At 39.4% G+C, this 60277-nt stretch overlaps 1 protein-coding gene across 2 annotated transcripts; it reads left to right on the top strand.

Moving 5' to 3' along the window:
* The first annotated feature begins 2131 nt into the window (after positions 1-2131).
* On the top strand, positions 2132-59785 carry FBXL2 (F-box and leucine rich repeat protein 2). Of its 2 annotated transcripts, XM_064444025.1 has the most exons (15): positions 2132-2252; positions 16731-16792; positions 35380-35434; positions 36939-37013; positions 40465-40559; positions 43713-43781; positions 43869-43964; positions 44267-44393; positions 44587-44661; positions 47919-48049; positions 52702-52762; positions 54282-54326; positions 54626-54682; positions 58434-58646; positions 59585-59785. In XM_064444025.1, exons 1-15 carry the CDS (start codon positions 2250-2252, stop codon positions 59690-59692), a joined length of 1272 nt encoding a protein of 423 aa, XP_064300095.1. In that variant the 5' UTR covers positions 2132-2249; the 3' UTR covers positions 59693-59785. The 2 variants fall into 2 exon arrangements, with proteins under 2 accessions (XP_064300095.1, XP_064300096.1); XM_064444026.1 differs by lacking the exons at positions 2132-2252; positions 16731-16792; positions 35380-35434; positions 36939-37013 and having other exon boundaries at positions 40470-40559; positions 43850-43964.
* Positions 59786-60277: the final 492 nt, after the last annotated feature.

The following is a 60277-nucleotide window of genomic DNA, read 5'->3' as shown; positions in this document are numbered from 1 at the left end:
CATATCAACTTACTTAATTGGTCATTCTAAAATGATAAGTGCAACGGCATTACCTAAAAATTTAGAACAATGCTAAAATTAAAGCTAGCTGGAAAATTTTTGATGAAACATTTTTCATCAGACAATACTGCTGCAGATGGATGCAAACATGACACTAAACATGGATATATTCTCTTCCGTACACACATTTCTGAATCTTATTTTCACAACTAATTGTTCATTTAACAAAACTCCAGCCAATCTAGAGAGTTTTTTTGAGGAAGCTTTTCTTGAATTTTCAAGTGATACCACAACATAGACAAAAAGGTGTCCAGAAAGTCAGTAGCACAGTGGTGTAACACCATCAACTGGTCCAGATCCAAAGATGTGGACTTCAGTCTCTCACATCCTAAACAGACACGCAGGTGGCAAATATATGGCTGTCGTCTCTTCCTTGGAGGATGAAACAAGGAGTTTTCTTTCCTACAGTCTTTTTATACATAAAATATTGATTCAAATCTACTCTGTAATGTTCTATTCCTTCCAACAGTTTTCATTCAAATGAGAGCTGATGTTAGGCCACAGAGAGTCTACTTGCACATTTGTCTCCTGCTTTGCCTCCCTTGCACAAACAGATCCCAATTGGGTTAATTATCCTGAACTCCTCTTCATCAAACACATTTATTATTTTGCAATGTCCCTTCTTTTTGAAAAATCAGGGTTTTTTTTTCTTTTTCTTCAGATTGCTGCAACTCAAACTGATTCTAGCTCCCTAAATTTCTTTCTTGTTACTGTAGTCATATATATCACTATCTTTATAATAGAGCCCGGAAATTTGCATTGAACTAAAAAAAAAAAATGTGTGACAATGATGGAGTTTTTTAATGTGAACCAATAGAATTTAGAAACTGCTAATCTGGGCCTTCTGAAGTTCAGATGAACATGTCTAAATTGTGTATACATATTTCACATTTCTGAGGCTTTATTCCCTACTATACAAACCAGATCAACTGTATGAACTGTGTCATTCTCCAAAATCTAGAGAGTATAAGACAGTAGATTCAGTTATGTGCCAGCAAATGGTATGCGCATGTACCAACTATTTCCATGCAGGTTCTAAGAAAGAACACTTTCCTAAGAAACTATTTTTTACTGTTAATCAAACCAGAATGTTTCATTCCTCAAAGGAATGAACACAGCCCGTTCCAAATAGCAAACTCCCATTATTCTGCAATGGCCACTTATGTTTCTTAGAAGTCTGAAGGACTGAATCAACAGAAAGCAATACCTGCTGGGATAGATTTTTCTCCTCAGTTTTTCCCATCTCCTTGGTTTTGCATGCAGCACTGTGACTGCTGAACAGATGTAACCTGTAAGCATGCTATTAACAGTATTGTATTTGGCTTTGAGAGTGGTTTTACACAGAAAGTGTTTGCAGGAGCAAGCTGTGCTCTTACCGATGGCACGCGCCGCTTTAAAGCACTTGGCTCTCTGACAGACGAGCTTTTGCGAATCTTCTTGTAGTAATGTTATCATCCTCAGTTATCTACACTCGTGGTTGCAATACGAGGGGACTCAGGTGCAATATGAGGCTGCTCAGGTGGCAACCCTTCCAGTTTACATGGCAACACCTCGGACTGAACGTGTCACCAGCGGTCAATTCACCTAACGCTCCGGGCTGCAAGCCGGGGGAGCAGGAGGCAGCTACACCTGCGCTAGAACACCCAGCGGACCTTTAGGAGGACAGATAGCTGGGAGCAGCGCAGCCTGGCAGCTGCACCGGCCCTCCCTCGCCTCCGAGCGCACAGGCCACCCTAGACCCCAAGGGCCGAGTGGTGACGGCTGACGGTCCCTTCTCGTCGGGAGGAAAGGCGGCTGCGTGAGAGCAGCGGGAGGGGTCGGGCCGGGCCGGGCCAGGCCGGCAGCCCTCCCTCACCGAACTGGCAGGCCCAGGAGCCGCCAGGAGCACGGCCGGGCCGTCCCCCCTTTCCGCGGCTCGCAGCGCCTGGGGATCAGCACACAGTCCAGTCCCGTCCCCCCGCGCCCCCGACCGCCATGTTCCCCCTCCCCGCCTCACGGCGCTACCTGGGGCCGCCAGCCCGGGGGCCCCCACCGCGCAGGGGCGGTGCCGGTCACGTGGGCCGGCGGCAGCCCCGCCCCGCCCCAGCTCTGGCAGCAGCGGCGGCGGCGGCGGCGCGCGCGCAGGCGTTGCACCTGGCGCCTCCTCGTCGGCTGGACGGCCGGCCTCGCCTCGCCGCGGCGCCTCTGCCATGGTGAGCCTGCGGCGCAGCACGGCGCGGCGCGGCGCGGCGCGGCGCGGTGTGGCACGGCACGGCCCCCCGCCGCCCTGCGTTACGGGGCTGGCCCAGCCGCTCGGGGCCCAAGGCGGGGAGCGGCGTCGAGGCGGGGTGGGCAGGTGGTGGGGCGGGGCGGGGCGGGGCGGTGCCGCGGCGCGGTGGGGAGCGGGCGCTGGCCGGGTCAGGCCGGCGCGGAGCGGCCGAGGGGCCGAGCGGGCCCCCTCACCCTGAGGGGAGGGCGGTGGCCGGGGCAGGCGTAGCGTCTGCGCTTGGCGGGCGGCGTGTGGCCGTGCGGGTGCGGTGCTGGGCGTGTGGCCCTGCGGGGAGCGGGGCGGGCGTCTGCGGGGGGCTGTGGCAGGAGAGGGAGAGTCTGTCTGTCTGTCCAGAGCCGGTGGGGCCGCGTTGTCCCTCGCTATGGCACGGGCGAGGAGGCGATGTGCCTGCGTGTCCGTGGGTGAGGCGTGGCAGGTGCGTGTCTGTGGGTGAGGCGTGGCAGGTGCGTGTCCGTGGGTGAGGCGTGGCAGGTGCGTGTCTGTGGGTGAGGCGTGGCAGGTGCGTGTCTGTGGGTGAGGCGTGGCAGGTGCGTGTCCGTGGGTGAGGCGTGGCAGGTGCGTGTCCGTGGGTGAGGCGTGGCAGGTGCGTGTCTGTGGGTGAGGCGTGACGGGTGTCTCGCCTCCCTGAGTAACGCCAGAGCAGCCGTAGTTGCAGTAAAGCAACCTGTACGTAGGGTAGGTCAGGTGTGGCAAGAGTGTGTTGTCCCCCGTGTGTACCAGAGGAGCAATGTGTGTATGTGGGTGCGTAAAGCAGCTGGGGAGTGATAGAGGTGTGTTGTCCCCCTGTGTAAAGTAGGGATGAAGCTAACGTGTGTGTCAGTGCACAGAGTGGATGTGGGGTGTTACAGTGTGGGGAGTTGTGCTATATGCTTATGCATGTATAATAAGCTAGGGTGTGGCCTGGGATGTGTGTAGCGGAGGTATGGTGGGACATGAGGTTTATATTACACTTCTGTGTCTATACATGTGTGTATGTGCTATGATTTGGGCTTCAGATATGTGTATATTTGTGTTGTAGCAGAGATGTGACATTATGTGCAGGGATGTGCTATGGCATTGTATATATGTACTTGCATCTGTGTACTACTGTCTGGTACCAGCTTGTCTCTGTGTGTGTGTATATAGTCAACACTGGATGTGGCATAATACGTGTCGTGTATGCTATGGGTGTGGCAAGGATTAGCTGTACTTTTATATGCATGTAGCAGATCCAGGGTATGTGCAGTTGCTTATATGTGTGAGTATGCATAGCTGTGATGGTTTATCTGTGTGCATAGATGCATTTATAAATATAATTTGTGGTACATCTGTGGTGGGCATGGGGTTTGTTGCATCTGTATGTAGGTAGAGGTGGTGTGTCATGGAGCATATGTGTGTGGAGGGTGCAGCAAAGGAGGAAGAGTCGTTGAGATTTGCTCTGGGGAGAGTATGTGGGGATGTGATACAGTACGTGTATGCAGTGAGTGGCAGGGGAGAGGTGTATCATTATGTTTGTGAAATGAAGGTGATAAGGCGTGTAAGGGGGAGTAAGTAGGGACAGGCATGGCATGTTTGGAAAGGATATTGGTATGATCCCTATTTTCAATTACAACTTAAGTGTCTGATGCCTTATTGCTTTGCAGTGATAGTTTTATACAGGAGAAGGTACAACTGCTAGCCTTTCTCACAGAGAAATGCACAGTGTTTTAAGGCAGAAAATCACTTTATGTTTGTGTAATGATAGTAGGCTTCCTGTAGCAAGTTCTGGGGAGAGAGAGGGAGCGCTCAGCCTTACAAAGGGAAAGAGCATATCCCTGTGGTGTTGTAACTTTGCTTTCTCTTCTTCTTTTGTGTGAAGGCTCGTCGTTTGTGCTCATTCTCTTTCTTCTCCTGTGCTTTGCCCTTCTGTTCCTTCCTGATTCTAGCCTGTATGTTTTGAACCTAAGCAAAACAACCTTGAAAACTAAAATGTGAAGTAGAATAAAAATAGGGATAGACTGTGTGGGATTGCAGTACTTGTCTATGTAAAATCATGTTGGATTTGGTTTGCAAAGGTTTTAGGATGTATCTCTTGCTACAAGGAGGAGTAAACATGAGTGATTGAGGCTGTGGATGGTGTAGTATTGGTGAAGTAATTATGATGCGACTTAATGACACATCCCGCTTCACATTAGTATTCCTTCACACGTCTTACTGTATCTTCTCTGGTATATAGTGTCTTAGAAGTCAGTTGAATCAGGTAAATCTATCTCATGTTCTAATCTTAGGAAAAATTACAGACTGAAAAACAAAGAACAAAATATTTTACAAACTGTTTCACAATATAAGACAATATTTTCCATTTACCAAACTCCAGGTACGGAGTTCTCCTTCATGGTCCATTTTGACATTCCTGATTAGATACCTGTAGCAGTCTAAACTCAGTAGCTGTAGAATCTGCAAAGAAGCACTGAGTTGTTGCTGTAACTGCACAGGTAAAAATCTCAGACGTTATACTGGATAAGCTTTACTGCTGTGCTGATTCTTATATTCGCCAGCTCCTTAGTTGCACTTGACAGCTGATAAGAAAAGAATGAAGTAGCAGCATTTTAAAAATTATTTTAATATTTTTTAGATATTTTATTCAATGAATACTTTAACCCTGTAACAAAGAGCAATTAAAGTATGTCTTGTTTAGGTTGTTCTTTCCCTCTTAATTCTTCATAGCTGCATAGTTTAAAATTTAGGAAAGGTGAGGAAGGAAGGAATTTTGACCAATTAACACCAGACCTTTTAGTATATGGAATATCAGTGTTTCTACAAACCAGAAGGACTGTTAGCTTTTTGCTTTCTTATTTTGACAACAGACTGGAAATTGGAAATTTTACTCATCTTGATTAAAATTAAGGCTAGCAGATGTGGAAAGTTTAAAAAAAGTCAGATTTTCACTGAAGCATGGCAACTATTTTTAGGTTAGTGTAGAAAAGTAGTACTAATCTTGGCACTGTGACAATATCAATCTGAATGCCAGCAGAAGGCTACACATTAACAGTACTTCAGCTGTTTTGTCAATTAGAAATCAGAATAACTGCACTGATTTAATGTAAATTAATAATTAATAATAATTATACATATAAATTGTTACCAACTTGTGTAATAGTTCTGGTAGTGTTTCTACTGAATCATAAATACACGTAAACGGGATAAGTAGGACAAAACCAGATGAAATTGTGAAACCAAAGAGTTCTCCCTCACAGTTCAGACAGTAGCCCGGAGCTAGTTTAGACAATAGCCACACCATTCACTTGCATTCTTTCTAATAACCTTTTTAGGAAAGTGATCCGTATACTCCATACATTTCTTCATTTCTTTTCTCTTGATGTTTTAGCACAGTGCAAAAACTGTTACAATTTCTGGTCATACTTGAGCGGTGCATTTTGGGTGACTGGATTTGAATGTGATAGGGTTGGAGTCCAGCTGTCTGTCTGAGCTTTTACAAAACAGCTTTCCCACTTGAGCTTTTAACACAGGGTGGGATATTCTAATTGTTTGTAAAGCTTCTGAGAAGGAAGATTGTAAACCGAATAACTTCTAAATGGTGAAAATCAGACTTACATTCTTTAAAATGCAGGAACTCTTTATCCATTGTTACAATAGAAAAGGCATTAAAAGAGTGTAATGATGGACTTAAAATTCACAGCGTACTGGTATCTCCTCTGTCAATTCCGCGTTTATTTTTCAGGATCAAGAAATTACTTGTATGTCTGTCAAAGTTTAAAGTAGTTGTTCTTGAGATTGAAGAGGTTTTTTTTTTTTACTAGTAGTTTGTGAATATCAAACTTTTCTCTCAGACTCATTTTTCAAAAAAAATGTACTGTGCTATGAATGTCTGAAAATCTGTGTATATAGTGTGAATCTACAAGATGGCGTAAAACTAAATGGATTATTTTTGTGATGAGATGAATTTTAATTTGAGTACAGTCCCTGTGAATGATGTTGCGGTGGAAACTGCCTTCTATTTCAGTATGTGTGTGTAGAGTCTCAAAGTTACTTGAATGGTCGAAGTGAAGTATCTTTCTCAGGTGTTTTGAACTTAGGCTTTTGCAAATTGGATTTGTGCCTGATGCCTAAGGAGGGATTTTTTGTTTACCTGCTCAGGAAAAAGAAAGCACAGAATCGGTAAGATGCATAAATTTTGCTGACTCCAATGACCTCCTTCCTATCCTCCCCGCTCCTTCCCCCACCCCTCCAAAAAACACCCCAAGCAAAACTACAGTATGAATTTAAGCATTTAAATGGACTAAAACAATTTCTGTTGGGTACAGAGAGGTAATGGAAATGTAACAATAGTCTTGTTGTTTAAAATACAAGGGCACTTCAGCTGATAACAATCAACTACAGCCTGTCTCTTGAGTGATTCCCTCTGGGTTGTTATCTTTGCCTTGGAGGAACCACTGCACTCATGCTAGAGGAGGACTGGAACTGGAAATGTGCCCTTTTCTGGGCTTGTGCATTTATGACTACTTAGAACCACAAGCTGCTGCTGTGCAGCCCACGACAAAGTACTTAAAATTTGGTATCAAGCTGCTACCCTTAAAATGTTGGCCATTCTTAATGGTATACTCTCTCTTCCTATCCCAGTGTTTTCCTGCGTTCTCCTTCAGGCAGAAGGAAATAGTAAACTATGTTTTCATTGGATTTGATTGCTGTTCAACTGGTTAACCAGTATGTTCTGTAAATTTGAATCTATAAGGAGACAAGACATCATCAAATCTGCATAAATGTGAAACTCTACCAGTATATCAAGTTTGTCTGTCTTCAGAGGTTGAAACTGAGGTCAGAGCTTTGCAGAGGAAAGGGGTTTCCATATCATGATTTGATGTTGTGTAGTAGTTATCTGAATATTAAGGGGCAAAATATCTGAGTGTGCTTGTAGTTCTGAAATGGTCTATAATCTACTTCTTAGGCAAAAGTATCACAGTTATTTCTACAGAATTTCAAGAACCATAAATTTTGGCAAATACTAGCAATTGAGTGCCTAGTTTCTCCTCTAAATCTCAACCTCTTACCTTTCTTGGAACAGTTTGAAAAAGGTGTTTTGAAAATACTTCTATGATGCTATTTCCTTTGAAGTCAGTTATAATTGCTGCTTGTAATCATGAAGAGGTATCTAATTTTGTCTCTTATAACTGAAAGCTTTTATTAATTATGTACTACATATATGGTGTGTGCAGCCGCAACACAGATTTTGTCATCTTTTTTCTTATTCATACTCTAGGGAGATTGCCTTGCAGAGAAGGTTTCCTCATCGTAATAAAGATTTCACGCTCTCGGTACTAGGAAAAATGTCAGTTCTGACATAGTGTTTATGATGCAGATCAAGCACTCCTTTGAAACGGCCTTATATGTTAAGTTATAGAGTAATTCTATAATATAGAGTAATTTCTGTAATGAACTATACCTTTTAAGTGTCAAATATATTTTTGAAGAGCAGTTATGTTGGGGGGCAATATTAGCACTCAAAATCTTTGGTTCACAGGTGCTTAGAAGAAGGGATTCTGTTTCAACTATGCAGTGAGGACTTAAGCTGTAATTTCATTTCCAGTTTGAGCCAAGTACAGTAAGGAAAATAATTGCCTTTCTGGATGTGGGATTGCGTGGCTGGAGGGAGGATGGTGTCAGTCTAAACTAGAATGGTACAAACTCCTGGGGAAATGGATCTGCAGAAGAATCTCCATGTGCACCCTCTGGGAGGATTTCAGGTCTCCATTGTTATGCCATCAGTGTGTTAGCTTGTATGGAGTATTGGAGACTGGGAATAAAACTTGGCTGTATGTATGGGAGTAAAAACAACTATATGAAGAAGTGATGATTCAGAGGAGGAGTTTTGAAGGGTGTACTCCTAAGGGCTCTGAATCTGTGATGTGGATTAAATTTGTATGGCTGAGACTAAATGGCTACCCTTTACCAAATATTGCTGCATTAAAACAAATGGACACCAACTTTTCTCTTGGCCTGATTTTTCAGCAATGTATCGTGCTCTGAATGTCTGAGAATGTGTATTATACAGCATGATTCTAGAAGACTGCATGAAACAAAATTGATTCTTTTTGTGATGAAACAAATTGTAATTTGAGCACACAGTCCTTGTGAATGTTGTGATGGAAGCTGCCTTACAATCTGTTCCAGTATTTCTGCTTAGTCTTGAAGTTACTTGAGTGGTCAAAGGAAAGTACCTTTCTCAGGTGTTTTGAACTTAGGCTTCTGCAAATTGCATTTGACTCTCTGCTTGGTGCTTAAGGAGGGGTTTGTCGTTTACCTGCTCAAGAAAAAGAAAGCACAGAACTTGTACGATGCATAATATACCCTTGTGACCAGCTAAGGTCAACAGTTGCTTCATCCATTTCATTTTAATCTTCTGCCACAGGTCTGTTGATCTTCAAGCCTGTAAAGTAGATGATATGGATTTCCCTATGTTCCACTTTAAAGTGATTTGTAGATTTGACTGTTATTGAATACTTTATTTTATTTTTTAGGAATAGTGCCTAAATGCTTCATCATGTACTGCTTTTATTTGTAAGTGCATAATCTTAAAAGAGGAACAATGGATAAGTATCTGGAGAAGGAAATATTCAGTCATTATTTTTTTTAAAAGAAAACAAACTGAAGAAAAGATTTACCAACCCATATATGTCTAACAGATGATGAGGATAAAAATTCATCCAACATGTTTTTTCAGCTGTCTCTTTATGCATGTTTACAGAATAGACAGGGATACAATTAACAGCTTTTTCATTTTTTTCCTTGAAACAGTAGTTGCTGGATTTATTTTAATTATGGTTTTATTTTTTATTTTCCTGAGCTGAACCAGTCTCTAGTCATGAACAATTAGGTAAGGGGTAGCTTATTTTCCAATGTGGTGCAGGTTTGTTTTGCCATCTATTATAGCGGTTAGGACAAGATGCTTTAAAAGACTTTAAAAGTGTCAACTAGGTAGATCATAACCTGAACGTAGGGTTAGTCTTCCATGTAGCTCCTAGCTCAGAGTAACATGGGGGAAGCAGAAATTGCAAACCTTTTTTGCAAATAGTGTAATGCCTGTTTCTTTCGGTTAGGTATTGGATTGAACCTAATGTTTTCTGTCATGCGGGCTACCAACATCGGTTACATGAGAGTATTGATAAAAGGCTATCTTTCAGCTCAATTTTAGGCCTGCAAGTAATCAGGTCAATCACTAATTCTGCAAACCACTGGATTTAGACTTCATAATTTTTAACAAGCTAAAGTAGGAACTATCACACCCAAGTCAGTCTGAGATATTGACGTGTACAGAAAACATGCAGCTTTGAGTTTGTTCTGTGCCTCTTTAGTTTGTGTCAGAATTTACAATGAATTAAATGTTTAAATAAATCTGTGTCACAGCACCTTAAATAACAGTGCGGGTAGGACAGCAGTATGTGAAAGTGTGCTTAATATCTGGGGCTAGTTCAGAGGATTGCTGTCTCTTTGGTGACTTTGTAGGAGGCGAGGTTGTCTTGCATTAAAGGATGGTCAGCTCAGCTAACAGGTCGCGCTGACCTGTTAGGCCTTAATACCTTGGCTGCTTGCAGTACTTAAGCCTTACTCTTGAAAAGGGTTGATTGGTGATTTTCAAATATGTTGTTGGCAGTAGGTGACTACCTGAAAAACACATATGGAAGGGTGACGTGAGCTGTTTGGGTCAACTGAGAATGAGCGGGTGCACTTGAGCAGGCAAAGCAACCTCCAAGCACCTCCTGCTCCATGCAGTTGAGTTGGAATGGCCAAAGGCCTCGAGATAGAGTTGTACAGCTACAGACATCAGGTCTGAAGTTCACAAATGACCTTGATCTGTCACCCAGTGAGAACAGGGCCTTGCAGAGCCAGACCGATGCCCTCCAGTAAAATGTGAATGATGTGGTCTGAATACCAGTGCTGGCAGAACAAGAATGATGGCTCTTCTGGAAGAAAACCAAGCAGCAAAGTGGGCAGTGTAGCCAGCTGCTTCTGCTTGGCAGCTTTTATTATATTGGACAGCACTTACTCTGGGGAAACTTTAAAAGCCATATGGCCCATATAGGCAGCCCTAGGTCAGTAGAAGGCATTACAGAAAGACAGAGAGATGTTCCAGGTAGGTTTGATCTTGCTCTCTGAAGGTGAGGCTTAACTGTTTAAGACAACTAACACAGTAAGAACAAAAGGCTTTCATACGAGGTGTTGGTTTTGATCAGTCAGTTTGACACACTGCTGGATGAGAAAAGATCCTGAGGAAAGACCAGTGCAAAAGGTCCAGTGGGTGTTCGGCAGCAAGGAGGAAGCTGCAGTCTTACCGATGGCAATGCCCTGGGCTCTGGTAGAGGGTGTCCAAGGGAAAAAAGGGGTTAGCGACCACAACAGACCAGGACAGCTGGAATTTTAAAGCGCACAAAGTCAAAGGCTGAGATGGAGCATGGTGAGCAGCTGGAGCATAGGAGTGAGAGCCTGGAGGGCGGGTGGTGTCTGTGTGTTGAAATAAAAGACTTTGCCAGTCTGTCTCTGCTCTAGATGAGTTTGGTTTGAGATTTGGAACCTCACCTTTCAAGGTTCACTTTTCTGTATAGTCAATAAAATGATGATGCACCAAGCTTTACCATGGGTTCTAATTTAACACCGGCCCTGTGCCATAAGCTGTTGTGTCTTCAACATCACTTGTTTCAGTCCTGTTGGCAATGCATATCCATTTGCCTAACACTTCTTTTGTTGCCTAGATACGGTTACATTTTGCTACTTGCGTGGTGTTAAATGATTCTGCCTGTCTAACGCATTAATTGTACATTTCTGGAGGGAAGCGCCAGCTAGCAGCAATTCTCTGACCATTAGAGAGCACTCTATAGTGTAACGTGAGATAATGCAAAATATATAGTAAAGGAAGATTCCCCCCCCCCCCCCCCTTTCTTCTTCCTCCTCCATTTTTCTGCTGTATTTAAGTACAGAGATTTTTAGGGTGCCATTCATTACTTCCCCATAGCAGTTCAGGAGCATCCTGAGCAAAGCTGGTCTGTTGGCTTTCCTCCTGCTGTAGTAAGAGGCAGTTTCAGTAGCTTGGTGAAGGGGAAATTGCACAGTCAACAATTAGGCGTCTCCACTGAGGAGGAGAGATGTGCAGCAAGCTGGTGGGTTTTGTGTTTGTTAACAGAAAACTGCACATCAGGGAGCTGAATAAAACTTCAATTTTATTTTTTCAGGAATTTTCTTTAAAACATTTTGTTCTTAAGATGTCTATTACTGCAAAAAATAATACTAAATAAATATTGTTCTTGCTAGTGAAAACCTGGAAGACTTGATGCTTTTTACATATGGCAGTATTTACAATTTAACTAGGATGTTTGCTCTGATAACTGTAGAAGAATTCAATCCGTACATTTCCCTTCTAAGGTACTGTCTCCTTTGGTGGCAATGACCCAATGTTGGGTTTTATTCCTGTCTTGATAAAGAATTCAGCCATGTTTTCTGTATATATCTGTCTTCTCTTTTTGCTGACGTCTTTGGGGTCTCTCAGACTTCATCTTCCCTCTTCCCTAAATCTACCTTGACCCATAATTACTCACTTTAGCACACTACTAAGCAAGGCTATTTTTGAGCATCTGTTTTTTAACTTCTTTTGATTTGAAAAGTTGACAGGTTGAAAGCCCTTAATCTATGCTGATTTCAGTGGAAGTTAGATACATAAATATCTCTGTGGAACTGAGCCATGATGGCTATGCTGCTAACAAAACTGTTTCATGTGTAAAGAAAATAGACCTCTTCAACAGAGGACTGAATGACAACTGAAATGGCATCATTAAAAAAAGTAAGGACTATCAACAAAACTAGTAGTGTAATCTTATTTTGTTCTTGAAATAGTAGTCGAAGGGAATTTCTAAATATTTTAAATAGGCTTGATAAAGCGGGATGAATATTCCTTTGTTTCTTTGTAGAGAAAAATGAACTTTCTTGAGCATATTACAGTTCTTTGCCAGACCGGGTATAAAGCCACAAATGTGCAACTCCATCAGAAAAGATTTCTTCAACTCAGTAATTCTGCTGAAAACAGGAGAGCTTTATTACTGGCTGTTAGACCAGAAGAGAGTAATATGTGGTGCTTTTAACAGTGGCAAGCTGACTGCAGTGTACCGAGAAGTTATATTCTAGGACTAGTGGCAATTAGTATGTTTAATAATATGGAAGGGGAGGCAAAACAGGGAGTTTATTCTTTCTGGATTTAACAGATTTGCACAATGGATAATTACACAAAGATTTAAAAAGGTATAGTTGCTGAAGAAATTTAGTGTAAGCAGGTACTGGGTAATTTTTTTATGGAAATGTTCCCTTTTTAGCTCATTATAACCAGTCTTTCAAAAGTTACCTCCAAGAGAAGTCAGTTAAGGAAAGTAAGAAATGGCTCAAGATTCAAGTGATAAGCAATTACAGTTTTCTCTCGTGGGTTTTGTTTTGTTTGCTCTTGCAATTCCTTTAAGAATGTAGAGATTTTCTGTATCTCTTCTTATGTTTACAGGAAATTCAGAGGTGGTTTTAGAGTAACATTTATTACATATCTTCAGTCTCACCTATCCTTTTTCCTTGTGCACAGATTTGGTCTGTTGTATTTTGGGATTTTATGTAGTTAAAATGAGACTTTTCTAGAGTTTGAGATGGCCTGTCATTAACACAGTCAAACTTGCTACCAAATGCAAAAGCAAAGAAAGAAGAAATATTCTTTCTTCATGCACGGCATTCTTAAATATTATTTTGTATTATTGTATACAGGTGTTTTGAGAGCATGTTATTGTCAGCACTATCTGTAACTGAAGAAAAAAATCATATTTGATGAGGTTATTAGAAAAATTTTTACAGCGATTGAACACTTCCTCGACTGATTGGTTTTGGTGTGGTGGTTTTTTTTAATAAATCGAAAAGAAAACTAGAGGTTATGTGACAGTCAAGTAAAAAATAAAAAGAATTGCATTGTGTACTTCAGAGAGGTAATACATAAATGTACTCAGGGTATTTATTTAATTGATGGAAGTTTTAGATTATCAGGAAATAGTCAAAGAATAAATATCGTGTTTGCACCTTCTGCCTTTTCTCTCTACTTGCACGCATCCACAATCATGTTACAAATCTTCATCTAGAAGATGACTACCTCGGTTATCCTGTGCCTGTTCTTCATTTGGGGGAAAATTAGTCTTGAAGAACCTTTAAAGAAGTCCCTCTTCTTCCGAGATGCAAATGCAATATGACTCTAGAGGGTAATATACTTTTTTCAGAGTAAAAGAGTACTTTAAAGAGATGCTTTCATTTTTCAAAATGTTCTTACTCCTTAAGAGTAACACTTTATGATATAACTATAGCTAATGCATACAAAAACACATAAAACTTACTGTTTGAGGGAAAACAGCTTCAGATCTGTTTGTGGCCTCATCTGACTTGTGTAGCAGGCGTGGTACCTTGGTGTCTGGGCAAGTCACATACTTCTCATATTAAGTAGTAAAACCTGCTTTTTTTTTTTTTCTTTCCAGTTTTAACTGGGATTCCTAAATGCAACCATATTGGTCATATCTGCTGTCATGTGTTCAAAATAGTTTGTCCATCCAACTTTAACTTAAAATCTAAAGATACCTCACATAAATCTATAGAGACTACTAGCCTTTTTCTCATAAGACTTGCCAGTTTGATTGTAGGTTTAGATTTTCAGCTTGGCCCCAGTAGAAAAATATTTACTCTTCCCAAAAATCTGTGCTATGATTTGTAGTGATTTGGCTTTTTAATGCAGGAGTTGATGAGTAGTTGGAAGTACTCAAGCCTTGAGCACGCATTGTAGCTGTTTCTATCAAATAGTAACTTGCTTATACCTTACTAACGTAAATGCTGTGTCGCCTTCACACACTGAGCATATGTCCATGTTACTGTAGATCTGGGGATCTACGGCGAAATGAAAAAATGAATAACAGCAGCTTTTCTTCTGGCAAAGTGATGGCGCACATATAAACTAGTAGCAGTCTGCAAAGTAGCTTTATTTAAAAATATGTACTTATGCATATAAGCAGGAAGTATATACTAGATGATGCATATTTTGAGGAATTATCTGCAACCATAGAATAATTAAGTTAAAAGAGGATTTTTAGTGGTTTGTGATAGTGAATGTTCAGATTCCGGACCAGGATTAATGAGATCTAAGTTCACTTGTCTGTTTTACCACAGACCTTGTGTGCTGTCACAGAGGTAACTTCCCTTTTTGCAACGTAATTTTTTTTTTAACCTGTAATGCACAAGAATATTTCCCCACTTTGCTCTCTAGTGATCTTAAGCTCTATGAGGATGGTGCATGTGTCTCCTTTATCTGAATGAGTGCTGCAATAAACACAATTACTGTTTTGACTGTTCTAAAAAATTATCCAAATATATACTATTGTTTTCAGGCTATAAGCTGCAAACAGTGAGTAGCAGGTAATATTAAAATGACATACATGCAGATAATAAACAAATCTATGAATTGCCAAGCTCAGAAGCAGTCAGCCAGTTCTAAAAGCGGTCTTGATGTACAAAGCGTATTTCGGTGTAAAGGCTGAACATATTGACAGAGGGGGGTATTGGATGTAGAGCAGAACCAGAGTAAGCCTGAACCTGTGGTCAGCCATGTGGAACTGCTTAAAGCCAAGAATGTCTGTCTTCTGAAGGAACTAGAATTGTCCTATTGAAAAATATATGCATAGGTGTTTCACGCTTTGAAAGTCTGTAGTCACCAGTCTGTGAATAATTGTGCTGCCCCAGTTGCAGGAAAAGGAAGCTCGGTTAAACTTGTTGGTCCTATAGAAAGTTGACAGTTTTATTGTTCTTAGATGTTTGGATAACTGTGCGCAGAGGTGGTGGGTAAATAAAGTGGCTTTCGCTGTTGTGTTGAAACAAGAAGTACGCAGTTCAGACCTGAAATCAGCCTAGGATGTACTGGAAGAGAAAAAAGGTTCTTAATGGCAGTCAGAAGGAAATTCAAGTTTTTTAATCTTAGTATTTTTTAGGGAGATGTTTTCAGAATTCGTGGATGTGTACTTCCTGCTGTCTCTTTTTTATGAAGACAAAGCCAAGCTTTTATTCAGCTTTTTTTCATTCTTTGCTTGATGTAGCTCTTCTCAGAACCACCTCTTGTTGAGCTTCCTTTTTTTCCCTTCCTCTTCCCTGTGCTGTTGAACTTCCTTTTTTTTAACCACCTCCTTTTCCCCTTCCTTGTTCCCTTCCCCTTCCAAGAAGCAAAGCAAATAGTTACCAATTATGTGATATGTGTTGATGGTAGGATGGACACAAGGGGTGATACCCTGATGCCTGAGTCAAGAACAGCACATTCTTAGTGAAGGACAGAGGAAAGATTTCCTTCAGTTGTTTTTCATGTTTCTGTTTTGTGTCGCTTTCATAGTTGCCTTTAGCATTCAGAAAACTCAGCTATTTTGGATCCCTCTTTCTGGCTTTTGTTTCTGGTAATGTGGACAGCAAATGGACTCCATAAAGGTCTTCTCTTTACAAGGAAAGTGATTGCTTGTAAATTTGACTTCCCCCAGTCTGTGCCATGGTTCCTTAAATTCTGATTTGCCTTCTGTTTTGTTTATTGCTGTGTTCCTCTGGCAAAATTTCGCAAACCTAAATATTTACAGTAAGTTAGTGTGATTCTGGTCAATATCTCCTTGTTTAGTTTTTCTGTTTAACTTGACTGATCCTTTTCTCCTTTTGTGGAAATGTTTTCCTATATAATCTTAGAATTGCCTGCTTTTCCCCTTGGGCATTTTCTTTCAGTCTCTCCACTTTCTTTTTCTTAGGTGTGTTAGTAATATGAAGTTCTGTGTGAAAGGTATTTTCAGTTTTTCTTCTAGCATTTCTTGAGGTGCTTCCCTTGCTTACATAGCAGTTGCTGTCATATCCGAGGCAGTAAATTCTTTAAATCTTTAGATTATTATATTTTATCCATATTTGCATACCTGGGCCAAAGTATTTACACTGTAGACAGTGAAGGAAGGGACCTGAATAACTGGAATGCATCCAGTTTATCTTTTCTGTAATGGGACAGTTTGAGGACTGTGCAAGTAGGTCATGTTTGTATGTGTCTTGCTATTGCTAGGAGTTTCACTACTGCCTAAAATACTTCTTTATGGGGTGTAAATGTGGGTTCTGATTGCTTGTTTAATGATTATTAAGTTGCTCCACAATTTTTGTGCAGTTAAATCTTAGTACTAGTGAAGAGCAGGTGTATGCGTGGGTGTGGCCCTGTTGTGTATATTGAAATAATTTTACAGTATTGCCAACTAACATGTTGAAAACTTGACATTAAAAGAATTAAGCACCTAAGTAGAAGGTGAAAAGACTCTATAAAGTTGTTTTTCTTGTGCTCTTTTTAAATTATGTTTTTCCTTTCTATTTCTAGGTTTTCTCAAATAATGATGAAGCCCTTATTAACAAAAAACTTCCCAAAGAACTTCTGTTAAGGTAATCCTACATACTGCGTTAAGGAGTAAAAACCTGAGGATTGTACATTGCTCATGTGGCTTACAGGCTATCAAGTGCTATTCATTCTTTCTTTCTTAAATCTGTCTTGAAATAAATAGCAACATATCTGATTTAATTCTTGGAATTCTTGAACTTGTTGTCTCTTGATTAGTCTTAATTTGTTTTAAAGTGTTCAAGTTATACTATATCATGTAAGTTGTCATTTAATAGTGATCTTTTCCTTGCATTTCCAGAAGTAAAATAAAATATCCAAAATAGTCTGGTGTAGAGAGTAGTCAGCTCTTCCATGCTCCACAATGTTTTATCTGGCTGAAGTGCCTATAATCCTTTCTCTAATGTAGTTCATGCTTTTCCTGTCATGAACTTTGTTATAACAAAATAAATATAAAGTCAACTTCAAAACTTTCAGAAAGTCACTTCAGTGAAAAGCGCAGCCTGTTACCATTACTGCCAGTCTGTGTTATGTAAGGTAGAACCACCACGAGGAGTTTTCTTACTGTAGTCATTTGGCTAGTCATAAATTTCATCAGTGTGCTGGTGTGTGAGTAGATCATCTTTGCAGGAGTTAGGTACAACTCCAAGATCAGTACGTTCAGCCCATGGTTGAGACACTGATGGATGTCTTCGCGCTCTCATCTTGTTGAAAGTCGATTTCAAGCAAAGTGTAAACTGCCCAATGTGGAGATACTGCTTGACTGGATGTGACCCCTTCAGAGCTGGAACTGAACAAAAAAAAAAGGGGGTATTCATTTATGATGGTGCAATTACAGTTTTTAGTGATGGTGTCATTAAAATTGAGCTGATAATTTGTTCTTAATAAACTAAAGAGATGTTTGGGTTCGATCGTATGTCTGTCATTGCTTCCTGTTTGATTTGAAGTGGGAGAATGTCTCAAATAATGGTATTTTGCATCCTGTGTCTGAAGAAAGTGGTCTTAAAACATTATGACTTCTTTTAGTGTCTGTACTATCACAATGCCCTCCTGGTGGTATTAAAGAAGCAGTCTGTTGTTAAAGGAATTGAATTTTAAAAGGATTTTCATTTTTGTTGAGAAATACTCATTCCATATGGTGACAGTGTTGTAAATTAGACTTGTAGAACTGTTTAGAAAATGTGATTAAAAGAGACGCATCACTGAATGATGCCCTGGATAGAAATTCTAATAGCTTTGCTTTGTCGCGCTCAATGCCACACATGAACCACAAAAGTCAATTTAATATGCTGCCTCCTTAGCGAAGAATCATAATCTGCAAGCACTTCTGTTCTAGCAGTAGAGCTCTCCAAACATCTGTGGTAATGACTGTCCTTGTCACTGTTATGGGTGCTAAGTGTCCTATTTATGTAATTCAACAGAATTTATTGATGTGGTTTAGACAGTGTAAAGTATTGTGCACAGAGATAGTAAAGACATCTTCTTTTGAAAGAGCTTATTGATTATGTAGTATGCCTCTGTCTTCATTGTAGGATAAAAAGAAAATGTCTGTGAAGCTATATAGGTATTAAATTCCTAAATTGTTGTGTCTATGCTAATGACATGAGTAGCATCTATAAAATTAATGTGTTGAGGTTAACTGATAATTCCTGCCTCTAACTTCTAGATGTCAGTTTCTTGTGTTGTATATTCCAACACCAAATTTGGTAAGTTCTTTAAAATGCTGTATAGGGAGTAGCTTGTTTGTTTCATTGAGCAATACGTTTATTCCAACATATACCTTACTATACAGGACATTTTAAAGAACTCAGCAGGAAAAAAACCATGTGCAAGTAACTGGACAGTACTGGTGGCTTAGCTGTTAGTTCTTGTAATCAAAAGAATTTACAGAGCAACTCGGAGGATATATAGGCTCACCTTGGATTAGACCAGCTGAGGAAGTAGTGCAGCTGGACACTGCTACTACACTAACTATCGTGGCAGTGTCTTAAGAAGCCTTTTGTGTTGTTGAATGGGCTGGAATGACAAAATAAAAGAGCCCAGGCCAAGCATGCACAGAACTGATTCAGCCAACCATCTAGTTCTTGTGTGCCAATGTCCTTTTGCAGTTTGCAGTGATGTACCAAAGTAGCATTGCAGCTGTAGCCAGGAGAGTTGATGATCTGAGAAGCTGAGTTGGGATGATCTGCTTTCTCAGTAAAGACCACAATGATCTCATGCTGAATGCTGGGATTCAGGTGATGGTTTGCCCATAGCTAGAGAGAAATAAAGTCCACATTTCTTAACACCCACAATATTGTGCTGACCATCAGGGCTTTGGAATGGAGAGGAGGGGGATGGGTGGGAGAGATGCTCTGTAAACCGCCTTTTGGAATTGTACTACTGCAGAGACAAACTCACAAGGCTAGAAGCAGAACCTGTTGGAGAGAGTTTTGTGATGGGGCATGGGTATGAGTTCTCACCCCTGCAGAGTGTAGGTACCTAGGGAATTTGAGGGCACAAACCTGGCTGTCTAAAGGATTATCAGTGGGAAATTTGCTTTATGCTCCTGCACATAAATTCTGTTGAAAGGCTGAGCCTTAATGTCTTTCAACACCAAAAACAGTTCATGCTTGTGCTACAACATGTTTTAAGAATGTTTTGCTGTGTGGTTATGACAGGAGAAATTAAATATTGCCACACTGGGTGTAATTAATATCCTAATTATTTTTACTATATTAACTATGCAGTCTACATTTTATTTAAAAGGAGAGAAAGCCAGTTGCAGTGGAAAAAATTTTCTCACAGTGCCAGAACTGAGTAGTAAATACTGTTGAAAGTGTCATCAAATGCATTTAGTTTGTTGCTTGCTTATATCAGATACGTATGAAGACTGTTGGAAAGCACTACAGTGATTTTTAAAAAAAGTAAAAAAAAAAAACCAAAAAACATAAAACTTGATGTATGGAAAAGAGTGGTTAAGATCTTGTTACAAATATCTGGAAATGAAAAGTGAACACAATTTCTTCTATTGCAAGAATTGGTCTTGTTTTCATCTGCATCAAGTATATAAACTTTTGTAGTCTGATTATAACAAGCAGTCCAGTTTTTTTTTCTCCAAAATTGAGGAACCTTTTTCTGTTGGTAGACTCAGGAAGTACTACCACTCTAAAATGTATTCATTTGTTGCTATAGTTGCATACTCTAAAGTTGAACAAAGTAAGCCCTTGGTCTTATAATGCAGTTCTCATGCTTTGTCACGATTTTTATTTATTTATTATTATTTATTCTAACAACTGGTATTAGATTGGAAGGTTTTCAGGGCAGTGTTATCTCCTGCACATTGTCTACAGAATATTTATTACACTTGTAAGTAAATGAAACCCTCAGCTTCTCAGGCAAGAAGCTCATTTGAAAGGATATGAGACCCGAGGTTATTTGTTCCTTCTGAAGTAGACCCAGATAACTGGGCAGAGGAGGAAGAGGGTATCTGACTAGCAGGGAGAGTGGGGGTTTTGAAGACAACTCTGGTTTGGAGGGACCAGTTGTGCTTTGAGGTAAGTAGAATAGCTTGAGTGGAGAGAGAGGTGTTTCATTTGTAACTTTTTTCTGGTTTGCAGGTGTTTATTTTTATTTGTAATACTGGAGTAATTTTTTTTTTCCTGTGGAAGAAATAGGCTGCTTCTAAAAACTTGGATTTGTAGTACTGTTCAAGCTAAAAGAAAAATGATCACCCCTGTTATAGCTGTTGCAGTGCTATTAGTTTGCCAGTTGGCAAGGAACACACTTTCCCCTCTGCTCTTATATATTACAAGAAGTGAAAGGTTGAATAAATGCTCAATTGTATGATGTTTGAGTAAGAATCCTGCGGAGGTTTTATAAATCATGTACTTTAAACAATGTTTTCAGACAATTGTTGCTTTATTTTTTTTCTTAGACTGTGTGTTCATCATTTGATTATACAGTACATTAGTTGTGGTTTTGCATTGGTGTCTAAAATTAATAAACCCATATCTATCATCAGAAGAATCAGAAATCAAGTCAAGAGATAGACTATTGCAATTTTGACAGTAACAGCTTTTCCAGTAAGATGACACGGCCCTGAAGAGGATCATCTTTTTCTTCCTTGTAAATTGCTGGAAAAAAACAAACAGAGTTTTAAAGTTACAGATAAGTTTGAAAAGCATTGGAAACAAAAATCTTGAGTGTAATTAATATTAGAATGTTCTGACTTTCCAACAGCTTCCAAAAATATTTTTGTTTTGTGCTTGATTAAAAAGTGGTAATACATGTTTGAAAATGGCAGTATAGCTTGTACTTTTGACATGTAGAAGGACAGCTAACATTTGTTCATTTATATTTTAACTGTGCTATAAGGTTTTGCATGAAAACAGCAAGCTTCAGGAACAGAGTTGTTTATTCCTTTCAGCAACTTGAACTTTTTTCAGTTTCTTTCTGCCTACGAAGTACCAACTTTGTAAATTGTACCACAAATGTAGAAGCTATTATGAGTTCTGCTGTAGATCTTACTTACTGGGTGCATGTACTTGAATAATAGGTCTTAGTCATCAGACTCAATTTTGAATGCTCAGTCAGACTTAAAAGAGGATAAGCAAAGTTTTGGGTCTCAAATTAGGAGGGGAACCCAGGAATTGTGATCCAACAGCAGCTTTTCTTGTATGTAAGAATATGTGGCCTGTGAATTGGCTAGTGAAGCATTGTATATGTTTTCATGTTTCTGTTCTTTGTTTTTACTACTGCACACTGCTTTTTGCTCAGCTTTTAGTGTGTTCATTATTGTAGAGAAGAAAAATTACCAGAAGCTTAAAATAGTGAATTCAAACATAGTATTTGATATATTTGAAGTGATGCTTTACCATCTGTGTGCTTAACTGTGGGGGAAATAGGAGATAAATATAGCAAAGGTTACAGTAAGGAATTGTCATAATGCCATTGGTATTTCTTAGCTAGGCACTGTAGGTGCTTAAATGGTCCACAATTGCTGCATAATTTGGATGCTGTATCTTATTGTGCAAAGTACTGACTAGTGAGTCAAAGAATAGAAAAATACAAACTTGTCAGAAGAACTGTTCTTAGTTGGTAAGTGTTTTATAAGCAGACAAACAACGCATGTATTTTGAAGGGGGGGAATCTGTCATCTCAAACATGATTCATAGGCAGTATTTCACCCTGAGCAGCAAAGACTGCTGTTCAGTGTTTGACAATCTCAGGAAAATATTCCAGTTTTATAATGCACTTGCAGTCTTTTATTTTAGACCATGTTTTGCATCTCTTTGAATTCCTCTATAGTAGTCTGCTGAGCAATTATATAATATAGCTATTTAGAATCAGAAACAACCAAACTGATACAAATACATGGACTGCATTCATACAGATTATGAATCAAATTGACTGTATAGGAGTTGCTTATGAAAGTAAAACTTACTTCCTTTCTGTATATTTACACAAATCTATGGTTTCTGTAAAGGGAAGTCTAATAGTGCCTTGTAAAAGTAACTTGCATTAAGTAAAGTCCTTTGATTTAGCATTCCTGAAATATATCTGTCCAAGGAATTAGTGCAGAGCAGCTACAACGCTCCAGTCTCACACTAACTACACAATATTGAAAACTCCTTTAAATAAGGGTGTGTGAGGGAAAAAATTTGTTAACCAGAAACATGGAGACTAACATTGACTGGAAGCAAGCAAGAACAATACAACTGATAACAGCATAATATAAAATCCAGACTTGTTCCAGTAGTGTCATATACTCATTTCCAGTGGTCCTTACCTCCAAAAAAAAGTGATCAGAAAACCAACCGAGGAAGTGATCAGAATGAACCACAGGCACAGGTCATGGACAAGATAAAGTCTCTGGGAAGAGATTAAATATTTTGATCTTTAGCTAAGGAAACAACAGAATGGTAATTCTTTAGGACTATTTAGGACTTACTGGGTTTTCTGAATTCTTACCTGCTTTAGCAGCAATTGATAAATAATATCACACTACTATTCTTATTTGTTTCAACATGAGTTACACAGTGTTAAAATGGATAGTCATTTAGTTGCTCTGTGCATTCAGCCTTCAAGGTAGTGTATCTAACCTCAAATACACATTGAGAATGCAACACGCTGCAATTTTCTGAATGATTAGCTTTTGTTAGAAAATTTTCCAATTATTCTGAAGTAGGAATGGGTTTTTTAACTTTCCGGTGATTTAGCTCAGATTCAGGACAGAACTTGTGCTCTGTCTGAGAAAACAAAAGATTCAACAGCTTGGTGGTCAGCATACGCCCTTCAGAATATGGAAAAGTTCTCGCGTTGACCTTTTTTTACACTGCTACATGTATTATTTGTCTGCTTATGAAATTCTTGTCAAGATCAGTTCCAGATGCAAGTTTATATTTTTCAGTTCTTTGCCTCATGAGTTGGCACTTTGTATGCATTTTCTGGATTCTTTGTATGAGATGCCGAACACTTGCAAATTATTATTGTATCAATTAAGTTTGGCCATCCTCTATTTAATGTTTAAGTTACTTGGTTTTGTTCACAAACAACAAATGGAAGAGTAAACTTAAAACTGAATGTTTTGGGAAGAGATGTTTTAGATGGAATTCCTTAGATGGTCTCACTCATATTTTTAAATAACATAAGCAGAGAATTGCACGCCAGTGCTCTTGTATACTGTTTTAATGCAGAAGAGGAGATTTGGGAATGGAAGAGAGGTTTTTTTTTTTCCTGTTTTCCAAGGTGCTGAGTAAGATTTGTGAATTGTGAAAAGGAAATACTTTAATGTTTCTGCTTGAACAATTGGGACTTTCTTATAAATGGAGTGCTTCAGCATTACCTGGTTCAAGTATAGATTCTCTCTCTCAGTAAGAACATGCTTGTGAGAAAGGGTTAGCCATACTGGAACAAACAGAAGTGAGTAACAAGCATTTGGAGTAGGAGCTAAAGGGGGTATAGCAATGACTTACACAACTCTTAGAATCATACATACCATTTATTTTGATGAATTATTTTGTTGTTTTATTTGCTATTAAGCTTATCTTTGAATCTGTTCTCTAGCTAATCAAGAATTAATTCCATTTAGAGCTTTATTTACCTTGGAACTGGAGTCTTACTTGAACTCAATCTCTTGATTAACAAATTGTCAAAGCCAAATATTCAGAAGTATCAGTGATATAAAGAAGTCATGCTTCTTAAGAGAGGCAAAGGGGGAAACATTCTTCCTCATTTCTGTGCTGAAAGTGCCATCAAAATATAAATGTAATTTAAAAGATACTCAACTCTATTTAAAAAACCAGTATGTTTATTAGATATGGATGCTAGGCAGTTTAAATAACGATACCAAATGCTTTTTTTTTTGTCTGTAACTCCTGATGTATTTACAGAAGAGGTGATCTTTCTTATCTGTCTTCCTGATGCAGACGTAGGGATGAGGAAGAGAAATCTGTTGTTTAAGGTCATCCTCCAGACCAGTAGCAAAGCTACAGGTTGGGTGGAGTCTACCAAATCCTAGTCCAGCGACTGACCAAAGTTCCTATAAACTTTATGGCTGTAGCGGTCGTGGTTTATGGAGCATCCTTAGGCTGCGTACCACCAGGGCATCATGTTATTTTTCCATATCTCCACCTAGCCACTAGCATGCGGGGTGGGTATGGTTGATTTTTGGCTGTTTGGTGCCCAAACTATCTAATTCCTTCACTTTTGGGAAAAGATAGACCACAGGATAGTTGGAATGGCCAGCAGGTTGGATTGGGACTGTGGGCTGCAAGTTAAACCACTCTGAACTAATCATTAGGCTAACTGAATTTATTTAGTAAGACGTGTTTTTATTGCCAAATTTGTACTTCATAAAATCACGTTGTAAAAAATAAAATTTATATTAAAAAAATAAATAGCTGAGGTTGGAAGCCAGCTCTGGAGATCATCTAGTCATGTAGATGTGGCGCTTAGGGACATGGTTTAGTGGTGGACTTTGTTGTGTTAGGTCTGTGGTTGGACTCGATCATCTTAAAGGTCTTTTCCAACCTAAATGATTCTATGATTTTAACTCTCCTGTTGAAAACAGGGTTATCTAGAGCAGGGTTGTTCTTGGCATTGTCCAGTGGAGTTTTGAATATTTCAAAGCATGGAGACTTGATAAACTCTTTAGTCAGTCTGGTCTGGCATTTGACAACACTCCCAGGAAAAAAAAGCTTTTCCTTTCCTTAAATGGAATTTCTTATTCAGTTTGTGTCCATTGCCTCTTTTCTGGCATGGGACACTACAGAGCAGTCTGTCATTTTCACTCCCTCCTGTCAGGTGTTTGTACACACTGATAAGATGCCCCCCAAACCTTCTCTTTTGAGGCATGTTCAACATGGTGCTCACCAGGACCCCCAGGTCCTTTTCTGCAAAGCTGCTTTTGAGTCAGATGGTCCCCAGCCTGTACGGGTGCATGAGGTATCTCCCTCAGGCTGTGCCTCCTTTTGTGAATTTCTTTCTGCCTGTAAGTAATAGTAAATTTCTCATTTATCAAATGCTTTTCTGTAAGTTAGAAATCTTCAGTTAAGTGCATTTTTCTTTACAGAGTTATGTCTACTGGTTGCCTCAAACAAAAACAAAACAAAAACCCCAACAGATGACTTCCCCCCCTCCTCCCCCCCCCCCCCCCCAAAAAAAAACCCTGAAAACCCCCCAAACAAAAAAAAAAACCACAACCCCAAATCACAAAAACCAACCCCTTTCCCCCCACCAAAAGCCTGTGCTCTAGATAAGAGCATCTGTAGCTGAAACTTTGATTAGAAACCTTGCTAATGAAGCTAGAGGGTCATATGAGCTGTAATCTGCAGGGTTCTAGAAACTGCAGAACACTAGCTCATAAAGCACTTACAAGAACTGATAAACTGGACAATCCATGGGGCTTTTAAAGTTAGACATCTGGATCATCTCCCTCTACAAATATTCCAGTTTTCAGAGGCATGAAGGATATTGTGGAGATGTTGATGTACTTGAAGGATGAGTGTGGGCGTGTTGGGTGGAGTCCTAGCTTGTTACCACTTCATTTCTGGGTAAAACACACAACTTACCTCATCATTTTGTTTGAAAGATAGTGTTTGGTCTTCAATGAATATTGTCTTGGGAAGGGAGAAGGATGATTTTTATTTAAAAAAAAAACAACAACCAACAACTCATAACAGAGAAGGGATTCTGAAACTTTCTACTTCAGCTTTCCTTTTGGAAGCACTGCAGTGAGATTCCTAACCTGTATTATTAAAGACTTAATGATGTTAAGAGTCTTTCCTAATAACAGTTGTTACAGTTTTTCTGCTGAACAGTCTCATGTCTTGCTATTATGTGAATCAATATAACCAATGCAGTGAGGCAATTGCTCAAAATTATTAGGTCAGCAGCTGTTTTAGGTGAAACAGAGCTAAGCAAGGGTTTTGAAACTGATTCTAGCATGTTTCTGACCTTTTGTGAAACATTAGATAAAATCTGTTTCATGGGTTGAGCTTTTCTTAGGCAATTACTATATGTAAGTTTTGTGTTCAAGTCTTCAACTTGACTTCTAAAAGGTTACAAAAATATGACCTTTTAAGTTGCATTACTCATCCGTAACATCCAAGTAAATATAAATCAAAGACACAACAAGGATGCATTCATGTGATATCTTCTGTGTTTAATTTTCAGACTGAAGTTACTCTGTAATTTACGTAATGTAGTTGTATATACTAGTTATGTAATTGACCCTGCCAAAGAAATTGCCATGTAATGTAGTTCATAGAATCGTAGAATGTCCTCAGTTGGAAGGGACCTGCAGGGTTCGAGTTCAACTCCTGTCTCTGCATGGGAGAACCCCAAAATTCACACCATGTGTCTGAGGGTGTTGTCCAACTGCTTCTTGAATAGCGTCAGGCTATTCATAGAGTCATGACTACCTCCCTCTGGAGCCTGTTCCTATGCTCCACCACCGTCTGGGTGAAGAACCATCTCCTAATATCCGACCTAAACCTCCCCTGGCACCTTTTCCTGCTATCCCCTTGGGTCTGGTCATTGGTCACCAGAGAGGAGAGATCAGCACCTGCCCCTCCTCTTCCCTTTGTGAGGAAGATGTAAACTGCAATGAGGTCTTGCCTCAGTCTTCTCTTCCCCAGGCTGAATAAACCAAGTGACTTAGCCACTCCTCATACCTCTAAACTCTTGACCAAGTTCGTGGCCCTCCTGTGGACACTTTCCGATAGCTTTATATCCTTAATGTACTGTGGCACCCAAAACTGCACACAGTGCTCGAGGTGAGGCCGCACCATTGCAGAGTAGAGCGGGACAACCACCTCCCTCGACTGGCCGCAATTCAGTGTGTGATGCACCCCAGGACTCTCTTGGCCCTCTTGGCTGCCAGGGCACACTGTTGGCTCATGTTGAACTTGCCATTGACCAGAACCCCCAGATCCCTCTCTGCTGAGCTGCTCTTCAGCCTCTCGTTCCCCAGGCTGTAGGTACATCCAGGGTTGCTGTGCCGCAGGTAAAAAATCTGGCACTTGCCATTGTTAAACTTGATATGGTTGGTGATTGCCCAGCTCTCTAGTTTGTCTAGATCTGTCTGCAGCTTCTCTCTGCCCTTGAGAGTGTCAACAGCTCCTCCCAATTTTGTGTGGTCAGCAAACTTAATTAGCATTCCTTCCAGTCCTGTATCCAGTTCATTTATGAAGAGATTAGAGAGTACTGGCCCTAAGATGGATCCCTGCGGAGCCCCACTAGTGACTGGCCGCCAGCCCAATGTAACCCCATTTACTATAACCCTTTAAGCCCAACCGATCAGCCAGTTGCTCACCCATTGCATTACATGTTTATCCAGATGTATGCTGGACATTTTGTCCAGGAGGATACTGTGAGAGAAAGTATTGAAAACTTCACTAAAATCCAAAAAGATTACATTGACTGGCTTCTCTTGGTCAACTAGGTGGGTAACCTTGTCATAGAAAGAAATGAACTTTCTTAGACAGGACTTTCCCCTTGTGAACCTGTGCTGGCTGGGACCAATGACTTCATTGTCTTTCAGGTGTTTTTCAGTAGCTCCCAGAATAATCTTTTCCATAATTTTGCCAGGCACAGGAGTGAGACTGACAGGTGTGTAGTTACCAGGGTCATCCCTGTTGCCTTTCTTGAAGATTGGGTCAACATTTGCCAGCTTCCAGTCAACTGGGACCTCTCCAGATTCCCAAGAGCACTGAAAAATCATTAAGAGAGGTCTTGCTATGACATCAGCCAGTTCTTCAAGTACCCTTGGATGAATCTCATCAGGACCCATCAACTTACAGGGATCTAGCTGGAGCAGCAAGTCCCGCACAAGTTCGGGGTTGACTGGGAGTTTATCATTCCCAGAGTCATGGTTCTCTAGCCTAGGGCTCTGGGTGTCCCAGAGCCCATCGTCAGTGTTGCTGTATTCTTTGATGGTAAATTAAACAGAGCTGGCCCTTCCTGAATTTATCATTGGACATTTTGTTTCAGATGCTGAGAGGATTATGTACGGAAAATGTTGCAGTTATGTTACATACGGTCATACTTTATAAATAAGCAAAATTGATTTACTTTGTAAGGAGCAAGTAATAGGACCACCTTGTCTGGCAAGTAATGTATATAGGCCATAAAAAGTTAGATGGTGTCCTGTCACTATAAAATGAATCCAGCAGAGCTGATTATTTGTAGAAAAAGCTGACTTGAGTTTCAACTGAAAATAGCTGTTGGGCATCCCATAGCCTGTTTTTTGCAATTGCTAATACTTATGTAAGGATTGTGTAGCAACGATACTCTTGGCAAAAGAAGAGGTTTGGCTTGTAAAGAAATGGTTTTTGGTGCCACTTTTGTTATTGAAAGACTTGCTGTGTAGCTGTGCTGAGAAAGGCACCTTAGCCTGAGTAGTTTACAAGCAGAAATTGTGAGGATAAAGTTACTGGAAAGTTTTAATGTGTCTCACACAGGTTCTAGTTTAAGTGCTTTAGTTCACAAAGTAGCACATCCCTAGTAAAAAGCAATTTGTTTTAATAATTTACCTGAAAGGTTAAGCATTAGATGAGTCAGTGGATGTGTGCTTCATGTAGAAATTGGTGTTTGTCAGCTTTTTGTGACATGCTATTGAAAACAAGCCTGACAGAAATGAGCTAATAGATACTTTTTTAAAAAAAAAAATAAAAAACAACAATAAAACAAAAAAGAAAGACTCCTCAAGCTTTTCATATGCCTCACCACTTATATTTCCAAGACAAGTATTATTATGGGGTTGTATTGAATAAGATATTACTGGAATTTACCAATGGAGCAGGTTGTTACCTGCGAAGTTGGTAAAGGGTTGGAACACCACTAATGCTAGAATTGTTAATTTAATCATACAGATACAATTCTACTTTTACTGATATGGCTATAAATTACTCAGCTTATATGTGAGTTTTCTAGCCTGCATGTTTTTATTGAAGTGTTTATATGTACTGCTGCACTGCAATTATTGGTGACATGCCTCATAGCTCAATAGGGTGTTTAGTAAAACGGAGGACAAAGGGAGAAGAGAAACCTTCCACATATAAAAAATTGTAAAAATGTTTTGTATTTATTGAATAGGACATTTTAGGAGAAATACAAGACAGCTTCTATGGTGGTTGCAAGACTTTGCAACTGTGTGTGGTTAGTATTGAACTGAGAGTGGGTGATGCTCTTTTCCCCTGTTGCTTGTTAACAGAGTATGCTTGGGCATTCTTCCAGAAAATTCTGAGAAAAACCTCCTGAAAGAGGAAAGTAAAATCTGTGACAGCTGTACTTTGTAATTCTTTTTCATGTGTGTAGCCTTTACTCTTCCATATTGCATTTACACTCTACTAGCATATAAAGGACTTTCATGACAGCGGGTTTGCTATGAAAGGAATTGTGCAAATCAAATACGAAGCCCCTTCCTTAAGAAGGCCATTGTATAAAATGGGGAAGAAGTGACAAATTTGTCCTGTGCTTGTTTTGTAACAACTGGATGGTGTGATAAAGTTGAAAGGATCTTCTGAGCAGATTATCTTGTTGATATGCTGTCTTCCGTCAGGCATTTCTCGTCCTTACTATTTTGATTTTCATTTTGATACAGTTTGTCAGCATTCTTTGTGTGTAAAACCACTATAAATTATAAGATGTGAAAAATAGAAGTTCTGAAATAGAATTCCATTCTCAAATTAGTTATTTAAAATCCTGCTAACTCATGTTATTGCTGAAGCTTTTTAGAAATTATCAGGCATTTCTATCATACCAAATTCTGGGTTTGGGCCAGAAATTCCAAGAAGCCACAGTATGTGCATGTGGTACTTACACTATGCATTTTGTTATCCACTTTTATCTATCCACTTTTATCAATCCACACAGTATTGTATCAAAATAATTAAAATGAGTAATTGCCAGGCTGTTACTGCAAAAGCTTATTTCTTATGTGATAAAATTGGGAAGGGCCTTACAAAGGTGAGAGACAAGCAGTTTGACTCTTGCACAGCTTGATTTCTCACTCTGTAGGTGGTATGCGCACAGTGGGGTTTTGAGAAATAGCTGTTTCTTTCCATGGCTCAATAGGAGAGAAACAAAATATTAGGAGCTAGCCACCTTTGTGTTTAGAAAGACACAGGACAGTCTGTGTATAGCACATGGGAATAATGAAGCATGTGTGGAAAATGGGATTATGATGATAGAGATTGTAGATCATCACTTTTTGTAGTTGGCAGGACCATACAAATTGCAGTGAAACTGCCTTAGAAGGTGACTTAAGAGGTTTGTGGCCCTCCTAGGCTGAGTTTTTATGAGTCTTGGGTATCAAGAAAATTCCAGAAGACTAGAAGACAACTGTAAAGCTTTTAACTAGGCAAAGGAAAGATGACCGGAAAACTCAGCCTCCTATTCAGTATGCAGTGGAAGAACTCACCATAGATTTGTTTGATAGAAAATATATAGAGAGAAATATAAGTAACAGTTGTGGTTTTGTGGAAAAATAAGTGATCGGACTTTATTCTTTGAGATTAAACAATCGGTTGGCTTTACCAACCAAAACTGTATGTTTCTACTCCAACGTTTGACCTTTTCATTTTACAAGTAGCACTGTGCAGTATATTAGTGCATGTTAAAGGGATTTAGGATTGGTTGTTCAGTGCATGTTCAGGGATTCAGGTTCAGCTGTTGCAGCAGTCAACAGGGAGGCCCAATATAAGTCTTCCTTCTTAAATTTTTTATTAAAAAAAAAAACTTAACACTTTGGAAATCACTGCTTCAGAAGTCACTGGCGATAAAAATTATAGATGACACAGAAAGGAGTGTAATGGGAAACTACTGTGAAGACAAGGCATCCCTAAGGAAGTACGAATGACATGATGAATTGGGAAGTGTTCAAACAAGATTAATTTTACACAATAATTTTATGTGGATAGATATACAGAACTAAGGAATGATACAGAAAGAGCTGTGGCCTGGAGTGTGTACTCCCAGAAGAGGATGTGAATGTGAAATGGGTAAGATGCTATAAGATTTCTTGTCTGATGCTGCTTCAAAAAGGCTCTTAGAGTGGCCTGAAATGGCTCTGAAAATGGGAGGAGAGAAATCATACTTTGTGTATAGCTGCTTTGATACAAATAAATTTTTTAATGCTACACATGCTTCTGTTGTCTACGTTTGAAGCAACATACTGGAAAAATGAAGAATATGCAGAGAAAATTATATTTAAAAAACTAAAGTGAAAAGGTTGTTAAAAAGAATTAAAGATGACATGATAAGGGGCTTTAAAACTCGAGAAAGTATGAACTGCTAAAGCACTGTTTAATTTGGTGAAGAAAAGTAGAAAAAAGCATAAAGCTGAAAGTCAGACATTCACCTTAGAAATAAGGCAAACATTTTAACAGAGTGATTAATGGGTGGAACAAACTACTGTGGAAGGTGGTGATTTTCCATCTCTTGAAGGCTTGGAAATCAAGAATGGATCCTTTTCTGGAAGATAGATTTTAGCCAAATACAAGTTTACCATAAAGGAGGTGAGGAACCGTGAGCTTTTGTGACTCTCGGTGCCTTTAGTGTGAAATTCATTTGTGCTGCAGGTACTGTTAATGTTGAAAGATCTCTGAGGCCAAGCTTAGGAGGCATGTGTCCAGAGTGGTATGTGCTTAGGGAAGAAAAGTCTTGAAGAGCTTTGGTTATTGGTAAGCAGATTCTCCTTCTTGAGCTTGATACTGGATAACTAAGGAAAATTTAATAGCCTCGGGTATAGGAAGTCATAATAGATGATCCTAAACTTTACTGTGGATCTATTAACTTCATTTCTGGTTTCCTTGTACTAAACAATGCCAAAGGCTTAAGTGGAAATTAATCCTGCTGCTGGCTGCATTAGTGTCTATCTGTGTAGCTATGGTCTGAGAGGACAGATGTCCTATACAACCATCAGCTGCCCTACTTGGTAGTTTTTTCCACTTATTAAAATTACAAGTGCCTGCTGACATAGTCGTCCTCCCTAAGCACCAGGCAATGTCAGTGTCTAATGCTGGCAGATGACTGACAATGTCAGTGTTGCTGTCTCCATCTCAGTTTGTTTGTTGCATTTAAAGTCTCTTAAAGACACTCAGGTCTTTAAAAGACTTTAAATTATTCCAGACCTTAAAGTCTTGTGTCTTGTTGACTAGTTTCGCTGACTAATAAGTATTTGCTTAGTAGTTCTGTTGGACTGCAAGTAGAGAAGCAAGTGCATGTTAGTGGCTTGCATGTAGGACTACTGTAGAGGGTGAATAAATAGGGAAGTGTGGAAAAAATGTTTTCAAACAAGTTGGCAAAATGACTCAGGAATTGTAAAAGAATTTACTGGTATCTCTTACCTATTGTAGTATTTAAGTGAATAATAATAATTCTGATTTTGCTGGGTTATAACACATCCTTTTGCTGTTATCTATTTTGATGGTGTTGGTGGTTTAACCCCAGCCAGCAGCTAAGCACCATGCAGCTGCTTGCTTACTCCCCCTGCCTCAGTGGGATGGGAGGGAGGATTGGAAGAGTGAAAGTGGGAAAAGCCATGGATAGAGAAAAAGGCAGTTTAATAGCTAAAGCAAAAGCCATGCACAAGCGAAGTAAAACAGGGAATTCATTCACCACTTCCCATGGGCAGGCAGGTGTTCAGCCATCTCCAGGAAAGCAGGGCTCCATCACACGTAATGGTTACTTGGGAAGACAAACACCATCACTCTGAATGTTCCCCATTTCCTACTTCTTCCCCCAGCTTTATATACTGAGAATGACGTCATATGGTATGGAATATCCCTTTGGCCAGTTGGGGTCAGCTGTCCCGGCTGTCTGCCCTCCCAGCTTCTCGTACACCTGGCACAGCAGGGGAAGCTGAAAAAGTCCTTCACTAGTACAAGCACTACCTAACACACTGATGTGTTAGTTGTTGCTATCAACATTATCCTCATATTAATCCAAAACACAGCACTATACCAGCTACTAGGAAGAAAATTAACTCTATCCCAGCTGAAACCAGGACAGATGGGAACAGCTTGGGCTGCCTTGCAAGAAAGTTTCTTGTTTAGAGCGAAAGGAAAAAACTAAAAGCATCATGAATGTTTACATTTACTAAAATACTTTGCTTAACATAAAACGATTAGTTTTATTTTTTGCCTTTTTAAAAAGTCACTTCATACAGAATGGAGCAAAAATAGATCCATCTGTTCTGCTTTTGGTTTTAATTTACTTTTTTTCTGGCAGAAATCATGCATCAACATTAATCTCTTAACAGCAATAAACAATCAAACAGGAAGACAGACTGCCAGACAACTCATAGTAGTGGGGATGTATAAAGTAGCTTTTCTTCAACATCTTACAGTTCCTTCTGTTTTTTCAGTAGAACTTGATACATCACTTCTAAAGCATGTTGTGCTCTTCATTTAGGCAAGAGTACTGTGTCATGAAATGGTTTGTCGCAACCCTTCCTTTCTTAGTTACAAATGACGTAGAAATCTGTCTTCTGTGCTTCAGCTTCTGTAAATCTAAGATAACCCTTGGATTCCACTCATACAGTGGTACTATGAAGAAGCTTCTGCAAGCCAAGAAGCTTCTGCAGCTCTCCAGCATGATCTCTACACTCTCGTCTTCAGTCGTTTGCCTCATGGGAGGAAGGTGACTTCAGAAGAGGATTCATGGCGGGTCTTTGGTATAAATGCTGCTCCTGAAAGGGAGAGAATGCTTTCAGTGCTCGACTGAACAGTCCAGCAATCTTGCGGAGCACGTTAAGTGTGTACGTTGTCTGTGAAACGCTGCTAAGTTTCGTAAAGCGGGCAGACCTCAGAATGGATGTTCGAATGACAAAATAGATGCTCTCAAAATAAATGTTGTTGATAGGGTTTTATAAATTGTTTCATAGCTGCTGAGAATGTCTGTCCTTCTGTTCGCATGGCTAATAGTTTTTTGAGAAAATGTATTGCTGTATGATGAAAAAGAGAAAGTGTTTTCATGTGTTAATGAATTATTGGAAAACTAATATCTGAAGTGATCAGAGTAAACATCCAGAAGGCTGTTATGTTTAAGTAGTACTTCTATTAACTTTCATTACGTTTTTTGACTCTTACCACAGCTAAAAATCACAGCCCTTAAGACGTAAGCATCCATTTTGAGCTCTAACTTCAGATTTCCGCTTGGAAAGTAGTAACTGGAATTTCACAGGATTAAATTCAGCGTCTCTTACCAGTTGTGTTTGCTCATCAGTGTTAACATCTTACTATAAGATGGAATTCTTATTAATACTGTTCATTGTTTTAATGACTGAAAAAATTAATTGGTGAGCAGGTAACAGTACATAAGTGAACTACAGTAATATCTTTAATATATTTCATATCTTTCATTCTCTGTAATAGAAAATTGTTTGGAATAGGATCTATACTTTATGCTTAAGCTAATCATTTTTTTTCGCTGAGAACAGCCTTTGAACCAATTTCATTGTTGTTTAGAAATGGTATTTGGCAAAATTCATTTTGACAGTGAAAAATTTCTCTCAGAAAACTATTAAGAGTTGGCAGCCTTGAGGAATTGGTTCCATGATCAGAATAGTAATGGTAAATTTTCAATTGTAGTTGTTTTTTGTAGAGTAAATTTAAAAAATATACTGATGTTGTTAGACTTTGGTAGTCACTATGAAATCCCTTTAGAAATTTGGGTTGTTGTTCATGTTAGTGCTTAGATTAATGAACTTGGATCTATCTGTGTGTTGTTTTCCATTTCTTAGTCTTCACCAGGCCCTGAAATCTTCACCTGTATTTGTGTAAATTATTTCTTTAATTGTAGCACAATTACAGGTATGTAAGCTAGTTTCTCTGCATTAAAAAGGATTATGAATGATAACATTCTTTTTTCATGTTTGGGTAGTAAGGAGAGGGAAACAAAAAGTAGATTTTCAGAAGGAGCACTGGCTTGTTCTACTATGTTGGTGTTGACTGTCCGTAGATGATAGCTATGATATTGTTCCTTAAGTCTCAATGAGCAAAACAATTTGGTAAAATGCTAATATTGCATTTAATTTGCTTCATGTGTAACTGCTATCTTTCTGTAGAACTACAGAACTGTGAATCCATGTATTAGTCTGAATTTATAATAAAACATTTTAATTGTTGTTCTTTTCCTTTCTTCCTAGAATATTTTCTTTCTTGGACATAGTTACGTTGTGTCGATGTGCACAGGTTTCCAAGGTATGTATTTCTTTCGGGGTTTTTGTTGTTCTTTGGGAAGCTATGCTCTGAACTACTTGCAAATCATGGGCTTTAAGGAAGTCTGCATCCTGTCAAAAAAATCAACTCAGCCTCTCTAGGCCTCTTTGTTTATTGAACAAATGAAGAGTGGGTCCAGTTTTGCATTCAGATGTGGAGTTAGTTGCTATGTACTGGACTTCTGTTTAAAGGCTATGGAAAAAGATATCCAGTAGCGTATGCTCTGTATCTGGAGAAAGGATTAGGCCCAGTTTGGCATAATGGCATTTGCTTTTTATAAAGCATGTGGCTGTCTAACACTATTTTTCAGACACATTTTCTGCTTAAAATTCCATGTAGTTTGGTTAATGTGCACCATGTGTCTAAGAAGTACATCCATCGTTTGCTTGCCAAATATAAAAGGTGTTAAGTAGATGGGCTACTAGTAGGGGAGGAAGCACGCAGAAGATAATAGAGAAAGCGTGCTAAGTAAACTTCTATGTTTAGCTCATCTTGATTTTTTTTTTTCCTCTTGAATTAAAATGTGGAATACTCTGTTCCTACCTCGAGTGTGTACAAGGAGGTGTATTCTTATGCAACATAAATGAACTTTGTTTCATGCTTTTCTTCCTTCTTTTAATGAGGATTGGGTTCTGGTTTTTTGTTGGATTTTTTTGTTTGTTTGATTTAATGTATAAGTAAGTGTGTAACAATTTCATTCCTACACCCTTACCACCCTGGCCCATAACTTCAGAAAGTTTTGTGAGTTAATACCAGGTTTTCTCAGAACCTTCAGCTAAAGCCTAGAATACAGTGGAAGAAAATGAAGGTGATTAAGTTGTGTTTTTCTCTCAGAACTACCTGTCAGTTGGATGCAGTATTCTTTTTTTCTGTGTTGTTTTTTTTTTTTTCTTCTGAGTACACTTGTGTTTCTCTGGCTTTTTTATTTTATTTTATTTCAAAGAACTGTTGCTTCGACAGTGAAGGACAAATTCTCACACACATACATGTAAAGTAGCACATGTAAAGGAAAGGCCTGATCCTAACAGTGGAAAATCAGCAGTTTTCTGAAAGGTTTCTGTTCCTCTCAGAATAGTAACTACTGAGGTTGAGGAACTGTGGTTTTATTGGAAGGAATATCATCTGCAGTTACTTTTCTCCACATAGATCTAGCAAAAGTAACTTACTAGACAAATTTACGAAAGCTTTTCTAAAAATAGAGGGATAAATCTTGCCGTGTCCTTGTACGTAATTTACACTTAATTTCTTGCTTTCCTGCCTGTTTTATGGGAATAAGTTAGCCTTTGAAGTGTAATCCATTTAGGAGATTTGAGATTAATTTCCATAAATACTATGTTTTTAACTAGTTGATATTGTATGACTACTAATATCTACAATTATATTTCTTTTTTAAAAATGCTACCTGAAATTTTGTAATAGTTGACTTCGTGAGAGGCAAATGAATGGAGAAAGTCAGTGGAGGTAATAAACTGTTTGTTTTCTGTAGGCATGGAATGTTTTAGCTTTGGATGGAAGCAATTGGCAAAGAATAGACCTCTTTAACTTCCAGACGGATATAGAGGTTAGTGTCTTTCGGTATTTTTCATTCCTATGGTGACGTTTAAGAGCATACCCCACTTTGAGTATCCCATAGACTGTGCTTGCATTCCCATGTTTCAAAGCCTAAAGTTCAAAATAACTGTGAAGGAGCAAATGGAAAAAGAACGCTGTATTTGACCTTTTTTACACTGGATGAGTGTTTCAGCTTTGGTTGCCAGCTATGTATCAGATAATTTCATATATCATATACATACAGGGCTCTAGAAATTCCAAGCTGCTCATTTCCAGAAAGTAAAAGTATAAATGGTGCTTCTGGACAGCGAGATCCTCTGAATTACTTTCACGATCTAGAGGATAATTTTGGTAGTGGCCCCGAGCCTCTCTGTGAGGGTGCCATCTAGTGCTGAAAGCTCTCTGCACACTTGGCTATAGGACTTGGAGGTTGAAACTGTAAAACGCTGATCAACTTTCCTTAGTGATGACTTACCTAAATTTGATTTGGTGTGTATTTGATTACCATTTGATGAACACTTGCTTTGTAAGGTTTGAACCTTGCCTAAAATGCAGGTACAAGTGGATTAAAGTCTTTTTCAGCATGTAATGAAAGGATTAGGGTAGTCTTGTCTTCTGTGAGAAAAACATGTCTGCATTAATGCTATCATAGATGTGCATAACAAAATAAAACAACATCTAAGTATGAGGACAAAATCCATGGGGAAGTACAGTTCCTTAATTGAATCTGAACTGGTTTATTATTTGTTGTTTGATGATACAAATTGAATTTAGAATACATCAATGAATTTGCTTCTGGATTTTATGTTTTAGCTTCTTAGCTGCATGAATAAAATCCAGATGGGTTTCATTTCATATATTTTGCTAACCGTGGTTCAAACTGTTCCTAAAGCTGTACAGTAATATATAGGGTATATTTTTTTCTCTGCTTTTTAAAAATTTTAATGCTGACTCTTCTGCTATACTGATGTTAAGCATGAGGACCTTCCAGAACAGGAGGAAGATTTTGGCATCTGCCTCTATCTAAATGTGACTAAGAAGACTTGGAGCTTTAATGTAATCTTTTTGGTTGCCTTTAAAAAAGCTTGTGTTTCTCATTTGCTAAGAAATAATAAAGAAAACCCCACAGGTCTGTGGTACTTCTGTTGGTTAGCCTTTTCTGTGTCTGAAAGCTTTCTGCTATTTAGAAAAACAGTATTGGATTTTATGGTTTTTATATGTTTGTCTTATGTTATACCTAGTGGTGTTGCCCTTTGAGACACTATGTTTGTAGCATGGGATTCAGGAGAAGGAATGAAATTATGTTATGATCCTCTTTTGCTATAAGACACTATTGTGGTTTGGAGCAATTCAGTTACTTTGGTATATTATATTTAAGTACATTTTTAATATAAACCCCTTGAATTTATTCATAAGAGTATGTTAAACCAGAAATTATTATATAAAGTAGTTTTGAACAAGATAACACTTCCCCGTTCAGTATCCAAGAATTCTGTTTAGTAAATTATTATTTTTTTTTTTGCCTATAGATTTACGACAGGTAAAAGCTGCTAATTGTATTTGGCAACTTTTTGCTCAGTTGGACGTTGTACTGTTTGGTGATGTTTCACATAGCATCAAGCAGTACTTGATCTGAGACTATCAGGTAATGAAAAATTAGGTTTTATTGTGAATTTTTCCATATTTAAGACATCATGTACTAGAGAATAAGGTGAGAAAAAGCAGCCTATAAAGAAAAACTACTTCTTTTCTATCACAAAGATGTGTGAAGATCTTGAAGTTAAATGTGCCTTAGGATTTCTTGGTATGTGGAACCGAATGTAAGATGAGGTAGTTTGAAGAACTTTTTTTGAGTGACGTTGTATTATTTGAACAGCTAAACACATTTGAATGTACTTAAGTTGTCTTTTTGAATATGGTGCTTGTTGAGGGTTTTTTACATGCTTAAAGAAATAAACGGGTTTGGGAAAACTTACTGTTTCTGTTTTCTTGAATAATGCATTAGGGTTTGGCTTTTTTCTGCAATGTATATTGCACTTGCATTATATGTTATTCATTGAAGACTTCATCCTTACAGCAAAGGTATTTGGCCTCTACTGAGAAATAAGTCTGACTAATGGAAAGCTTTAAAAAAGACATAATTACGTTTGTATAACGATTTTCAGTTTGTTTTTTGGTGTAAATTCTTTTGAGAGATGAGATAATCTTACTTATGGACTAAGAAACAAGCTCTGATAGATATTTTCACATAGTGCTAGCCAGGACTTTGGTATTAGGGGTAAACAACAAAATATAAGGAACATTTTATTGTTTCAGTAAAATTGTTACCATCCTGTATAGAGAGGAAAACAAAAACAAAAATCCACTGACCCGTAATTTTATAAGTATTCCTTCTTTTAAAAAAGAGGGAGAAAGAAAAAAAAAAAATAAAAGGTGCTAAGTATTTGTCCTGTTTGTTAAGTGATCAGAGTTGATTTCTTTTACCTGACCTCCCTAAAATTAGACACAATGTGATGTCTAGTTGGTTTTTGCAGTGGCCACCTGCTTTTTGCTATCTTACCTTGGTTTTCCTACCAAAAAAGAAAAAGTATATTATTGTCATAATTAAGTAGCATTTTTTCATAATGCTACTTTCAGATTGAATATTAGTACTACTGTGCCATTTTGCTTACTCCTAATGTATAGCAAGACGTGCTTTCAGGATGTAAATAAGAAGCATTTTGTTGCAAATGTGGAGTCAAGTAGGGCATTTTGTCTGTAAGCCATGCTTCAGCTTTTGACAAATAACAAGGCATAAAGTCTGTAAGCTTCACAGTGTGAGAAGTTCTTTGGCATTCCCAAGTGTTAGGCACAGACAACCAAATACGTATGACATGATGACTGACAGGTGGGCTCCAGCAGATATTCCGCAGGCCACTGAAGTGGCTGCTCCCACCAAGGTATTCAGCACCTTTCGGTTGCAGAGGTAACCGTCCCTATAGCAGGGACTGTAAAGCGGGACTTATTGGAGGCTGTAGTTCAGAGTGACGTACTAGCCTAAGCACGTCTTTGTGGACAATTGACACTTACATGCTGTACGTGCATCTGCGATCCTTGAGGAATGGGGATGCTTCCCATTCCGCCTCCGGGGCAGTTCTTCATGTTCCCTACACATCTGACAAAACTTGAAGGTCATTTTAGCAGTCTTAATGGGTAGGTTTTGCTGAGACAAAAAAAAATTGAGCCATGTGTGATGAATTGAAAAAAAGGAAGAGGAAACTAAAGGTTGAATTGAATAGCACTTCAGTGTGAGCAGAGACTCTCAACAGCTGTTTTTTCTTAAAAGCAGCACAAGAAATTCAAATAAGTGTGATTCTGGTGAGGTATAGCTGGTGTTGGTCTTCACTCCCAGCATTTTTAATTTGGTTAAAATGTTATGTCAGAATAAAACTTAACAAATTCTTCCTTTTATTTGGTTTAAGGGTCGTGTTGTGGAAAATATATCGAAAAGGTGTGGTGGATTCCTGAGACAACTTAGTCTGAGAGGATGTCTTGTCGTTGGAGACTCCTCTTTAAAGTAAGTAAAGTGCTAGATTGAGACATTAATTATTTCCTAATGTCAGGACCAAAAGCAACTAAATTTGTTTGGATTTCTAAGTACTGACTAATGATGAAAATGGGATACTTAAGTAAGTACTAACTACCTTAATAATGACTAAATGAGATGTCATTTTGAGATCAAAGTATAGCTACTGTGATTTTCTGGAAATGAACTAAGAAATGAGACCTGCACTTTTCCGAAATGTCTTTTTCTTCCAGTAGTATTATGTTGATATCTCTCAATTTTCAAGCAGTTAAAATGTTTTCAGACCTCTACTCTGGCATCTTACAATATTAATTTCATCAAGATTAGTAGTCAGTCAGTTTATAGTTTATCTTCTGGTCTGGACAAGAGGTGACCCTAGCAAACGGAGGAAGCATAAAGACTGATACAGTTGAGTGCCTACAAAATCGGGAAAGGCCTGGGGTTCTTTTCTTTCTTGCTCTAATAAAGAACAGGCAGGCAACAGGAACATCTCAGGAGTTTCTAGAGACAGTGGCCCTTCTTTACATAGTATACCAACTGAACTGTGCAATTTGTTCCTGGAAGACAGTTTGACTCCATATAAGCCTTTTCTATATGTAAACTGTTTAGCCAGATTCCTCTGTGGATATTTGTCTGAGTATTTAAACCCAAAGATCCTACCTCCAGCTGAAGGGTCCCTAAGCTACAAGTACTTCAGGGCTCAAAGAATATTTAGAGGAAGCCTTGGGGTATGGCTTTTTGCAGTTACGCTTTCCTCCACTGTCACAGGAGACTGGGCTGGATGGCATTCAGTCTGATGCAGTGTGGCCATTCTTAGGTGGAAAATACAAGCACAAAGATTTTTGTTAAGCAGTGGGCATTAAGTTAGTGTCTCGTGACCTTTAGCTCTTTTTAAAATTCCTGAGTAAGCCTAATTCACTGATTTTTGTCTCTAGAGTAAATTAATCCAGCAACTAGTTAAGCAGTACATTGCTTTAGTAACCCAAATGGGCATCCTAGCTTCAGAACCTAAGATTTCCCCAGAGCTTCCCTTGCCTCTAAGGCATCTCCCTAACTGCTTTGTGGTGTGTTTCCACCTTCAGGCAGTCTTGTTCCTCAGGGGAAAGTGCATATTATTAACATCCCTCAGTTTGCTAGCACCTGTTGTCAAAAAAAGAGGTAGCCCCAACCGGAGTTAACTTTCCATAGTGCTTCTCCAAGTTCCCAGACTGCCAACAGGCCAACAGTCCCTGTATCCTCAATAGGGAAGGCAATAGCAGAAGTGGAGGAGAGGGGGAAGGCAGGCTCAGAGAGATGTAGCAACTACCGTGGGGAGGGTGATGAGAAGAGTGTGAGGAGAGTGTAAGAAGAGTCAGGACAGCAGGTAACAGTTTTCCCCCCAGTAACACCATTTTCACATTTGGTTTAGGCTCCCAGCTGTGCTTTTCAGAGCATTAAGGCTGGGGGACTGCAGTGAGGGTTGTGAGTAGGACCAAAAATTGTAAAAGGATTCAGGTATTAGTGGCATGTGAGAAGAGGGGGTAGGGATGGGGATGGGGTATTACTAAGTAATGATATATTTAGTAAACAGATATTTAGAATAAATATACAGCAGTTCAGTGTGAAGCATGTGTACATTGTAGGGATGGTACAGCTAGTCATGCAGGCAGGTAATAGGACAGGCTTAGCAGAGACCAGCTACCAGCATGTTACCAGTATTCACACATGCATCTGTAACAGCTAACTGGTGCAGATGGTGTCTGAGACACTTCAGGAAAGAAGATGGTTTACCTCTGAAATATAAGCGGGTTATATTGAAAATAACAAATGATAAATGCATGAACTTTAAGACTTTCAGAACATTAGCATGAGAAAGATGGCATTAATGTTCAGATTCTTGTTCTGAAAGTGGTTTTTCCTGTCAGCTTTTTGTGTTGAGTTGTTTCCAGATCCATTAGTTCTGTGGGTGATACTAATTTCTCTATTTATCCTTCTTCTACACTAACTTTGGTTTAAAAACAGCCAGTTGTCGAAGTAGGTACTGAGTACATAGGTACCAAAGGTTTGTGGCAGCTCTGTCAGGACATGCCCCATGCTTGAATCTCAGAGGCCAAGTTTGCTGTTCCTGCAAGTTATTACAGAGTGTAGCGTCTTTCCAAGTGATTTGAAGAGTGTCTCAGTTGTAAATCTCTGTCCAGTACATGAATTTTGGAATAGCTGTTTTGAGAATTCAAGTGGAAACTCTCACCAGTATAACTGCTTCCCGGGTTTTTTTCCATTGTTTTCAATCCACACTGGAGAGCCAGGAAGTTGTTACCAGCTGAGTGTGTAGTCGGATCTGTTAACCACGGCAAGCCTCCAGACAAAACTGTTTTTGTGTGTTTCCTCCACCCCTGCCAATAAAATCCATGCAGTTGGAGGAAACATGGGCATAAAAACAGTGTTCTGAAATGCAGCACAGCTGTAAATATTACTCTGCAGAGATGAAAAGAAAGTTTATTTATTTCTTCTGGGTAATTAGTATAATGATACATACAGGCTTTTAGCAGCATAATAGCTCTAGTCATCCTTAGAGTTCATACCCAGTAGTGCACACAGATGCATTTTAATTTTTAAAATCATAAATAACTACTTTGCCACCCACAGGGCTTTGCATTAGTAGTCCGATAGGCTTAGGTCCCACTTCTGTATTGCACAAGGTATGTTCCTTTTAATTTGTGTGGGACTGAGCTCCTTAAGACCCACAAAGGCTTCAGTAGTGAGATACGCAAAAACTCTCCCCAGCAGCTTAATATTTAACTGATGTGGTATTTAAACTTTTCTGTTTATGCCCTTAATGTTTTTAATTAAGGCATTTGAAGCAAGTCAGTTCTCGCTTATAATTCTGTCCAGTTTCTGGACAGAAACAAACACCTTGCTCAAGTGGTATCTGAGAGAGGAACAATACTTGGTTTCAGGAGTTACTTAAGACAAACTTGCAATAGCAAAAGGAAAAAGCAACCACTGAGACAGATGTATTTAAGATGTACTTTGTAATTACTCTGTGGCTTGAAGATTAAGCTTTTTGACTGAGATGGAAGGAGGTAGGGGACAGAGCGCACTCTAGTGACTATATTACAACTTGTGACATTATATTAATTCTCCAGCTTTTTGTTGCTGTTTTAGGACCTTTGCACAGAACTGTAGAAACATCGAACACTTAAATTTAAATGGGTGCACAAAAATCACTGACAGGTAAGTCAAAGGGTTTTTTTTGTTTGATGGAAAAATTTGGAAAAAGAAGTAGCTGAAGGTATTTTTAGTGTGTCTGCTGTTTTGCAGCACGTGTTACAGTCTTAGCAGATTCTGTTCCAAGCTGAAACATCTGGATCTGACATCTTGTGTAGCCATCACAAACAGCTCTTTGAAAGGCTTAAGGTAAGAAGGTTCAGTGTTTTGTGTTAAAGCATTTAAAGAGCTGTTCAGCGTTTCATAAAGTTAAAAAAATCAGTGCTGAACCGTAACACTGTGTATCAGCACTGACTGTATCCTGCATCTAGCACTTCTTGGGTGTCGACTATGGTGTTTGTGTGTGGTCTTTTCTCATGACTTTTCTGTGGAGGCCTGGCACAGTCCACTGGCTATCATTAATTTCTAACAGTGTGTTTAATTTGGGTTTCCCACTGTTATGACTATTTGAAGGCTGGATTTAACTTTATGTATTTTTTTAATTCTCCCAGTGAGGGTTGCAGAAATCTGGAACACTTGAATCTTTCCTGGTGTGATCAGATTACGAAGGATGGTATTGAAGCACTGGTGAAAGGGTGTAGTGGACTAAAAGCTCTATTTCTTAGAGGTTGCACACAGGTACATAACTGCTTGGGTGATCCTTTAGGAATAAAATTTTATTTTGGGTTTTTGAAATCTCCATAAATTAAAAAATATTGTTCTTGTTATAGTCTTTTGTTCAATATTACATGACGTACATTCTTTGGGCTACTTTGCTTTGCGTTTAATTTCTTGTTTCTTTTCCTATGTCTGACTTAATTGCTAAATACAGTTAGAAGATGAAGCATTGAAACACATTCAAAATCACTGTCATGAACTTGTAATCCTGAATTTGCAATCGTGTACGGTAAGTATTTGAAGCTTCATAAGATACATTCCCTAAGAATCAAACAATTTTTGAACGCTGATAAATTGATCTGCTACACACTTAAGTAATTCAAATAGTACATCTGGCTAGTTTACAGAATTTTATGTGGAACAGAGGTCTTAAATGAGCTGGCTGTTCCTACAGCTGAGGGTGGATTTGGAGTGTTGGGTTAATTTTTTTCCCCTCATTTTATCTTTTAACTGTAGCAAGCTCTAGAGTAAAAATGAACTGCATTCATTCGAATCTCATGAACTGTGTATGCACTAAACCATGCAGTTTTACAGATGTAGTTCTTGTTCTCCCATCCGTTAAGGTCAAACGTTTTGGCCTATTCATAATTCTGAGGTTTCTAATTGAGCAGAAGCCGTACTCTGGGCTACATAATTGAGACTAAAATGCAATGGCATCATAACTGAAGGTGATTCAGATCCATCTAGGTAGCAGGAGAAGGGCATACTTTTTCAACAGCAATGAATGAACACATTCTGAGAGTCATTAATGTACTTTTAATTCTACTTAGAGGGTACAGAAAAATCAGATTTGCTGTATTTTACATTTCCTCTTTTGTTGTTTCTGATGTGACTTTTTAGGAACAGGAAAGATCTCCTTTTAGATTTTAAATGTATTTAAGACATTCTTTGTAAAATAAGCCTTAGAAAATATTGAAATAAATTTGAACTGCAGTGTTTCAGTCATGCACATTTGAATAATGAGGTTAGATTCTTTTTTTAATTTTTTGCTTTTGGAAGGTTTTCTACAGTTTTATTGCTACAAGGTATCATAAAATCTGCTTGGGCTAAAACTTTCAAATCTGTTTTACACATTATTCCTGAACGAATGTTGCATAGGACCATTTTTTATTAAGAGTGATTGAAAATTTTTGGACCTAATAGATTTCTTCCAAGTGTTGAACATTTTGGAGTGTTAGGGATTATTAAAAGTTACATTAAATAATTGCAGAAATTAAGAACAATATGAATACAAAGCTCGAGCTTCCATGAGCCAGATGCTTAATGAAAGAGAATTTTTAGATTTTTCAATCTGAATATAGGTGCCCAGTGAAGTTGGGCACCTACAGATAACGGGAATGAAAGGAAGTTCCTTATTTTGGTTGGAACCACACTTCAATAAACAAAGCCAATACATATTTTCCTCCCCTTTCAGTCTTCCTTTTATTGTCCTTCTCTTCCAAAGTTCTTTCTGTTGTACTTTACCTGAGACTAATGAGATATATCAAGGCTAGCCTTTTCTGATTATTTTTGTGGAAGGCTTTCAAGAGGTCTGATGATAATCAGTTATGATCTCTCCAGCTTAAAAGGGGCATTGGCGTAGAAGCGTACCAGAGTTTTCCCTTAGCCAGTGTGATTGTTGTCCTGTAGATAGTAAGTACCAAAAAAAACCCCCCTTGTGAGTGAAAGTATTGAGTATCCTACCTAGTTACGTGTGCTTTAAAGCTTTATTTCACTGCAGATGCATCCTGCTTGCTATGGCTTAGAAGCATGCTTCCAGAAGCAGCCAGGGTCTTTATGGTCAAAGGGCTAGCACTGATTTTTACAGAGCAGGTCTCTTTGCTTTATACGATCCACGCTTTAATTCTAGTGGCTCTCTTTTATGGACCTTGTAAAATACCAGGCCAGCTCCAGCAGCTGTGGATTGAACTGATAGTAACTCTGGAAACTGCACATCTGAAAGGTACTGTCTTTAGACTGTAGAAACTGGGGACTTGCAGGAATTTTTTTGTTTCTCATTCCTGAGAGGGATATAGGCATTGAAATGACAAGCAATTTCAGAATGGAAAATCTTCATATATAACTTGAGGGTTTTGTCCATCTCCAGCAGCAGCAGCATCATAAAATTTACCATAGTCATTGCCTCCAAAATAGTACCTTTTCCTAATAATAGTGTCATGAGTATCTTTCAAAGGGGAAAAAAACCAGTTCCAGAAAATATCATCTTATCTGTACATGATGCAAATCCTTCTGGATTCACAATAAGAAGACAAGACTTGTAGTTTTCTATCTGGAAAAGTTTTAACATCAGTAATTCAAATTTGCAAATCGTTCTGTCAAATAAAAAAGTGCTGGGTTGGGGGAAGGGGCATAAAGTGATATCCCTTTGTGCTGAGCTACCGCTATTTCTCATCCTGTTTTCATCTATGAAAGGTAATGTTTGTGGTAATAGCCTCAGAAATATGCTATAGTAGTATTAGTGTACCTAGATGAGTGGCTTATAAAAGGAATGTGTATTTTCAATTCAAAATACAGAAGAGGTCTTTGTTATCATTGGAAGAGTACTGTTAGGCCAGGAAATAAAATAACTTGTTTCACCATGAAGGATTAGTCATTCAGCAGAAAAATTAAATTCTTGGAGTTAGGAATGGGAGGAGGAGGGAATATTTTTTCCAAAATAGAAGACCTGTAAACTAAATAATATTTGCACACACACCCAATAACCTAGTTCCTGTTGCTGTTTTGTGTGCAGCTGCACTGGGGCTATTTCTTACAGTTCCTGTTTCAGAGAGAAAACTTTTTTATTCATATTCCAAATTTAAAGTTACTTATTTCAGAATATCTAGTAAAAATAATCTTGAGAAATGGAAAACGCTCTTTTGAGTTAAGTCTTTCAGCTAGAGACAACTGCGTAGGGCGGGGCAAACCTGGCTTTTACATTTGTCTTCTGTAAAGAACGGATTATATGTAATAGTTAACCTGTAACTCTTGCTTTGAAAATTGTCTGGAGGTGAAGGGTTTTTACCCTTGGGTTCTACCGCTCCAGTGCAAAATAGGTAGGTAGTTCTCCTGCTGACGAGCTTTAAGCTCTCTTTTGCACTGTTCCTGAACTTACACGGTCACTGAAGCGAAAGCCTTAAATTCTGCGAACATGTAAGCAGCAAGCTATTTCACACAATGACCAACTACAATTTAAAAAATAATGTGAAAATTTAAAAAAAGCAAGTGAAAGACAACAACAAACTCCTCTCCCTCTGTGCTTCAGACTCCCTTTGAGCAGTACTTGAGATCTGTGGAAAAATACATAGATAATTAGGAATTGTGTGTGTTGATTATCTTAAGTGTTGTCAATGGACGTGGTTTCAGGATGTTATTTTTTGGTTGAAAATCCACAGGTTGCCATGGTTATATTCAATGTGACACTAACAGTTCTGTAACATGACTTGATTTTTGTACTTAGCTGATTACTTGATAACGAAGTAACTTCAACCTTCTTCTGTGTTGCAGCAAATTTCAGATGAAGGCATAGTAAAAATCTGTAGAGGATGTCATAGACTTCAGTCACTCTGTGTTTCAGGCTGTAGCAACCTTACAGATGCTTCTCTCACAGCACTTGGTCTAAACTGTCCAAGGCTGAAGTGAGTATGTCGTGAGCGTGTCGTGAGTATGTCATGTTGTTACTGGCCTGATCTAAGAAATTAGCTTCTGAGGATAATCAGCTGATATCCACAGGTTTGGTTTAGCTTTGTGTTGTTTGTGTTACCTTTGCAATCAAAGCATTAAGTTAGAAGTACCAGCTGAATATAACCTTGAGGGATGGTCCTCTATAGCTAGCATATGAATGCAGTCCGCTGTATATTGGAAAAACAAGAATTAATATATGACAAATAAAACATGTTGAACCTAGCAGTTCAATTCTGTGCTTTTAGCTAAATATTTTAGATACTAATTACAAGCCAGAAGAAAAGAAGATATAAAGCCCATTTTTTTTAAAAGGTAAAAATATCTGTAGTTGTGTTGTCTTGTGATGTTTGTACTCTGTGGTCTTACGCAGTCGTTTGTTTTGCAAAAAAAAGTAGCTAAATCATACCTGAGTATTATATTTACAGGTTTTCTTACGATGTGTTTCTAATATGCTCTGCAGTACATCCTGGCATTCTTAAACTCTGATACGGAGTGTGCTGATGTATTTGCAAGTACTGAGGGCTGATGTTTATGGGATACGTTTTGAGTAATAGGGGCTCATCAGTTAAAACGAATATAAACTTTTACATTGATGTAATTTGCACTAACATATATTACAGTGGTGTCCTGAGAAGTGGGGAGAGTTTCAGCTTTAATAATGAAGTTCAGTCATGCAGCAGCTCTCTGGTTGTGGGGATATATTATACTTCTTGTAAGGTCTAATTTTAATGGAAATTAAATCAAAACAAAAGATTTGTGGATGACACTAAATTGCCATTTATGTCAGGAATGTGCAGGAGTCACAACTTGTACTTCAATCACAGATAAATGGAGGAAAGTAGATCGTAAAAATTAGGGGAAGCTACCTTCAAATACCAGTGTGCAATATGCTGACATGCAGCGTTCCTTTAGCCAATTGAGTGAAAAAGAGCTTTTGTTACTGTAGAAAACCTGTCCTTAAGCAATTCCAGAGTGACATGAAGGGTCATGCAACGGTTCATACTTGGAAGAGCTTATATATGCCCTTGTTTGGGGCTGAGGAATCTTCTGACACACTTAATTGTGTTCCTTAGAAAGCTGTGCTCTTATTGCTGGTCTTTTTCCACAATCTCTCTTATTCTCTTAATTCACAGCTCAGGTTGGAGATAAAAGGAGAGGTCTAAAGCACTATTTATTAGTTGTGCAGTACAACATGTAGCAGGAATTGTTTTGACTTTGGTAGGTACACTGTTAGCCCCCATCTGTGCCACGAGGGGGAAGGCGTCTGCCGTTCTTCTCCTTTAATGAGTAATAGTATAAGCTAAAAAATTACCCTTTGTAGTGATTACTGCAGAGGAGATGAAACAGCTGGTTACATCTAGACTTTTGGGATCATGTATGGAAAGTACTTGATAAAAATTATGTTGGAAATCAAAGGGAAATGTAATTCCACACTAGTTGGTACTTTCTGAGTATTTCGGTTGGGTATGTGTCGTGGTTCAGCGCCAGTCGGCAACTAAACACCACGCAGCCGCTTGCTCGCTTCCCCCACCCCACGGGATGGGGGAGAGGATCGGAAGAGTAAAAGCAAAAGAAAAAACTTGTGGGTTGAGATAAGAACAGTTTAATAATTAAAAGAAAAAAATAATAGTAATGATTATTATAAGAATAACAATGATAATATAATAAAAAGGAAAAGGGAAAAAGGGAAAAAAGCCAAAACAGAAATGATACAGCCGCTCACCACCCGCTGACTGACGCTGCCCATCCCTGAGCTCCAATTGTTTACTTCTCCTCTGGTCAGCTCCTCCCAGTTAACATACTGGGCATGATGTTACATGATATGGAATATCCCTTTGGCCAGTTTGAATCTGCTCTCTGAGCTGTGCCCCCTCCCCTCCCGGCTTCTTGTGCACCCGGCAGAGCATGGGAAGCTAGACATGTCCTTGACCAGTACAAGCACTACCCAGCAACAACCAAAACATTGGTGTGTTATCAACATTGTTTTCATACTAAGTCCGAAGCACAGCACTATGCCAGCTGCAGTGGAGAAAATCAACTCTATCCCAGCTAAAACCACGACAGTATGAAAGAAAACTTTCCTGCCTCTGTTGGATGTGCTGGCCCTGTTAGGAAGCTTTCAAGTATTTTCTGTGCTGCGTTACCCTCACTTGACTTCAGGGTCTTGGATATCCTACTTTGCTGCTTTCCAGGGTATCACTATGTTGTGCAGCTGTTATCACACAGATGACAACTCCTTGAAAAATAAAATCCTAAGCTTGACCAACTCCCTTCAGCTGTGTTTTCCACCTACATCCACATAGAGCTGTCTCCTTATCCCTTTTTATATCTGCTCATTTAAGTGCTTGATATCTTCTCTGTTTTCTTTTTTTAGCACATTTTAGTATTAAAATATGTAGGTGTTTTGGTGAGGCTTATGGAGAAAAGCGCCCATGATCCATGAATGCCTTTTTCTGGGTGGATCTGTGAAAATTAGGATCATACTGCCTTTAACCCCACCAATGCTCTCTCTCACCTGCTGCTAATCCAAGAGGAGTAGGGAGGTGCTGTGTGCAGAGACACTCCAGGTGTACCCAAAAGCCGTCTGTAGACAATGAAGGCAACTGTGAGGTCTGTCTCAGAGAACACTGCTTTATAAGAGTGGGGAATTGGCTGTGGGATGTCATTTTACCTCATCAGCTCCTATGCTAGGTGCTTTGTCACGAACCACTGGATGGGAAACAAATGTCAGCTGTATCTGGAAAAAAAAAAAGCCCTCTGTAATTAAGTACCATCACTAAAACAAAGCAAAAATTAGAACTTTGTGCATGTTTGTGCTGACCAGTGCCTTCCCACCTGTTTTTCATACTGGGACCTGATTGGTGCGATGTGTCATATATAGCTCACTCTCCCTATTCTGCTTTTCTGGCTGACTGCACACCCACTTTCAGGAAAGCTAGAGCTGCTAGTCTTCTGGTTTCTTACTCCCGTTTCCGTATTCTTATTTTCAACCAGATGTGCAGTAAGTAGCATCCCCACTATTTTGCACACTGCAGATGTAATTACCCCCCCTCCCCCCCCCCACTTTAAAGTCAGAAATGTGTAAGGTTGGGGATCCAATGTTTTTAAGTGTAGATGGGGTCGAAAGCAAGTAAATGAGGTAAAGGGTAACAAATGTGACCTGAATCATGTTTTCTCTTGCTGTTGTTGGGTTTTTTTTCCCCCTTTCCTATCCAGCATCCTAGGTAGTTTTCGGAGTAGCTGAGTATCTTATGCTAGGTTGCTGACTGCCCTTGATGAAAGGACACAAAGTCCCCAAATGTGAGTCTGGAAAGAAAATCTGGAGGCATTACAACCACCCATTTGGAAAGCAGTACCTGGCTTGCCACGTCTCTGCTGGCTGCTCTTGGGTTTCCATCATACTTCTGAACCTTATTGAAGACTAGCACTCTGGAGGTGGTTATCAGGGGTGTAGCCTGTGGGGCTGCTTACCTCTAAACTCAGCTGCACTCTTGCTTTTGGCTTGGAAGAGATTGGTCTAGCAAAGTCACAGTCAGACTCCCACATTCCATACTCTGGTGGGGTTGTATTTTTCTCATGCACGCAGCATGGCTTTTCCCTTTGCCCTTTATCCACAGAGAGAGTGCTTGCTAATGACCTCCTAAACTAATAGAAGGATCTAGATGCCTCTAAGTGTGGCCACAGCAAGAGGTTCTTTTGTCCATCTTGCCCTGCCGCCTCCCGTACCGACCCCAGGGTCGAAGTAGTGTTTGCTGTGGTGAGTGGGTAAGTTGCACTTAGTTTGTGCTTCTTGTTGCCCAGTGCTGTGGTTTCCCCTTACTCATTTGGATACTTGCACCACCTGCAAGGTAAAAAGTGTTCATTTTCAAAAAAAAAAAAAGAAAACGATGACAAAAAAAGAAAAAGAAAACGATGACAAAAAAAGAGTTACGGGATAGAGGCCTGTTCTGTGAACTGGTGGTGCTGTTCATGGCCGCTGACCGTTTTTTGTCAGTACTGCTTCCCAGTACCTCTCAAGAGTGTTAGATTTATCTTTCTAAAACACTGTGTTATTTTCTTTAAGGCTATGTCGGTGTAGTTTATTGTTTTTACCACGGTCTTGAAGCTCCTCGCTTTCTGGTAACTTGCTTTGCTGTGCTTCATGCAGAGGCTCTGAGTGAATTTCTAGTAAGTGGTTTCTCAGTTTTGTGGCTTCCCAACATCCTGTGTTTAGGTAACAGGTTTTAGATGCAGGCTTCATCTGCATTTTCCTTAACTCAGGGTTTATTCTCCTGTATCTTTCCTCAGATAGCACATGAGAAAACTTGAGCATTATGCTGTCTTACTGAAACGAGGTCAAAATGCCTATAATTATGTGGGTTTTTTTCCACTAAACATTGCGAAGATTTGAGGATTTAAGTTAATGTGTTCTGTGACTATTAGAATCTTCTTATAAGCTGGATCAAAAGTCTGCCTAGTGCTTTTTAAATTGCAAATTCCTGTGGAAAATAGGCACGTGTACACATTTGCTGTTGAGAGCTTTAAGTTGCAGAAAACAAATTTGTATCTCAAATGCATTTGCTTTTCTCTACGTTAATATTTTCTTTAACATTTAAAACTTTTCCAGGATTTTGGAAGCTGCGAGATGTTCACATCTTACAGATGCTGGTTTTACGCTTTTAGCACGGGTAAGAGCCATTTCAGAGGGTTAGAGCTCACCTTGTTTTCATTGCTGCTGAGCAGCTGTGAATTGATGTAGTCCTGCTGGGAAAGAATTTGAGAAGAGGAAAAATAAAGTAGGAAGAACCCAGTGGAGGAGGGGAGTAAAAAGTGATTTTATTTCTGGCTTTTACCTAGAGCTGTGACTTGATCTATTTTACCATCTATCATTGCATTTTTCATTTTTTTCCCCTCTGTTTTTTCATATGTTTCAATTGGATTTATTATGCTTAATGTAATTCCAAACTTGTGTTATGTATTTTAGCCAAATTTCCACTTAAAGATGACACATAACCTTGTGATATTTACACCCCAAAATTCATTATATAATAGGTTACTCTGAGCATACCTCTAAGTTACAAAATACTTGCATGATACATTATAAACTCTAAGCACTTGTGCCCTGATTCATGCTGGAAGTATGTAAAGTAAACTTATAGATTGTATAAAATGCTTCAAGATAGACTTGTATGCTGGCTGGTTTAGGAGATCTGGACATGAAAATAGTACTCTGTAAACAGAATTCAGTTACCCTACTGATATTTAGTGTGAATGAAAGTTGGTTTGGTGTTGGGTTTGTTTTGGGGTAGTATTTTTGTTGTTGGTTTTGGTTTTGGTTTTGGTTTTTCCTAGCCACAGTGGTTAAACAGAGTGGTTTTCTAACCATTCAGCACTTAGAGCTTTCCGTAGTTGCCCCAAGCCTGCTTCTGGGAGCTGCAGATTAAACCATTTTTTTCATATGCCTGTAAATACCAGGGTTTGGGGTTTAGGCTGAGCCGCGGCACCATGTGGTCTGCTGCGAAGTTACAAGGATGCATAATTTTCATGAAATTAGTCATGATCTATCATTGGAAAGGCTTCTAAAAGCTTGCTAAGGATCTCTCAGAATATTGGGAAAATTGCTTGTGTAAATGTGAAGTGCAGCTTTTTCCCAGCCTTAAAGTGGACCCTGTTCTAATATTTTCAGCATTCATTAGCAAAGCAAATTGCTTTTAAAGCTTCTTTCTAAAGTCAGATGGTGAAGAGGGATGTCTCACACGCTTAACTCTGTTTCAGGTTAGTTTGGTGCACGTTGACATTTGCAGAAGTTGGATTCATCTGTACGCAGGGTAGTTGGTTTTAGTGCGCAGGCTGTAAATACCATAGGTTTGAATTGAAATTGACCCCGAGAGCGGGGGAAAGGGAAGCAGGGGCGAGTACTGATCACATACATACTGTTCCAAACCTTACAGGGCAAAGAAGAGAAACTTCATAAGAGAAAGGCTGAAAATGTAGAGATTTGAAGAGGAGGTGTTGTGTTGCTTGTGGATTTTTTTTTTTTAATTTACCCTTTTTATTGTCTTTTGTTCAAATACTTGAAGGGATTTAGTTCACGATGTCCTCTTGGAGGCTGTGCTTTCCCATATTACCAGCCCTGTGCATGATTTTATGTCTGTATGTTGTTTTATTTTGTCTTTTGTTTATCTGTTTGGCTTTTCTTTTTTTTAGAATTGCCATGAGCTGGAGAAGATGGACTTGGAAGAATGCGTTTTGGTGAGATTTAATATGAAAAGGAATATTGAAAGTCCAGTGTAAGAATGCAGTGCCAATAAGAACATTAGCACTTTCAGTTAAATGTACTTTGTTTTTTATTCGTAGTCCTGTATTTATCATAGTAGACAGAAATAATTATTGGGAAACTCTATACAGGGAAATGTTTGAAGAGCAACAGGTGATCGGGTGTTTTCCAGAAATAACAGAACCTTTGTCGGGTAGAGAAAGAGATGCCCTGTTTGAGGGCTGGCTTTCCTCCTGTCAGTTGCTTATGGTGGTTTGGTTTCTTTTCTTTCTAGATAACTGACAGCACATTGATACAACTTTCTATACACTGTCCTAAGCTACAAGCGTTGGTAAGTTTAACTCTTTGTTTTTGAACTTTAATACATACCTCTAAAACCACACGTGTACACAGATGCTTCAGTGTAAAAACAGGCTCTTTACTCTGGATCTAGGAAAAGTTCCTGACGAAGTATGATGGTGTGCAAAATATGTGCAAGTTTCATAAGTATTCTAAAAGAAGCAGGTTACTCCTAAAATATTTACATGCATTGCGTCATAAAGCATATTACCAAACCAGTGGGTAATAACCAGAAAGCTTGTATTTGATGGTTAGCATCCTTCATATTTGATTAGTTAAAATAAAACTTTTTGTAGGCAGCTTACCGTACTCAGACCTTTATAGATATTCCTAAGTGTTCACTAATGCTTTTCTTAGGGAGTATGACATTTTAAGTCAAATATTGAAAACCACCTAGTGAAGATACCTGTAATCACCCTGTAATCAGTTTTGCATGCAAGCATCTATTGCCAAGGGCTACATTTACACAGTGAATTATGGAAGGTTTTTTGACCTAGACTTTTGAACATAATTGGAGAGGTTTGAGATGCCTTCAGCGGGGTACCCTGCTTACTCTATTTCAAAGAACTGGTCTTTAGGGAATGGTTGCTTAGGTCTTTCACAACATGAAAAACAATGTCAGGTGACATAAATTTGGCTGTTCCTCAGTCAAGGTGCTCCAATATTACTAGACCGTCCTTACAATACAGGTTCCTGTATTTAGAGCCAATTGTTCCATAAGTGTAGATTTGTTCTCTCAGGTACATCTGAAGTAGTACAGAACAAGTATCTTTATAATCTGATTTTAGATGGGATTAAATGAAGGATTGCTGCTTCATTAATTAAATTGTCTTATGACTGGTTAGTGTTACTTAGTGTTACTACAGTAGCAACATGGGGAGAGATGGGTATTAAAAATGAGCTTGTTCGTTATTTTTTATTGTTTTTTTATTATTATTTTTGCTCATTAATTGTCCGACCTCATTTCTGCACCATAATTCCTACTGTTAAGCCAAACAAGAGTTGTCAGGGGGATGTGCAGCATTGATATGGGACACACTCTGTTCTTCTATGACAGATGTGTGTTCATATTGTACTCCCAACTGTAACCAGCACTTGCATTAATGTACCTTTTAATGTACAAGAATAATTTTTGTTGTTGTTGTTGATGTGTATGTCCTATGTGTAGGAAGGATATGTACTCAAAGATTGTGAGTGCACAGTGATGGCTGAGAATTAAGGGAAAGAAAAAGCAGTCTACCAGGTGCCAAATACCGTATGTGACCTAATCTTGATACTTGAAGTGCAAAGTCACGTACTGATGATGGTTCTGTAAACTCTTCTGTAGCTGTGCTTTAGCTCACATTCAGGTATATTTGCAGTTTAAAGGAATATTTTGGAGTTGCAGAAACCAACTATGAATTTGTTTTTTGGTGTTTGGAGACTCAGTGGAAATAAGCAAAAGCACTGTCAGACCAGAGATAAGCAACTGCTGCATTTTCATCAGTATCAGAGTACTCAAATGATTTATTACTTACTGGGCTTAAGAAGTAATTTGTGATGATAGTGTTTAATAATTGTGCATTCAAATTATTAGAGAAATTGTGAAATACTCATGATATTCCTGAAGGTGAGAAGGTAATTGAATGCTTCAGTTAAGTTGATCATACTGTTTCTTGCTGTCACAGTGTATCACGCCGTATTTGATTTATACACAGCACTTAGTACATATTAACAAAACAAAAGAATGTGACCATATCTCTCCATTCTAAAGATTTCAAGCAATTGTCTTTGTAAAATTCCACATTATTAACACTTTCTAACAGGCTTATGAAGTCAGAACAATCATGTGGTTTAATACGAAGCATGTATCATTTGGCATATTTTTTTACAAAGTTCTACGAACTTGGCCGTACATCCTGTATTGTCCTTTCAGTACCACATACAGTGTCTCAGGAGAGCTCATTTTATAAGCTGCTTACTTCCTGGGACAGAAAACTCTTAATTAGCCAGCAGACTGTTGCTGTAGCCAACAGCTTCATGTAACCTCCTGTCCTTCCTTGAAACCAGCAGGTCTATTATAAATGTTCTTTAACCCTGTAACTGCTGATTGTTTCCAGGCTATGAGCCAAATCAAATGCTCAGAGCACATACATAAAGGAAGTAAGTATAGGAGACAACTTCAGTATTTAAAGAGTTGATAGACTCGCAGAATGTAAACACATCATAACATAAAACACTGTCGATAGGGGCAAGCACTTCGTTTCTCTTGTCTTTTGGAGAGCGTGGCGTGCAGTAGTTGTGGTGTTGCTCGGAGTCACTGCCAGGGGCTCATGCTCACTGAGTAAAATTGGGCCAGCTGGAGCTGAAGGGAAGCTGCTGGGTGGCTCCCTGTCAGACTCGAGTGGGAGCTGCAGACCTGTCTCCCAGCCTCTTTGCTGGTTACTTGTTCATCCTGTTCAGCAAAGGAGAAAAAAAGTTGAGGGGCAAGTTATTCTAAAGGGCAGGACAGAGCCCGTGTGTCTGGTAGCAGGCAAGAAATGCTCGTGACTCTAACTGAGGCAAAATAAGGGTAAGCCACGATTGGTAGGCCTCAGGCTTCCTTGTCAGGGTGAAATAAAAGAAGGTAGATGTGTTGTACCGAGAGAAGGGACGGATTACGTGTTTGATTCAGGTGATTGGTATTTTTGAGCATTACTGTTAGCTTGCACCAAGTTGAAAAGAGCTTTTGGATTGCTGGATGGATTTCTTTGTCAGTTGCTGTCTGAAAAATACTTATGGCAAGGAGATGCTACTTCAGAACCAGCCACCGTTAGACTTGGATACAAGTACGGGCAAGACACAGGGCTGAGCAGAAAGCGAGGAGCTAGCTCAGAGCCCAGGGCGAGCGTGGCAGGGTTCGTCGATCCTGCCACATTTCTAGTGCTGGAGACTTGAGAGCATCCACTTCACTGGTAACAAAGAGTGGCGTTTAAGCTTCCTCCGAGGAAAGCCCACTTCCTGTGTTGTCGCCATCACTGCTTCTGCAAAAGTCATGAATTCCCTAAAGGAACCAGGAAACTGCTTTGTGTGGTGCTACTGGCTGAGATGCTGCAACTTTTTCCATGCTCTTGAAATTCAAGGGAGTAAAAAAGTATGCTGAAGAGGAGCAGAATTTTTTTAGTCTATTCTGCTGACTGTTGCAGAAAAGACCTGCTCCTGCAGCTGTACAAGATGTTTATTACTCCTTGTATGTACAGCCTGGGGTGCTAAGTGCTCACGGTTTTCCTGAAATCATTTGGCAAATCAGTCCAATCTGATTGTTCTTTATCTGTGTGGACTTGCACAGGCTTGGTCCTGCTGGTGCGCATGAAAACATGGTAGCTGTGAAACAGCAACTGCTCTCAGCAGATCCTCATCCATTCCTACATGTTCTTGATCATCCCTTAAGGTTGTCTCCCGTTTCTGGCACGGCACATGTGGTGTTTGCACCCGTTGGTAACGGAGGTGCCTGACAATTGGAGCAGAGTTTTCACGTTCATAGAGAGGAAAGGGGCCTGAGGAGTTTGCCGGAGATGCTTGTTTCAGGACTCTACTTGATTTGAAGCAAAGTTGAAAATGAAGTACTGCCCTTCTGTTAAGTAGCGCTGTTTCTGTTGTTACTCCTCTGGATTTCGGCTGTATGCTCCTTGTAACTGTTTAACTGCTGGAATGAAGGAGGCTGAAGAGGACATCTGATGTTCTGTCCTGAGCGATGTCGTTAACTCTTTGCTTCTCTGTTTTAGAGCTTATCTCACTGTGAATTGATCACTGATGATGGGATTCTTCATCTGAGCAACAGTACGTGTGGTCACGAGAGGCTGCAGGTGCTGGAGCTTGATAACTGTCTTCTCATCACTGATGTGACTCTGGAACACCTGGAGAACTGCCACAACTTGGAGAGAATTGAGCTGTATGACTGTCAGCAAGTCACGCGAGCTGGAATCAAACGAATCAGAGTACGTGTTCGCTCCCTCCAGAACAAGGCAATGCCTGAGCCGTTGGTCTGGCTTGAGATTGTACAAGTCCTGTGGATGTCCCAGAACAGAGTCTGAATATTGTTCTGTTGGGTCCCCATCTCTAGGGACTAAACATAGCTTTTCTATATAAGCAGTAATAATTGCCTAATCCTGTTCGTAACTCATGACACTCTTGTCGCTGGAATGATAAGTGCTTATCTTCAGCCTTCTGTATTTTTTCAAATACAGGCTTCTCCGTTTTTAGGATTGTGTAGTGGCATTCTTTAACTCTCTTAAAATATACGTTAATATACAGAGCCAGTACAAACAAAACATCTGCATGAAGATTCCAGTTCATGTCCATTAGGCCCCAGGATGCCACAAACTCTCTTCCTCCGTGTACCTCCCCCGTTAGGCCAGGGGCCGCCTACTCTGGGGGCAGCGTTTAGCCTTACCCTTGACCGTGGCTGCAGCTTCGTACCCCAGATCCCTGTCCTAACACTTCTGCCATTAGAAACCTCGTCCCTGATAGCAATTGCTGAGGGTAGATGCCCTGTTCTGTTCCCTGCTGCTTTCTAGGAGGGAAGCAGGGAATGTGGGAGCCAAGACACAGACAAGTCTGTCTTCAGTAGCCAGGGCTCCGTCTCTGCGTGTGCCCCTCTTGCTCAGGGGCTCTCTGGGCTGATGGGTGCTTTATTGGGGAATAAGTGGGAATGCTGAGCCAGTGAGCGCCCAGACATCAGCGTGCCTGAGCTGGATGGGACGCAGGAGTCACGTGCCAGAAGACAGCTTGGGTAGTATCGAGCGTAAAGATGCTTGCTTTTTATCTAACCGACCTTAACGAGAGCTGACTTGCTGGCAGTAACTGAGGTGTCCTGCTGCTTTTCACTGCTTGTGTTTATTTCTCTCCTGTGATAACGCAGCCTTTTCATCCACAGGCGCATCTACCTCACGTGAAAGTTCATGCTTACTTTGCTCCAGTAACTCCCCCTCCTTCGGTAGGAGGGAGCGGACAGCGCCTCTGCAGATGCTGTATTATTCTTTGACAGTAAGTGCAGCCACACAGAAAAAGTTTGTTGTTGTTGTTGAAGAAAAGGACTGCAAGTCAGCGGAAGGAGTCGGTTTCCTGACGGTCCTAATGGTGGTGTTTGGTCATCCAGTTTTGTGACAAGAAAAGCATTTCTTCCCCCCCCCCCGCCCCGCCCCAGGTAAAAATCTTAATGTAATGTGCAGCTGTGGATTATTAAGTTGGTGATGCTTCGGTTTGTAATAGTAACTCCTTCCTTCTGTTGGCATGAGAACTGAAGTACCATGTAAAACGTGGCGGCACTTCAGCATAGCAGCTACTGGGTGAAGGTTCACTAAACTTGGAAGTGAATAATTTGCATTTGTAAGCACTGGTCGGTGTGAAGCTCTAACCGAACGTGGGCCACGAGTCTGTCACACCAAGGAGCCGAACTGCGGGTCTGTAATATACATGAGAGAGTAACCATGAGGGTTAAGGACAAATCAGCTTTAGCGGATGTTGACCAAAAAAAATCAAGGTAATCACGAGCTCTTACAGCAAAACAGCTTATACCTTTCCATGATTCAGCTTCATATTTAATTACACAACAGGACATAATAGGTAA

The sequence above is a fragment of the Phalacrocorax carbo genome, chromosome 2 (genome assembly GCF_963921805.1).
Source record: "Phalacrocorax carbo chromosome 2, bPhaCar2.1, whole genome shotgun sequence".
Taxonomy (NCBI): domain Eukaryota; kingdom Metazoa; phylum Chordata; class Aves; order Suliformes; family Phalacrocoracidae; genus Phalacrocorax; species Phalacrocorax carbo.
Note: the sequence above shows the minus strand (reverse complement) of the source record. Positions and strands in the feature narration are given on the sequence as shown.

What these genes read in the sequence shown, in the direction of transcription:
- FBXL2 (XM_064444025.1), top strand. An exon ending in TGCACAAAAATCACTGACAG is followed by an intron (nt 43,782 to 43,868) that starts GTAAGTCAAAGG and finishes GCTGTTTTGCAG; the next exon opens with CACGTGTTACAGTCTTAGCA. An exon ending in AGCTCTTTGAAAGGCTTAAG is followed by an intron (nt 43,965 to 44,266) that starts GTAAGAAGGTTC and finishes TAATTCTCCCAG; the next exon opens with TGAGGGTTGCAGAAATCTGG.